The 67,629-nt window shown below is 27.2% G+C and overlaps 1 protein-coding gene and 1 long non-coding RNA gene across 4 annotated transcripts; both read left to right on the plus strand.

Moving 5' to 3' along the window:
- Positions 1–11,498: 11,498 nt before the first annotated feature.
- LOC135927187 (phospholipase DDHD2-like) lies at positions 11,499–46,691 on the plus strand. Of its 3 annotated transcripts, none has more exons than XM_065463137.1 (19): positions 11,499–11,544; positions 11,621–12,400; positions 16,362–16,681; positions 17,822–17,968; positions 20,564–20,717; positions 22,545–22,686; positions 24,073–24,175; positions 26,211–26,316; positions 26,690–26,791; positions 27,395–27,645; positions 30,979–31,080; positions 31,129–31,309; positions 31,644–31,835; positions 32,140–32,269; positions 32,369–32,571; positions 34,571–34,704; positions 34,944–35,166; positions 38,269–38,476; positions 45,639–46,691. In XM_065463137.1, the coding sequence occupies exons 1-19, from the start codon at positions 11,526–11,528 to the stop codon at positions 45,772–45,774; spliced, it is 3,633 nt and encodes a 1,210-aa protein (XP_065319209.1). In that variant the 5' UTR covers positions 11,499–11,525; the 3' UTR covers positions 45,775–46,691. The 3 variants fall into 3 exon arrangements, with proteins under 3 accessions (XP_065319209.1, XP_065319210.1, XP_065319211.1); XM_065463138.1 differs by having other exon boundaries at positions 31,159–31,309; positions 45,639–46,395; XM_065463139.1 differs by lacking the exon at positions 45,639–46,691 and adding an exon at positions 41,894–41,995.
- Positions 46,692–57,461: 10,770 nt separating this feature from the next.
- Positions 57,462–59,791, plus strand: LOC135927334 (uncharacterized). The gene is made up of 3 exons (XR_010572044.1): positions 57,462–57,664; positions 59,296–59,379; positions 59,572–59,791. It is a non-coding gene; the product is annotated as an uncharacterized LOC135927334 (long non-coding RNA).
- Positions 59,792–67,629: the final 7,838 nt, after the last annotated feature.

The raw sequence follows: 67,629 nt of genomic DNA on the forward strand, positions 1-67,629 counted from the left end.
ATATGATATGAACTCTAAATCTCTGAATGTTAGACAGACATTAAAATAGTGGACTAGGTGAGTTATTGGAATAAAATGTTTTTAATTTGTATACACTATACAGTTAATCAAATGAGATATCAGGGATGTGGTAATGTATACATTTTTATTTTAAAATAAACAAAATAGGTTTATTTGTGTAGAAATTAAATTTAATACAAAAATATATATTATATACTGTATATATTTCATACTATAATTAGAACAAGACCATAGCCAGGAATTTCCAGGGGGGGGGCTCGTTTTCTTGGGGAGGGGGCGGGGCAATATTCTTTTGAAATAAAACAAATAGTTAGGCACAATTTGTAATCGACGATTTTTACTATAAAATTTTTACATAAATATTTTAAAAGGTAAATTCTGTATTATTTTATTCCATATGATATTAATACTAAATTTTATTTACGTGGTCGATTCTCTAGTGCTCGATAAAAGTATCTTTAGTTTAGAGAATAAGGCCTCACAAAAATCCGTTGATACATGATGAATACATTTCTTTAAATGCAAGACAATATATATTTTTTTTAAATAAAATTTAGTTACGATATTTTCTAAATTATGTTTCTTCGACTTCTGGAGCTGATGATCCTATGGCTATCTTCATTTCATGATGTAGCGTTTCAATATTTAAGATTGGTAATGATTCAATGGAGGTTATTTTATCTGATATAAAATAATCATGGTCGAGAGGGGGGGGACACTGTTTTAAAACATGATAGAATATTATAATCATCTTGTGTAAATCTATCTAAAAAACGATCTACAAATTAATCAATAATATTATAATAATTCTTTTTTAAAGAATCCAATTGTGGTCCTTTTCCCAATCAAATTGCAATTTTGTATTTGTCATATATTAAAATATATGAGGTGATAGTTAGAAAGAAAAAGAGTTTTTAAAAAAAGGAAAAATTACAGACATGCATTCATTATTAATATTATTAGCATTTTTTTTTAGTTTTTTTACAGTTCCTAGCCCATATAATAAGAAATTCAGATCACGCACATGATGCTATCGTTTGGTTATATACGCATAATGGAAAATAGTATACTAAATATAAATCGTTATGGTATTACAAAGCTATAAAAGACGTGATGGAGCTGAATGTAAACATGAAACAATTTATAAAGCTTAATAATTGCAAAAGGTCTATCAGAAAACTCTTTCGCATCAAAGATAGATATTTCAGATGAAAATTGTTCCTAGGGATCTCTAATTCACATACCTTTTTCTTACTTTTCTTCCTCGATTTCTCTTGTGGATTTATTCCTCTCGAAAGTATTTTTCTTTTTTACCTCTAAAATAAATAAACTTACAGTAAAGCTTTTTAAGTTAAATTATCCACCTCCCACCTTTAAAGTAATTAATTTTAAAAGCAGTTCTTGGGTGTAGGCTATTTTTTGGTCCCGCTCTTTTCCTCTAAGCCTATAGACGTTTTAATAACATTTCTTAGAAATGTTGTGCGTACAAGTACGTGCGGCTTGCCCACAAACGTGTGGAGGGCTCCTCATATTTTTTTTTCCCCCTCAAATTAATAAATTCCAATTAGATGGAAATGAGGAAAACCTAGCGTTGCTCTGTTGTATATTCAACGTTAGAGGGCGAATGCGCTATATATCACGTATTTTAGTTAATTTGAATATTATTTGATATACATTTCATTGAATACAAATAAACGGTGAAATAACTTAAATTTGATAAATATACCAATTCTTATATGTTACATATCTCCATTTAAGGTTATAAACATATAAAGGTGCTGTGACATAGAATTCAAATAACTAACCTGGATTAGAATATTTAGAGGAATTATATTGAACAATTTGGAGAAATATTGAAATAGAAGTATAAAGAGGTATATTAAATTAATTGAATAGATATCACATAAATAGAAAATTATAAAGAAGCTGATTATAATCAATTGAATAGAATTAAAAAGAGAATAAGTTTTAACGGAAACTCTAAAAAGAAGAAGATTAAATTTAAATAGAAGTATTTTAATAGAATAATAATTTGAATTTAGATTTAAGAATATAAAAGTAGAAAATAAAGGATTTAAGTAAATAAATATAAGTTATTAATTAGAAGATTTTGAAGAAATATAAGAAATAGTACCAGAATTACAGTAATGAATTGAAATTTAATTAATTAAAACATAAATATAAAGAAAATTTTATAAGATGTGGTATACGATAATAATAATTTTATTAGTAAGTATTATAATAAACATAAAATATCATAGAATAAGTTTTATTTATAATGCATATAACCATTAGTGAAAAGGATAAAATTATAAGTATTATTTTAGCAATTTATACACCTTATTATTATTAATAGTAGGAATGTTATTAGGAGGTAGAAATATAAGAGAGAAGACAAAAACTCTATAAGGAGAGATGGTAAGAAAGAATAGTCGATAAATATAATATGGAAAAATTATCTGAATAAACAAAATTAGAACCTAATACAGAAAAATTAAGGATTTCTATAAAGAAGTTAAGAACTAAAAATATAAGGATAATAAAGAGTTTAGAAGACAAAGAAGTTTATCTATATTATATCGGTTGAACCAGAATAATTTTATAGGCGTACGTCACAGTACACACCAGTCTACATTAGTATTAAGGTAAAAAGATTAATTTAGTTGCCTCAGGTTGAATAATTTTATAGGCATACGTCAAAATACACACAAGCCTACATTAGAATTAGGGTAAAAGAAGAAAGATTATTATATTTGCTGCAAGTCGAATAATTTTATGGGCGTACGTCAGAGCACTTATAGCCTACATTACTATAATAGTTCTGGTAAAACAATCGAATAGGCGTACAGCATAGTAGAGGTCTGCATTGGGCAAGGTTTCGGCCCAACCGGCCACGCCTGCTCATCTAAGTGGGTGGGCGGGTTAAAAAAATTTGAAACTATGGGCGGGCAAGTAGATGAGAGGGTCATAGAAATATAAAATTTTTTTCAAAAACAAACTAAAAAAAATCATAATTATTTAAATGATCATCAATAACAATATTTCTTTTTTTATTGTACCAATCGTTTTTTTAAGTGAAGAACACTTACCTAACTATATTATGTACAACAATAAAACTTTTCTCTTAAAATAAATAATGATTTTTGGATATTGAAAATATTTCCTTTTTGGGTCTGAAATCTGCATTGTATTATTTTATTTTAGTAATTAATTGTTTATCTTTATATTTGCTTTTCAATTTTATCTTATTATATAATATATAAATTTTATTTTTTATAACATAATTTTTAATAAAAAAATATTTTTAAAATTATATTATGAATAAAGAATATATATCTAAAAAAAATAATTCAAGTCAAAAGATAATTGAATCAGACAATAAACTCAAATCTTCAATGTGGTAATAATTTTAAATCATTTTCGATGAAAATGATAAATGATTGCGAATCTATCTATAAATATAATAACAAAAGTGGCACATCCTTCTTCCTTCGGCATCAATGTTCATCTGTAAATTATGAATTAATAGATAATAAAAAATAACCGGATATTTTCAAAAAGACAATTTTCAATTAAGCAAAACGATAAAATCGGGTCTAATTGCCAATTTGTTTTGCGAAATATCGGTTAAATGCGAAAATTTTGAATTCCCGTCAAAAAAAATGACGAAATTACAAAAAAATCAAAAAACAGAAAAGAAATATAAATGACAAACTATAGAGCTAAATAAAAGACCTAGGCAATGATCTAAATATAGCAATAACTTATTCAAATCACTAAAATCACAAAAAATAATTTCTTTATTAGTAATTTCAAAAAAAATAATAATAATAATAATCAAAATTTCATAAAAAATGAATCATCAAGAAGTAGTTTTCATATAAAAAATTAATAATTTCAAAATTACTTTCAAAAACGATAAAAAAATATATCTAATTAAAAATGATTGACATTTTAACTATAAAAAAGTATCATTTATGACATGCCACCCCTTTATGGGCCAATGACATGCATACAAAAAAAATGTATCTGAAAAAAATGGTCGATATATAACGGTGTTGCATGATCAATTAAATTGCTATAACAGATTAGTAAAATTTTATAAAGTCCTTCAATTTTATTTGATTAATTCAATAATATCATGATTACCTTAAATATTTCAAAAGAAATAGCTAATTTCAATGTGAATGATCCATGCTGATAGTGGATATAACTATGGGAAACACCAAACCCGAAAGGAACAATAGATATTTCCTAAAACATCCAATTTCAGAATCGTCATTAACATTATTGTAAACATTAACATTAAGTTGTTTTGTCGGTGATAATAAAATCTTTGTCAAATCATCTGCTTCGTTTTCCACTTTGATTTTTTTTTGTCTGTGATATCCCTTCATAATAAAGAATGTTTATTGCCTAAATTCATCATTGATGGTACTGTGGTATTCCTTCGTGGAGTTTTGGAATAATGAATGACGTTATTATTATGAGACGAATGCTTCAAAAAGCCTGTTTCTGGCAAGATGTGAAAAGCGGCGATGTAGAGAAATGTATCCCCACTGAATATCGTGGCCATAGCGTAAAGGGATTGGATCTCTATTTATCTTCATTGACATTATACATCGTAATCGGGTGGTTGTCATTGTTCCGAAAGGTTGAGTAAACGATAATTCATGAGCATTGGCTTGATAATTAACTGGACACGAGTCTGATAATGGGGAATACGTTTCACATGTGATTATGGCAATTTATTAATATTATTATTATTTTATAATAATTAATTTTTTTTTTAAAAAAAATCTTTAAAATACAAGTGAAATACAAACACAAAAAAATAAAAGAAAATAAATTATCATAAGTGACCGGAAAAAAAAAATACTAATGATATTTATGCCACAAAAAATATTTTATCCACAACTAACCCAGTCATGCGAATCCCCATGTCAGTATTATTCATTCCTTAATCTTAATTACAAAATTAGAGGCAACTTCCAATAAAAATAAGTTAGGGGAAAAAAAATATACAACAGAAGGGCTGGGAGAATAAAAATATTTAACAAGAATTTTTTTTACCAAATGTTTAAGATTCTCTTTTCAATATACATTATTAAGTACCATGATAAAAAGTCATTTACTAAATCGATATTGTATTTTCTTTCCAACAAATGTCGATTAAAAAAATAAATTTTTATCAATGTGAATAATAAAACATAACACGACCAAAAAAAAAAACTTTTCGACTAACATTGAGAACAAAAGCTATTTTAATACCCTGAAAAAAAAACTTTCTATTCATTCAAGAAAAGATAAAAACAAAACTTTTCTATTCATTAAAAAAATGACTTAAAAAAATAATTTTTATCAATGTGACTAATCAAACATAACATGACCAACAACAAAAAAAACTTTTCGACTAACACTGAGAACAAAAGCTATTTTAATACCCTGAAAAAACTTTCTATTCATTCAAGAAAAGATAAAAACAAAACTCTTCTATTCATTAAAAAAATGACTTATTGTCCCTATCATCTGGCAGACAAAGAACATTCCTTAACGAACAAAATAAAACCTTTCCAATATCATTAAAATGGTGAAAAACTTTTTACTGAATCCGTCTGAATTGAACTATAAATTGAATCGAAACTGACCATAACAACTTGTACACATTGAACAATATTAAAAAAAAATGATCCAATATACGGAACCCCGACCCGATATGAACCGTTAAAAAAAATCGAGTATATCATCTCATTATATTTCCCCCATCTTATTTTACATCCACTTGATAATCATTAAGACATCCTAACTTTTCTTCATAAATTATTTCATATTTCTTCATTAAAAGAGATATATTTTCACGCATTTTATATAATTTATGAATACCAATAGCAACCTTTGGGTTTTCATCAATGCTAATATTGTTTTCAACCATTAATTCCGTGGAATTTACAGACCTATCAGAATTAAGGGTTGAATTATCTTGTTTTACGGTTAAATCCGTCCCTTCTATTTCATGAATATTTTTTCGAGCATTATTAGCAATATTTTTGTTTTTAGTCTCATTTAGGTCCGAACCATTATGTATGGTAAAAAATATTCCAATAATTATTGAAAGGACCTAACTGAACAATTCAATCCACCCCATGATGGTTTCCACATCTTTCTTTACAACCCATAAATCTAGGAAAAATGTGGTATCATGGAGAATTACTCCCAACTTGGTTTTTCCCAAAATTATTATTTAACCATCAAATTGTCTGACACACATAGATTCTTTTTCAAGTTTACCCCCAGGCCAATACTTATAATAATTTCTTCTAGACATTATGGAAATGCTAGCCCCTGTGTCGAACAACATGTCAATATCCCTCGAGTCAACTCTTACAGTAACTCTTGGACAAGGACAAGGTTCGACTAATCTCTCAGTCATTAAAATCTCATATGTTTTAATTGACTGATCAATATTTATCTCATTTGAAACATTAGTTTCAGGAGAATTCCCATTTGAACATAAATTCAACTCGGAATTTAGTGGTTCATTAACAATATTCATATATTTTTTTGTAATATCACTGGGATATTTTTCCCATCTGAAAGTATTAACATCCCTTTTATCGGAATATTTAACAATACCCTTAGGATATTTCTCTCATTTAAAATTGTTAGAATCTTCATTATTTTCATTTTTCTCATCAGGATAAAAAAAATTTCTGTTAAAACCACGGCTTTTACGAGAATCATATCTCATTTCAGCATGGTTATTTACTTTATTATTATTTCTACCTCCCGATCTCCTACTTACTATATGATTACACTTGCAATCATATAGTCAATTTTTGATACAATTTATGCTACATGTCCCGGTTTGTTACATTTAAAACACAAACGAGATTTGCCATAATTCGATCGTAGAACCTCAAATTTATTCGTGTTGGTACCAGAAATTTTTCTAACATTAGAATTTTCCAATGTCAGTTTCTTTAACGGAAAACCTTCACGAAATTGTGGCCCCTATACCCACAGCGGGTACATTTCAAGTCTTCTAAGAATTTTTTATGACCAGAAAAACCATCTTTTTCAACGGAGATATTTTTTCCGTTTGACCATGTCGGACCACATATTTAGCCTTTATTAATATTACTATTCGCAATAACCAATTTATTTATATCTTGATACATAATCTTAATCACTTCTTTTATTTCTTTCAATTCTTGGAGGATAACTACAGATCTCTCCACAATATCCAAACGATCATCGTTATTACATTCCAAAGATTCTACCATTTCTGGTCTGCTGTTCTTGATTTCATTTAAAACCACATTTAAATTACTTTACAAGACCGAAATTTTTTACCTACAATCAGCCGACACCGGAGTGTCTATTTTCCAATTTCCATATACCTTGGTCGCAACTAGAGTACATTTTCCAAACAAAAATTTTATTATAATAGATAACCCATATAGTGTGATCAATAATAAAATTGTCACTAATGCATTATTTACATCAAATTTATCAACCATTTGATACAAATTTTGATAAGTAATACTCGGATATTCCAAAATTTTAATAAATAAGCTAGGCCCAATATCAAAATTAAACATAAAGCCCATCTCATTATATGGAAAATTTATATTACTTTAAATCGGTCATGGTAAATGAATAATTTTAGAATATTTAAAAAAATACGTTCTTTTTTCTTTTTTTTTTAAACTATTTTTTTTTTTGAATTAATTATCATTTCTAAAAAAATTTAAACAAAAATGTGATTGCGTTGTGTCCTGAGGAGAGATACAAAATATAAAATATAAATATTGTCTTTACCTTATAATACCGAATAACCCTAGAATCAAGACTATCCTGTAGTCACGGTCAACAACTGTCAAAAAAAAATGACGAAATTACAAAAAAATCAAAAAACAGAAAAGAAATATAAATGACAAACTATAGAGACAAATAAAAGACCTAGGCAATGATCTAAATATAGAAATAATTTATTCAAATCACTAAAATCACAAAAAATAATTTCTTTATTAGTAATTTCAAAAAAAATAAATAAATAATAATCAAAATTTCAAAAAAAAAAAATATAAATAATAATCAAAATTTCATAAAAAATGAATTATCAAGAAAAAATGGGTTTTTGTAGTTTTCATATAAAAAATTAATAATTTCAAAATTACTTTTTATCAAAAACGATAAAAAAATATCTCTAATTAAAAATGATTGACATTTTAACTATAAAAAAATATCATTTATGACACCATTTATTTGTTAACAACACTATTTTAACTTAGAGATTAGCACTAAATAATTAAATAATTAAAAATTATTTTTGTATTTACATCAATCTCTTAAATTCTTGATACCAATCTTATGGGTTTTTCTTTTTATCTGAGGCTAGGTGCTTAATTTCACGTATCACGTAATTATTATTTTATGCTTAATTTGTTATTAGAAAATATAATATATAGAATGTAATCGAAATTATCACAATGTCTTACAAATAAATATACCAGCAACCACGAAAATTAGGTTTCCGTAAGCAAAGGCAGGATTGTTAATTTGGCCTGCACAGATACGGAATTGTAGCCTGAATGGCCTTTTTATGATAGAAAGATAGAATTTACAGCAAAACATTTGATGAGATAGTTCTAAATTTTATAAATAGCTGCAATTTTTATAATTCTAGTTGGCTGCAGGGATTTAGAAAAAAATAAAATATTAATTTCACACAATCTACAATGAAAGAGGGAGCGCCGATCTTAGAAATTTTATTTTTTTTATACAAATAATAAGATTTATTTAATTTTCTAGAAAAGTATGATACTTAGTTGATAGTTCATTTTGATAATCATTTCTAAATAATCACTTATGGTTTTTAATAGATATATTTAGAGGGAGTCTTAATTATTGTCTAATTAATATTTATATAAAGTATTTTAAAAATAGTACAATATTATGTCTAAATAATTTGCAAGACTTTTTACCATTATAATCCTAAATTAAAATTATGAAGGATTAAAATGCAGTGAAAATATTTTACTAATTTACTTTAAAAAAACATATGCATTACACATCAAATATTTTAAGATGCTTATTTATATCTTGTGACAACTTTCTAGATTTATTGTATTTATTTATATTGCCTTTAATTGTATATAAGTGTAAAATAGCAAAATTATTTTAATCATAGACAGCTAAAAAATTAAGAGAGGAATGAAATAAAGCAATTATGTCTAGCTAATATTTAGAATACAATATTAAGCCAAAATAATTTTTGATAATCTTGTAATGAATAAGCCTAAAATTTTAACAATTAAGCCGTTATTCTCTTCTATTAAATACATTATAGCAGGGCGTCAATAGCCTTTACAATCTCAGGGGGCTCAACTAAAAAAAAATTTATGAAAGGCGAAGACCCTATACCCCCTATTTTGCTGGCCTTCGGCCGGGTTTTATATAATATTATACTTTTTTAATTGAAATTGGCAAACTCTGAACGATTATTCTGAATTACATCCTTCGTCATTTATTATGCATACAAATAATAATAAAAACAAAAGACATTTTTAAATATAATATTTTTTAATACAAAATATTTATCTATTTTTTACAATATTAAATATTTTCGATTGCGAATATAAAAAAAATTTTGGTCTAAAGAATTACAAGTGATAAAAAAGGTTAACCTCAAATGATAATGGTTTTTGAAAACCACACACTTAGCAGCCTATGACAAAAAGTCATTAAACTAATATAACGATGTATTACCATTTTTGACAATGTTTTATAGAATTGGCTAATAAGGAAAAATTTGTAGACCTAATCAAATCAATAATTCTTAAAGAGGATAATATTAACAACTAATCTAAATCATAAGACTATATGGGTTAATAATAAATACTGCCAAGTCATAAAAATTTTCTATATACCAACCTAATTTGCTAAATACCAATCATAATTATAAAAATATAATAAAAACCTTATTATTTAAGATATATTATAACGGTATTACGTGGTCGAGTCAGACCCCCTATATATCATCCCCCAAAGGACGGAACCACCAAGTTGGAATAAGAAAAAAAAACATGATCTATGTTGGGATTCGAACCTAAACTACCGGGTTGAGACGCTCTGGCCAACTAGGCCACAGACGCTTTTTAATAGTATCGTTTTTTCAGACATATATATTTATATTATAAATAAATTTGGTAGTATCTATACAAAAAAATATACAAATACAAATTTGATAGGTAATACCTTGAGACAGTATCTATCATTAATCAACTATTTGGTGGTTAGACTTAGATGACATTATGAAACTAGATAAGTAACCGGGAAAATTATTGTGAGTTAATAAATTTCTAAAGGATTTTCCATTTTTAATGATATATAAACGATAGATAGTTGATCATTAGATGCCGGCCAATTTGCATAAATGACATTTACTATGTAAACTCTTATCAGAATTTATTATGTTATAAAAATTGATAAAGCAAAAAATAAATATTTTTGTTTATGCTTAAGAGAGGTGGTAAATGGGGTATGGGATGTTCGATATGCGGGATGTTCGATATGCAGAATGTTATGAGGTGAGACAGCAGCCTGGTACAGATAAAAGTAAAGAATAGGGTAGAACAAGTATTAATTGCAGATGTTTAAATATGGGGACCGGTCCTGAATACTTGACTAAGTGTGTAATAGAGTCAAGTAGCTGCTCGGATTAAAATGGAGAAAACAGTAAATTAAATTTTAATTTTGGATGTTGAATATTTGTTAAATTTGTTAAGAATATAGTTTAGGTACAAGTAAAAAGAAAATCTATTTAAATAGAATATTTTTTATAATGTTCTTAGGGAAAATAAAATTAAATCTAATAACCGAATATGTCATTATAAATTTTTAACATTTTCAGCTATACAATGAAGTTATCTACCAGCTGTTTTCAAACGTCGTAATAAAAAATTTTCATGATAATATTAAAACCCTGACTTCTACATCCCCATTAGTCAATAAATAATCATTTTATTCCCTTTAAAATTTATGAACCTCCCCTTAAAATTTCCCCCAGCCCCTTCCTACTAAATTAAGACTACCCCAATCCAATTTCATTTTCTCATAACTCCAGCTCCTTATAATTTTAATGAAGATTTTGCGTTATACCCCACCCCCATGATTAGAAGTCCCTGTTAAGACAATAACATGTTTTTTTCATATAAAATTATTCACATTTCTTACATGAGTATTTGGTTTATATGGTAACATATTTTAAGTTTATGATTTATAATTACTTTAAACAATATAATTTATTACCAGATTAATAAAGAAATTGGCAAGATAAAAAAAATAAGATTAAAGAGAATAGATAAACTTTATAATCATATACATATGAATGCTTACATCATAATGCAAAACATCTGATTTTTTTTTATATTTAGAGGTTGAATAATCATATAAAAGATAAATTATTAATACAATTTTTTATATTATTTTTTTTTTGAGAAATGTATATGTTCAATAAATGTAAGTTGTAAATATTAGTATTTCATACCTTTTTTTTATTGATTAATACATATAATATATATATTTCAAAAATTAGATGATGATATTGTCCTAACTTACATTGATGAAAATGATGGTAAAAATACAGATGTAATTGAAAAGGATGACAATCTAATTAAATCACTTAAATGTGATCCTAAATATAGGCGTAGATATTCAAAATTTTATAATTCTATTATGACAACTTCAAATAAGGATGTTGATGATATTTCACATAACAACAATAGCATGACACACATTTCAAATTATTTACAGGATAAAAAAAATGCATCAAATAAAAACATACAGAATAGCAAAGAAAATAAAAGTTTGAAACATCATAAGGTTCGTAGGAAATCAAATATTGAGTCCATTGTCAATTTTAGCAAAGAAATACAATTCAATAAATCAAACATTTTCCCCAAGGATGATTTGTCTTCCAAAAATTTGGAGAGTATCAACTTTATAAATGATATTAATTCAAGTAACTCCCCACCTCCTATATTGAGTGCCTCAGCATTTCCCTCACGTGAAGACTTAGCAACAACCTCTTCTACTAATTCTGCAATTTATAAACCAGTTGAGCCACACTGGTTTTACCAAAAAAAATGTTTAGACCCACAAGCCCAATCAGCAGCTAAACTTAGACGTCTCAAGATAGCATCTTTGATTTCTGACAATAATACACCTCTTGACCAAACTAATTTAAATGTGCCCAATATAACAGATGACAAGAATGATGCCAATGACAGTAATACATTGTGTGACGATAAAGGGTATACTTGGGAACCCTTTTCCCTTTATGATTCCATCAAGATTGAACATAAATACAGATATTGTAAATCATATATACAATATATTTTACTTTAAAAAAATTAAGATGCACAATTCCAGATTTCCCAGGCTACTTAAGTATCATATTAGATAAGCCTGGGAAATCTGGAAGCTACTTAAGTATCATATTAGATAAGCCTAAGAAATCTGGAATTGTGCATCTTAATTTTTTTTAAGAAAGATATGAAAGTATCATATTAGATAAGCCAGGGAAATCTGGAATTGTGCATCTTAATTTTTTTTAAGACAGCATTAATTTTAAAAATATTTAATTTAAAAGTACAAACTTAATTAATTACTTTCATATATACTAGAGATGTGCATCCTCAATCACTGGATTCATAAATGATTTCAAAAAATTGTGAACTTTTCTTTAGTTTAACTTTTCATGAATTAATAATTTACTTCCCACTTACCATGATAAAATTATTCAAAATCCAAATGGGTCCAAAAATATATTATTTAAGATAATGATGAGTCCACAGTATACATTATACACATTACAATTAAAAAAGCTTTTAGGTGGAGTTATTGTAGAATCGTAATATACCATTAACAATATATACAAAAAAATAAAATTATTTTCATAAAAGTGTTTGATATTTTTTTAGAAAGTAGCCATCTTCAATTACTATCAATCATATAATATTTTTATATAAAGTTCTGCAGGGTTGGTCTACATCACTATCAATAAAATTGTCTGAGAGATATGAATGTTAAATTCAGGGTTGTGCATTTGACCGGTCAAATATGGTCAAATACGATCAAATATGGTCAAATTCAAATACATGTTTTTTTAAGTCAATATTAACTTTATTTTGAATATAATAGTAAATAAAATATTAATTTTTTAAATTCATTGTCAATCAGTAACTAATGTTTAGCTCTCTTTAGTAGATTCGAGTCTTGTTCTGATTCATATTCAATATTATCATTTTCTTTAGTATTTTTTTTTAATCAATTTTCCTGATATCTAGATCTTCAATCGATTTTTATTTTCATAAGAATATTAACCCAAATCAATCTTCTTTCTAAAGATGAAGTAGAACCAGGAATTGATAGGCATGGTGGCCAAAGTTTAATCCATTAACTTTAGGTCGGAATTAATTGCTTCTTATGGAAATTACTGCTTTCCACATAATTTGCTATTAAACATGCCTTTTTTGCTTCTGAAATTAATTATATCACTTAAAATATTTTGGTCATCACTTGTAAAATGGGTAATTCTTCAATTATATTATATATTTCATTGAATTCACTACTAGTGACATGCCTTGATATTGGGGACCCAAAAAAATAAGCAACTTATATTGTTTTTTCCTTTTTTAAACATATTTTTAATTTTTTTTAAAGATTATTTTAGAGTATTTGATAGTATTTGACCAGGTCAAATACTCTTCCGGTCAATTGACTGAATTTGATCGCTCAATTGACCGACTTGCCAATGGTTAAATTTCTTTCCTATTCATTTTTTGCATGGTCATATTTATAAAATGAATTAAAATAATAAGAAATTTTTAAAAAATTAGGAGGCTGGAAAGATTTAACATCTGTAAGGATAATGAATCCTGGATGTAATTTTTTTACCATCAGTCAGTGGACATGCTTAGACGAAATTTTGATTTTGCAGGTCTCTACAAATGTTGTGTGAATATGTATGTTCAAAATCAAAATTTTAAATCTTAATTTATACAAATTCTTGTAATGCATAATTTTTAAATGATGATTCTTTTTACTGAAATATCGCCTCATAAATTATTTTAATAAGAATTTATGATTAATATAGGAAATCAGCTTGTAGGCCAAAATAGGCATTTTAGAGAATCAGCTCATTGTCAAAATGCTGAAAATCAGCGCAGAATCTATTCCAAATAGCATATTTATTTAATTTTTTAAATATAAAAGGCATATGATAAAAACACCTCACAAATTAATAAGGATTAAAAGAATGAAAGTTTATATTCCATATTGAATTTTTTTTTTAAAAATGAAACAAATCTTACTAAAATATTGTCGATTGCTATCTTCTATGATTTTTTTTACAACGATAATAGATTGGAATAGAATTCTTCTCATGGTCATGTAATGCATTCTTACTTTCGAAATTTTTAGTTTAATCTTTCTCTAGGAATCATTATTTAGGAACGATGTATAACCTATGTTACTGTATTATGAAACTTTTTAGAAATCGATTTTTTAAGGGATCAATTTAAGCATTTTTTATCTAAATTTTATAATAAGGAGAAAAATGTCCCGGATAAATAAAACCTGACAAATATCCAATTTATAAAAATTTAATATTGGAGAATGACGTAAATTGTAGAAGAGACAAGGTCCGATATATTTTTATCAAGGAGTGTTCTCCTCTATCTTTTTTTGTCCGGCATTTAATTAATTAATATATATTTCCACTCTTTAAAATCAATTTTACGTTATTTTTGCCAGGAACATAAACCTTTAAAAAGGTATATTACAGTAAAACTTGTCAAACTTTTGCTCTTGATAATTCTGGCCTCCCTAATTTGACCAAAATAGGTTCCAATCAAATTCTTAGAAAGTAAAAAGTCAATAAATTGGTAACTGCTTAAGTTGGGCAAAAAGCTTGTTCCCAACGTGCCCAAATTAGATATTCTTACTGTATTTTAAAAAAATTATATTTATAATATAAATTTTTTGAGTTTTTTTTAAGGAACTTCGCGTTAGGCTATTATTTTATAACCATTTTCGTTTTCGATTGTACTATTTAATGTTGTACTAAAAGTCTATAAATATGCCTATGTATGAATGAATATAATTATCAGGTTTATGTAAAATAATAATAAATAATTTACATTACATTTGATAAATCATAATCTTATTTTAAGTAGGCCTATTTAAAAATGAATACGAATAATAAAATCTATTTATATTCATATTTTTTCTTTCTTTCTTATTTTATTATATTTTAGTTTATCAAAATAATTGATTCCTAAAAATTTGAAAATCGGTACGGTCGCAGGACCTTTAACTTTTACTAATCCATAATATTTATAAAAATGATGCTCAAATTATATAGTTTTTTTTTACAAAATATTTAGTTATTTCATATTCCTAATTTTTATAAAATTGGAGCAATTCAAATATAAAAATCCTCACCCCCCCCCCCCTCCTATCGTAAATAAATAAAGATAAACAATGAATTTTTTTTTATCCAAATATTTTTATTGATTTCAAATAAAAAAAATTGAGTGACAGTAAACGTTCTTGAAACTCACTATATTTTGTTTTGACATAATTTGCTGAGCTTAGTAATTTTAACGAATGAAAAATTATCACTGAAAATTAAATTTTTAAAGCTTACACATGGTTTGCAAAAAAATATTCAACATTTTTACCCACGTTGAAAGTTATTAATTTCTAAAGCTTCATTGCAAATAATGTATTGGAATGTCTACATTAGTTCTTGGAATGCTGCCCCTAATAAATGATAGACGTTTTTAGACTGTCAATAAAATAGGACGAATGGAAACCTTTTTTATAAAAAATATTAAAAATATTTCCCTTAATTTCTTGTTTATTATACATCATCCCATTTTTAAAAAAATTAGATTTAGAGCATAATTTCCTTAAATTCTAGCTACTAACAAAGGGATATCCCTGTAACTAAGTCCAACACCTTTTCATATATCGTGAAATCGACATAAAATTTACTATTCATAGGCGGCTAATTTTTTATCACGTTACAGTAGACTGGTTATTAAGCCAATAAATTTTTTCAGTTAATAATGACGAATCGAGGTTATAACATACTAGAGATCTGCAGATATGTTCGGGTTTGTATATTTTTTATTTTTGCCTGGCATAGCCCGGATGTCTACAAAATGATTTAAACCCTGACGCCCAGATCTCTAATATAGGTATATATTTATATGTATCAATGTTATGAATATATATGTACCTCTGTTATAAATTTATATTTACATTAGTTACAAGCAATCCCCAAACCAATCTCAAAAACAAAAATCTATATACGGTTCACACCGATGGTGGCCGATACGATGTCGACCTCCTACGATTGCAAAAAAAGGCCGTTTACTGGACCGAAACTTACGATAATACCGACTCTGGTATTAAGGCAAATCAAGACCAATTTCTCGACAGCGATCTTGGTAATAGATTAAATCGTGACGATCAGAATGACGCGGCTTGTTGCGAGGTCAGAAGATGCACTTGGTTTTACGTCGATGCCGCCGCCGGGGACAACAAATACATCCCGTACTCTAATCATTTGGCTGAAAAATTGGAAGTTTTTCTATTTTTTGGGGAATTTTTATAACCAGCTTAAAAGTGCTTCTTCCGATTTTGTCAAGATAAGAAAAAAGGAAAGTATAAATATGGAATAAAATATACTATTTGTTTTGCTTCTTTTTCTCTCGAAATATTAAAAAATATTTGCTACATTATTGACCCGATTTCATGCATATATTTTAAAATTATTTTATCTGATTTAATAGTGCAGATTTGATGGAAAACATTTCCATATTTTTTATTTTAATTGCCAATAAAGTTATTTAATAGTAAAAATTGGGGTCGGGCGTTGGTTTATATATTTTGGTCTTCTATTAATGTTTAGTTTTTTTAATATTGAAAACATATTTGTTGTTACTCCTAGCCCTGCTAACACTTCTAGATATTTCTGTCATTCACTTATTATTTTTTTTCCTAGTTACCTAAAATTATATAGGAAATATTATATTTATAAATATTTTTGAGATCAAATAAAAAAATATTTAAATACCATTTTTATAAAAATAATTTGCTAGCAAAAAGTTAAAAAATTAATTTATATTTTAATTTAAAATATTTTATTCAATCGAACAATCATAACATGCTCCAAAATATCCTCTAAGGTTTCCAGACAAATGACAATATGTATTTCATTTTAAAGGACGTAATTGCTCGTATTTTAAATTTATTGAATATCTAGATCGTATCTTATTTTACTTTATTGTATGTTATCCCAATATTTTTTTAAAATTGCTATAAAAACGAGATAAGCAATGTATTCCTATTTATAGCATATTAAATTATTATTTATAATATTACTTTACTCATAAAATGAAGGCAAAAAATTAAAACTTTGAAAAATATGAATATGAAAAATGATTATGCAAAATTGATTTATTTTTCATGAATTTATATTTATATAATTTATTATTTTAAGAAATTCTTAATTTTTTTTGAATCCCTCAAACCCTCAACCTTTAAAAATGTTTGGGTTTCGGGTTCAGCAAAAACACGAGGGTTCAGGTTCACATCCCTGGTTCTCACTTTAAATTCAAAATTAATTTCATGAGACAAATTTTTAAAAGACGTTTTGTTTATTTAATCGAACGACTCCATAATTTTATTTAAATGAGTTAAAAATAAATAATTTTTAAATCAGGAAGAGTACAGAAGGGGTATTCAATCCGACTCATGGAATAGGCGGATCGATTTAGAGCCATTCAAGGAATGCATAATTATGCACGACCCCAAACACATGGTTCATCTCAAACCCATGCTCAGGAAAGACGAATGGGGAGCCGTTTTCGTAATAATTTATAATTATTATAATATCCATTAGATATTTTTATAAAATTGTTATATATAATGCGAAAATATGATCTTCTAACATTATTAAAAATCTACTTATATTTATTATTCTAACGTAGACCATACTCTATTTTTTTTAAATTGAAATCTAGTATAACATAGTTTTATTTATATTTGAGAAATTCATCTAAGTATGATAATCACGCTAAAGTTTTCATTAACATGTTCTAGCCTCCAACCCCCCCTCTCAGTGTTTAAAATTTTAATTTTCTCATCTGACGTCTTCTCATGATTTTAGAAATAAATTTTCTAACCTGTCCCTTGTGGGTAAAATATTTTAAGAAAACATCTACCCACTTGTTATTTAAACTCCACCTGGTGGATGGGTTTGCAGAGCCTAAATTCCCGTTTTTACAGATTATAATGAACTAATAAGCATGATTAATACTAATTTAGAATAGTGATAATATTAGTTGACTTATTCGTTCTAGCACTTGGTCATGATAAACTTATAATATGGATTTTATTTTTTTGCGAAATTAGTTCTACTGTTTAATGGAAGGAGGAATGGGGGCGGGGGGGGGGTTAAACTTAAATGGCGCATGAGTTAACTACTGCTATGGATTAAAACATGGATAAGAAAATATTTGAAGTGCCAAGGTTATATAAAAAAAATTCACTCTACCCATCCCTTAACTATAAAATGAAATAAATAAAAATTAGGATATCCCGTAAAAATAAGCAAAAAATCTTAAAATGGCCTGTCAGATAACCTAATTAAATAAGGTATAAAATAAATATTTTAAATTTTTTTAAAACTATGATCCTTATAAATAAATATGATATGCTCCTGCGTCAGACTTACTTTTTTAGGTTTGGCTCGATCAGAGAAAATTTTAAAACATATTATTTGACCGATCCGATTATTTATACAACTCTTATATTAGATAATTAAAGAAAAATATTGGATAAGTAATAATAATAAATAAATATATTTTTTTCAAGCAACGCGCGAAAATTATGATTGCTAGAGGGAATTTTGGTGTTTTTGTTGCAAACGAATATTTATAAAAGCATTAGGGGAAAAAATATTTATTTATCGAAGTTTGAATACAGCCCGGCACAAATGAGAAAAGTTTAAAATCAGGGTTCGGCTGAAACGAATTCGGGAGATTGGTTGTCCATCAATCTAAGCTCGAGATCATGGACAGGCTTTATTTTTACAATTATTTTTAAAAAAAATTGATTTAAGAACGCATTGAATATATAATTAAGACTTTTTGTGAGTATTCATTTATTAATATAATAATGATTATATTTCGAAACGTATCCGTGAGATGATTTCATGATTCACTGCGGATTTTGTGATGACACATCAACATCCCTCACTGCCAACTTAAAATGTTCTGATTTTTTTCCACTTGTTACATCCTTACAATATAATAATAAAATTTTTTAGCTTATATATTATAATCATGAACCATTTGCTTTATATTTTTTTTATAGCCTTTTAATTTTTATTATTATCCATATATACGTAGTCGTTTGATTAATATCGGGAAAATTTTGATATTAATATAAAATTAAAATTGGTCCTCTTTATCCCTCTGATTGTAAAAATAAAGGTAGAAGTTTTTTAACAAATTTTAAAATTTTAAATAAGAAAAACATTTTAAAAAATAAACAAGATGGAAATCTACTTAAATAAATTGAGAACAAGTGGAATAAAAGATTACCGAAATGATGGAAATTACCCCAGAAATGGTTTTCACTTGTTATATAAAATGTCTAGAGATTATTATATATAAGGTTCTTCAGACCATCTGAGCTTCTATTTTCGGTGGGCGAATATGATAACAAATAATATAATATCCTTGAAAGAAGAAACAATTTGAAAGAAGTTATCTGGAAAACGGGCTTTTGTCTGATTCAATATGGATTAAATTATTTTTCTATACTTTATTTTAGAGACACAGTGTTCTTTTTTATGTTGCAGTTCTAAAAAATCGGATATTTTTTTTGGCATAGTTGCGTTCGGATAGCGTTAATAAGATAAATGAGATCATTCTGGTTAATTTTGATTGCTATCATACAATAGAGCCCATTTTAAAATAAATCACATCCCCATTTAGTGTTGTTAAACGGCTCGATTTTTTGAAACGGCTTTTTAAAACTGCTAACCTAATATTTTCGCCAAAAATATTACGCAAACCTCGATATTTTGTTAATAGATGTCCAAACCTTTTTGCCATCTGAACAAAATCTCTAGACTTTCATAATATTATTTGGCTAAAATATTGGGTTATGCGTTTTTAAAAATCGAGACGTTTGACAACACTCATGATTTTTTTAAAAATACATTTGATTTTATAAACTTAAAATAATTGATTTAAATCGAATCGAATTAGATTAATGAATTATTCAATTCGTTCAAATACGAATAATAAATTATTAAGCTCATACCTTTATATCAATAGAACTCAACTATTCAATTCGAATCGATTAAGAAAAGCTAATTATTAAATTCATTAAGCCTTTTAAATACATACTTTTTCATGTTATTTATTTGTATCAAAAAATAAATGAACGAAAGGATGGCAAGACGAGCTCTCTTATAGTCAAGAGGGGAGTGGAAGACTACGATAGAATAAAAGAGGATGAGATGCCACGCATAGATCACGTGATATTCGTTATCCACGGCATAGGGGAATATTGCGATTTCAAATTTCGCACAATCAACCAATGCGGTAATAAGATAAAACGAAAATATATAATAATTCCGAATCTTTTAAAATTTATAATTAAATTATAAAAGTACGCCTTTTTTGATAAACATTTTCAAAATAAACTCCTTTAATATTTTTCTAATTATTAATTATTATCCAATTTGGTTATCTTTCTATCAGAAAATGTCTATATGGAAAGCAGCAGACCTGTAAAAGTACTTTTATCCAGGGTCGGCCATTTAAAAATATCGGTTTTCCTGGATTTTTTTGTTTCTTAACCTTTAAAATTTGGTCATTTTAAATAATTTTATCAAGTCGAAGATACAAGAAGCGAATGTATTATTAAATGATCCATCGTGTGTTTACGTTTAAAATAAATTTTATTTTACTTTAAGGCATTTATGCTTCATTCCTGCCCAGGTTTTTTAAAAATTTTAGACGGCTAATGTCTTATGCAGGGTTGTTAAAAGTCCGATTTGGATTTTTAAAAATGGCCTGATTAAGATTTTAGTCAAGATAATATTATGTAAGTCTCGAGATTTGGCAGTTAGAGGTTCAAAACTTTCTTCCATCTATGAGCAAAATCTCTAGGCTTACATAATATTATTTTTGCTAAAATCTTAATCGTGCTTTTTAATGACACTACTAATATGAATTGAAAAGGTGGGATTTTAAATATTTTAGGATGCACCTTAGGGAATGCCATCGATGTGAAAAATAACGATATAACCGCTTATACATTTTTAGAAATTTTTTATCGAATGATATATTTTATATTTATTAAATATTTATCTATCTTTATATGGATTTTATTAAGATTTAGGATTGTGGAGGATATAATAAAATAGGAAATTCATTCTCTCCTTTAATAAAATTTTTTTCATAGAATGCATTTAAATTTTTTATCAAGTGAATATTTTATAATTTCCGAACCGTCTCCGTTATAAGAAAATTTTGGAGAGAGCCCAAATGTTTTAAATAACTTCTAACCGGGTTAACCCGATTTATAACGGTTTTTGAAATTATACTTGTTAAAATATTTAATTTAGCATAAATTTATATATGTGATTATATTATGTTATTTAATTTGTCATTTTAATGCATGTTTTATAATAAAATAAAATAATTTAACTTATTTTTTAAAATATTTGCTCAGTTTTTGTTTTTACAAGTTTTTAATTTAATTTTAAATACCCAAAAATTACAAAAATCGGAACGGAACGGAAATATCGATTTGTAAACCGAACAAACCGATATAAATTCCCAACTTTTTTGAACATAGTTTAACATTTTCTCAAAGGATAAATATATTCAAGGATTTTGATCTCGAAGACTTTTTTAAAAGAAGATTTTTTTGAAAATGCTCAAACAGAATTTTGGATTAAATTTTACAGTACAAAATCTTTTATAAGTAAATAGTTTGTAATTTTTATACATAAAAAATCTTTCATGATTAAATCACAAATTTTTTTGATCTTCAAAAAAAATCTTTAATTTTATTGATTTTCAAAGATTTTATTGTTACTGAAATAGATTTAATCCGTTTAACATAAACCAATCTGAAAAAAATATTAATATTAGATTAAGGAAAAAGTATTATTTATTAAAGAAAGCAAAAAGATCCCAGAAATAAACAATATATTTCTTGAAAAACATATCTAAATAAAATAATTTGAAACTTTGCCGAGTTCCGACTCTGGTGGGTTCAAAATGTAGCGTTACCATTGACCTTAGTATTCTTAAATTCCTAATTTTAATTCATATTTTACGTCTGGACCGGGATTTAGCACGGACCTGACTGGTCTCTGATTAATATATAGTTATATTAACTTTTCTAACCTAATATAGTCGATGGGATGAGGGATATGAGTGCCAACCTGCTAAAGTCTCACTTCAAGCAATATTTGGAGAAGGGGCTAATTGGGCGAGTCGAATTTATACCCTGTAATTGGCACAAAATTTTACATAGTGAATCAACTGGAGTTGACAGGTATTTTTTTTATGCAAAATAATACACCACATTGTGGTAACTGGAAGAAATTGATTATAATTTAAGACATAAATAGTTAGCTAATTTATGGGGAAAGTGGGGTGGCGAGGGGTAGGATAGCTATTTATTAGATATTGATACTACAATTTAGTTCTGAATGTACTAGGGTTTTTTTTTATTTAAATAAAATTTTCCAATGTAAAAATAAAAATAAATAATGCCTTGGAGGAAGATAATTTTAGAAAAAAGTTATTAATTAAAAACACATTCATTATTGTGAAATTAAAATAGCTAGTTACTTTTAAAGTTTATATTACAAGAATTAAATGAAATCGTACTTTTACCTAAACTAAATTAACTATACAATTATTTCTTCTCAATAGTTACTAGAGATCTGCAAAGCGTGAACCGGACCTGACAAATTTTAAAAAAAGTTATAATAGGTGGGATCTGGCCGTTAAAAATTTTGCGTCGTATGATAATCTTTATTCATAAAAAACTCCCAAGTTTCTGATTTTTCATAAATATTAATATAGGGGAATTTAGATATATATTTTTGAATTTCAAGCTAAATATTTTTTAATACTATTTGAAATTAAATTACAATATGCTTACTTCTTTGTATTTTAGGAGCTGCCTAACTAAAATACTAAATCTTAAAATTAAACAAGTTATTTATAATATGATCCAATTACAAACAGAATACAGATATCAAACAAATTTTAAAGCGATTGTTGTTGAAAGAAATAGATAGCCATAGAGGAGAGATATAAGAGCCTTAATTGACATTGGGAAAAAGATTAGGTATAGATCTAAAAAATGTGATGGTCGGAAAATTCGCACAAAAATATTTAACGGACCGGGACGGACTTTTCGAAAAATTTTAACTGTCCAGGTTCAGTAAATTTTTAAAATATTTATAACTGGCCAGGTTGGGCCGAGCAGCTTGTGTAGAAATTCTTAACAGATCGGGCTAGGATTTGCAGATTTCTAATGGTTAACTTAGCTATACTACTCTTACACATAGTTATTAAATTTTAAAAATATTAATTAGTCAACTATAACAACAAAACTTATTAAGATCCAACTCCTCAAAGCATAATTTTATTGATTTCTATATCTTCCTATTCTTTTTAAGACAAGATTATGTTTAAATTGCAAAATAAAATAAAAAGTCATAATGCTCTTAAAAGGAATACTTTTCCAGGAGAACTTTACAATAATATCTCAAATATTATATGTATTTTTACGCCAACCATGTTTATCCTCTAAAAGGTTTTTTAACCTTCTTTCCTACTTTCAATTTAAATGACGACAAATCCCCCCCCCCATCTTATGCTAGAAGTTCATTCTATATATATGTATAAACTTTATTTATTTTTAAAGCCGTTTGCAATCAATTACCTTATCCAGCATTAAAAAACTCAGAGACTATACCAACGACACATTAGTTGATATCCTCTTTTACACTAGCCCTATATATTGTCAAGTTAGTATCCTTTATGCCCCTATACTATTATTAGTATAGTACATAGGCGTAGCCAGGATTTTCATAAGGGGGGGGGAATTACAAAATTATTGGGGGCTTCGCCCCCAGACCCCCTTTTAGTCATAAAATATTTTTACAAATTTTAATAAAAAAATAAGCCTGGAACAAATATGAAATATATTTTTATTAGTTTATATAAAATAAAAATATAATAAATTACTTGTATTGTATATACCTTAATATAAGAGCATGGTAATAATTTATTCCAAACAATTATAAGAAATTTATTTATTATAGTTGATTTTACTCTATTATATAGAATTAGTTATAAAATACTAGGTAAAATTCCACTTTTACAGACATCTTTGACAGTTAGAGAATAAATCACAGTTAATAATTTAACAAATTTTACTAATCAATGCTCTTGATATTAAATATAGCAACAATTTGCATTCAATTATTTAACGCCATCTATTTATTTTAAGTAAAAATGATATTTAAATTTAATCTTCATATTATTCATCCCACAATGTCTTAAGATATTTTCTGATGAAATATATAATTCGCTATATTGGTAAAAATTACTTGATTGTCATTTGATAATTAGATATACTGTAAATCTACGACATATAATATTCCACTATTGTGCTTTAATATTTTTTTAATATATGATTTAATTTTATCAATAGTTTTATAATTATATTTTACTTTTATTAAGATAAATAAATTAAAATTACTCTTTTATAAAAAATTATATTTGATATATTATATTATTTAGTAATTTTATGGATCTATTATTAATAATTATAATACATTTCACTTCTGTCTTAAAACTTATCTTTGGCTTATATTCCATTTATTAAAAAACATTTTTGGTTCATTTTATATATTTATAAATTTATTTCCCAAAAATCTATAAATTATGATGAATAGTTTTATAAAAAAATATCAACTTTTACATTCTTTCTTTCAAATTATTATTTAAAATATATGCATACATATTTGAGGGTCAGGGAGTGGGGGGAGGACTAAGGGGAATATTTTTTATTAAAAAATGATATTTACAAAAAGTGATAAATTTCTGAAGGGGGGGGGGAATTTCCCCTTGCCCCCTTCCCCAGCTACGCCTATGGTATAGTATATAATATAATATACTATGAAATATCTCCATAAGCTACTCAAGGAGTTTTTTTGATCGCTATATCCAACCATCACCTTATCGAGGTCAGTAATGAATGTCGCTTTATGATCGGCAATGAATATAAAAATATTAAAAATCAGCGCGGCCGTTCGGGAAAATTGTACTATTTTTACAAGCGGGCCTGAGCTTTTTAATTTTTTTTTAAAGCTGATAATTAAACAAATTATGTTCATAAAATATTAAAACAGGCGAGGCTGAACAACTTTATATATTTTACGCGCCGGGCAGAAAACCCTGATAAAATAATATTTACGGGCCGAATCGGCTCATGCTGACTTCTACTAGATATATCCTCTAATTTTACTTGTCTTTTAAATATTATTTTTTATTTATTTTTCTATTTTAGTTTGGATCCTATTTAAGGGTTTAACACTATGTTTATAACAACTCTAGAATAGCAGAGCAATTATAATTTGAAAGCAAATTTTGTGGAAAATCAATTTTAACTGTTAATAAAAATATTTTTTTAAGTCAAACTGTTTTTGATGACCAAATACAGTTATATATAAAATAATTATAATATCCCTGGTTGAATGGGGATATGAGGAACGAAAACTCAATATTTAAAGGACGGCTAAATAATGTTTGTTCCACTAGGGAAAAAGCTAGACCCGGCCAATTTTTTACATTGAAAAATAATGATGCACGAAAAGATTCGTATTTAATTGACATGTTTTATTTTTAAATGATAGAATACTCTTTTTTAAAATGAATGTAAAATTGGGAAAAGTTTGATTTTAAACTATATAATAATCAAACAACGGTGTAACAAATTAATGAAAACATTAACTTTTAACCCACTAATAAATACCGTTTTTTTATATTTGAGAATAGACCATCATAGACACGGTTGGGAACGAACTCAATCGACTCTATCAATTGTTCATGGATAGGAATCCAGGGTTCGATGGAACTGTATCCGTTATAGGACATAGTTTAGGTTTTTTTAAATTGATGGTTTTTTAAATATGGGCATTTTTGGGTCCAAATTAAAATATCCGTCAGAGAGCGATTAAATTGTTTAGAGGCTAGATTACACTTCACATAATGTCTCTTAATGATAAAATTATAGAGGGAGGGGTATTAATATTATGAGACTTTGTTGTATTATGTCTAAATATAGAAAAAAAATTTAGTTTTTAAGAAAATAATAATTCTACTACACTTATGTTATGATGAATCAATACTTATAGAAAATTATCTAGATTTTTCACGAAAAATTCATTCAATTCATTTTTTAATACTTTTATTTTATTGAATCCTGATTTCTATTACACCATATCATATTTAAATTTTTTTAAAAAAAAAATAAGGATCCCTGATAGCCTTTGACTTGCTTAGCCATCAAACGGCGCGCTCAAAATTTTCGGAAGAATCTTTAGACGATTCAAAAATTGATTACAAAACGGATCAAGGTTTTTAATTTTTTAACAACTTATAAATTATCCTCGTCGCTTTAAATATTAGAATTGATCTATCATCCATATTTTAAATTATAAAATAATATAAATATTGAACTATATTTTATCCCAATTGGAAAAATATTTATTCTTTGGCTTCTAAGGCATCAAATATTTTAATTTTCTTCAAGGTCGTTTTATAGCTTTTGTTTAAACATCTGATTTTACCGAGAATGTGTTCATATATGAAGAAAAACCCATCTTATATATTTCAGACAAGTTTGTCATGAAACATACTAATTTTAATTTATTTAAATGTCTAATCTAACTTTACGTTGTAACGTTATGGTTATATTATACAATAATACACTTAATCCTTTTTTGATATGATATTAAAAGATTTAATCAATGGCAAATAATATATAGTTTACCCATTTATTTCAAAAAAACAATATTTATTATCTTTTTAAACTCAAATTCAATAATCAATCGAAAAAAGAAATAGTAAATTTACGAAACGAATCCACTCTAAAAAATTTTTTTAAATCTTCTCGAAAAAAAAATTCTTTCTCCAACTACCATGAAATCAAATATTCATGTCACGACAAAAAAAACAAGAAAAGAGGCCTTCATTTACTATAGGGGACGAGGCGACCGAAGTACAATCATTGGACGGAACCAGCAGCGACCTGATAATTTTACCCAAAAAATCATTAATTGTTCAACCTCAGTCCGAAAATCCGGGGAATACTGGTTATCTTCAACAAGAGAAACCCGTTAATTTAAACGATTTTCTTAAGAACGACTTAAATTTAGACCAGGAATGGATTGCTATTTTGGAGAGAGAACGAATGGATTTTGAAGCATTGGTATCGTAAATATTATTTCATTTATAGAATTTAGAGACGAAAAACACGACTTTTTAAGTTAAAATGTGATATCTACATTTAATTATTATAGGGTTCCAACCTTCACTTTTGGTCAAAAAATTGAATTGGGATCAGTATCATTTGGAGTCTTTCCCACTTATATAAGAAATATTAATTCTTATAGTGCTAACCAAGATGACATGTTTTAAAAAAAAATCGCTAGCAGGCATGCACTAAATGTAAAATTTGAATGATTTTTAAAGTCCGTTCTTGGCATAGGTAGAACCGAGCTTTAAAATAAAAGAATATTATAATTAGAGCTGTGCCGATCCACATTTTTCACCGATCCTATCCGGTATTTTCCAATATTGCCTAAAACCGATCCGATACCGATCTGATATTTATACTGATTTTGCACCACCCCCCATTGAACCAAATGTAATTAATAAATCAATATTTTTAAGCAAAAAATTGAATTATGCATTTAATTTAATTTTTTTTATTTCTACAATTAAGGCTAATTAAAAAAATATATATTTAATAATATATCCATTTTATGTTGGTATGAATTATAAAATTGTAATATTTAAATTATAAAATCTATATTAGATTATTTTAATAAATATGAGAGCCTCTAGATTTTCTGGCAATAAGCTTCTACGATATGGACTATCTATATCCCCTGCCGTATTTAAGATAGACTAAGATGATAACGCATTTTGCAAAATTATCTTTGTCTTTTATAAAATATTTCCATAATTCAGATACCATATATTTAAAAAAATTCTTTTATTTAAAATATAAATAATAAAATTGGCGTTATTATTTAAAAAGATTTAAAATAAATAAAACTTTGGGAATTCCTTTCTATTTTTATAAAAAAACTTTTAAAATACTATAAATCTATCTAAAAAAGAAATAAAATTTAGAAGTTGTTGTGCATTTACATTGCATTTTTAAAATTTTTAGAAAATAATATAATAATGTAAAATAAATATACATAACATAAAATAATAAAAAAAAGAAAAGTAAAAAAATCAGATCGGTTTTTACAGGTATCGACCCGATCCTATATTGTTGAAAAACGCTAAATATCGGTGCCGATCCGATATTTAATATTGGCACAGCCCTAATTACAACCCCAGGCCAGGCTTAAATTTAAAAATAAATATTAAATATATCAATCATGATGGATCATTTAAACATTTGCTTCTTACATTTTCGATTTTTCTTTTAAACCATTTACAAAATGCTATAAAAATTATTGAATGACCAAATTTAAAACCCGACCCGGGTTATAAGATTATACAAATTTTTATTATTACGATTTCATCCATTTTATTTCAAATGCGTTTTTTAGAAAAACTTATTTTTGCCAACAAGTTTTTTATAACAAACCCTTAAAAACATGCGTTGGGCAGTTCCGCGAATACTTGTATCTAAGATACAAGATCCTTTTGTATCTTGTACTCAGTATCTTTTTAATATTTCTAATAAGATACTAGTATCTATATCTAAAATCCTCTATTTTAAAAGAATTTTATATCTTTTTCATTTCCATTTGACAAAAGATACAGATACAGATTCTTTTTAATATTCATGTTTAAAATTTTACATATCCCAATATATATATCTTATTTTCTTCGAGAAGTATTAATTTCCTTATTTTTTTCCGCCATATTTTAAATATAATAACAATCAAAATTAGCTGAAAATTTACAACTCATATTAAGGTAGATAGATGAAAAAATAACTACACCAAAACGAAATAAGTTAAGATTATATTTTATATATAAATGTAACTCGATAGAATATCATTACCAATTTTATGTAATATTTTTTAATTTGTAGGATGATTAACACTGATGGTAGTGAAGAAGAAGGGAAATTTAAATTATGGAAATTTCCCGTGAATCAAATCCTAATCTTAAAATTTTATATAAAAATTTTTTAAAAATAAAAGTTAAAAAAGAGAATGTATAGGCTAGATGTAAAACCTGTATAAACAAAAAAATGATAAAGGTAAATACAAATTTTGAAACATATTAAAGTATATTATTTATGTGGTTAAAAGGGGCATAGGTTATCTTAAAAATTCAAGGTTACAATATTGCCTACTACCTTTCTTAAAAGCTGCCCTAGATGGTATGGGCAAAAGATTTTAAGAAAATATTTTCCTATCATTTGAATATAATGAGGCTTTTGTGACATCAATATCACATCCATATTTTAAGAGCTTATGGATCGAGTCGGGTGATAAAAAAAAACTTTCTAAATATATTAATAAAAGAAGCCCTAAATATAGAGCCAACGTTATCAAGCTCAAACTATAACACCAATAGATTTAACATCTAAGAAAGAAAATGGTAATTTTTTTTCATTTGGTGAAACAAATGTTGCTAAGTTCAATAATGCATATAACATTGAACTGGAGGTTTTAAATTATATGAAAGAAAGTCGAAATACATTATAAATGCTTAATTATTGTCCTTCCATTAAGGAATTTTTTTTATAATACGGCAATACCTTCATCAGCTCTAATTGAAAGTTATTTAATTTTGGCATAATGTTGAGCACGCCGAAACGGCAAAGGTCTAATGATAAATTATTTGAAAAATTTGATTATCTTATAAAATAATGAATCAATTAATACTCTCTTGCAAATTAATATTTCAACTCACATTAAAAATACTAATCTCCCTTCCCTATCTATGCTAAAAATGGGCTATTACTAATGTATTTTATAAACTATTATTGGTAATGATAATTTAAAAGTATCTTGTATTTAAGATACTTTAATTAGGCAAAAGATACAAGTATCTTTTTGATATTTTGGAAAATCTAAGATTCATTTTTTCACAAAGAATCTGTATCTGTATTTAGATTATTTTTCCGGAGGACCTGCCCAACTCTGGCTCTTATTATATGTAACAAACAATTAAATGTTATATAATATAAAAATTATAATTATATTTTTTTTTAGTATTAAAGTTTAAAATAGGATTTTAGCTTTTAAAAAACCCATGGCTAAATAATTATGTTACATAAATATTACTATTTTTTATGTAAAAAGCAGGCACACCTATTTCGGTTGCTTTTCTTTGGCATGTTAACGTTTTTATTCAATATTATTTAAATTATCCAATAAGTCTAATAATTTATCGATCAAATTTTTTTGCATATACTAAAATTTTTAATTAGTCTTCCATTGTCGCCTAATTTATTTTATATTCTAAAGATTAAAGAGTTCAATTACAATGTTTAAATAAATTGATCACAGGATTGTTTTTAGTTATTTGCTTGTTTTTTAAGATATATATATATATAATAAAGCTTCTCTGCGACGATAACGATTTAAAAGCCTTAGGAATTCCCTTAGGGCCGAGGCTTAAAATTTTGAAGCACGTTACTAGGCATCCTTCCTATTCCAGAAAGGTTTAATTGGTTAAATATATTTGTTATATCAATATAGACATAATTTAGCATTCTCATATATTTATTTGTTGGATACAGGTTAGGCAGAAGTACACCTCAGCCCCCAAGCTTTCCATCGAGAATTCAATTTTATCCCGAGCCGGTCTAGCCGGGACAGGCCAGCCATACGTGACCTACGATCGATTGGCCTTTGAACCAGTTTGTTTCTTTGCAATGGGATCTCCTATAGGTAGGTTAAACCTTATTTATTAAGCAATCTAAATAGTTCAATGTTATTTATGAATGATAGTATTGAGCGCAAAAGAGAATAGAGAAAATGAAATTTACAGAAAAATTAAATATTAATGTATGCTCTCAATTAGAGTAAAAAAAATTTTTTTTAACTCGAATCGTCGATAAAAAAGCTCTGGCGAATTTATAATCTAAATAAAAATACGAAAGAATATTTCAAACAAAAAAATATTTAATTTATTTTTTTGGTTATAATTATGAGTTATATTAAAATTCTTGATTCTATATTGTAGTAAGTTTGAAGTTTATCAACTTTAATTTGCACAAAAAAGGGTTGTTCCTGACAATCAGAGGCATTGAATTGATTGGCGAGAAATATTCTCTTCCCACTTGCCCTCATTTTTACAACATATTTCACCCTTACGATCCGGTAGCCTTTCGCATAGAACCCCTAATTTTACCCTTCCCGAAACTTAAACCTGTCTTAATTCCTCATCATAAAGGACGCAAAAGAATGCATATAGGTATTTTATTTATTTATTTTTTATTAGATCTTATATCTTGCCTGGTTTATTGATTTCAAAGTTTTAGTTCGATAAAATAATTGATAATTTTTTGGTTATGCCTTTATTTAAGATCAATTTATTTAATCATCCTGTTCCAAATTTTATGATAATTTTTAAATTTCGATATCCTGTCACGCGATATTATCCTTCCGAAATATTGTAATTCTAGACCCTTTTTTATTACATACTCTTTTTTTTATTCTAAAATGCTAATTTAATATTTTAATAGTATTTGTTATTACCCATATTTATAAAAAAATAGAATTGAGAGAAAACTTAAACAAAATGAGATTCGATTTTAAGCAAAGTCTTTACCAAACATTCAAGCACACAATGGATTCATTGCATCACATATCTTTCATTGGAAACAACTCCATTGAAAATCAAAAAAGGTTTTAAATTGTTAAAAAATCTTTCTGTTTATAGGATATATAAAAATTATAAAGTTTCTAATATGTTTGTATATATAATGTATATTCCAATAATTTTAGCTCTACCACTCTACCCATATCACGGGTTGCCTCCGTTCCGCCTAATACACCCACCACTCTACCCGTCTCACGCGTAGCTTCCGTTCCGCCTACTCCTTCTATTCTTGACCGTCTTCTAAAACGTGGTTCCGTTATCCGTTACTCCGCAGAGAGCCAGTCCTTGGTCGAACCCAACGATCCCTGGAGAGGGAAAGGAGAAGAAGGTATAATGATCGGTTTATATTTTTAGTGGTAGAAAGAATTGAGTAGGGCATATTTAATAATCATTGATCTTCATCATAGCATTAAAAATTGTGATTTCTATTTTTAAAAATTAGCTCTTTGCACCCAATTAAACTAAAAAAAATTGTATATTCTTATTGCGGATATCAAGATCTATAGGCCTGATAAATTTTACCTTTACTCCACTCATGTTTCGGAAATATAACTAATATATATTTTTGCTCCAAAAATAAAATATTTGGACCTAACATATTGAAATTTTTTATTATAGGATGATAAATTCTCATTTAAAAAGTGTCTTGGACTATTTTACTCGATAATCATCTCACCACTAGACAATATAAGTTATAATACCGAAAGAGGGTTAGGGGAATAATGCTGGCCAGGAGATCAAAATATAGAAGAAATCGAGGTTCATAACCAAGATAAAACTTACCAGCAAAAAGAAAAAGCCATATGTAAAAAGATGTAAAAATTGTTCATTTTACTCTGGAATCACTACCAATTTTAGCTCAGATTTATCCTATTCATGTTTCGTTTATTTCATGATACTCATGTCTTATGTTTCAATTTTGATAAATAAAACGGAATAAAACGTTAGACAGAATTCATATATTGGTCTCAAGACGAAGATATTTTTTATTTTTTTAAATATGTCGAAAAACCACTTTCCAAATTTCAAACGGTTTTTTGAACGGGCTGAAAAATCTACAGCAATTTGGAATATTTTTAATCGACGACGAGATGATTCTACGAAATCTACAGTATAATAAAGATGCGTTAATCATCTGTTTACCCTATCCATCAAATCAAGAAAACCTCTTGATTCTATCCAGCATAATAAATTAGATCAGATTCATAATTGTAACACGCAAGGACTTTGTAAAATAAAGTAGACAACATATATGTCCAATGTGTGACGTTTTGTTTATGTGAGATGTTTCAAAAAATTTTTATGAAAAAGGATATCTTTAGACCCAAATGTTTTATTCAAGGAACATTAAAAAGTCACCGTAGATACAATTTTTTATGAATTTTTTTAAGATATGTGATACTATATGTAGATCAAAAAATTTTATCAATATTTTGATCTGTGTTAAAATGAAATATAAAAATGAGAACACAAACAATTAAAAGACCAAATATTAAAATAAAAGTCAGAATTTTTTCATTAAAAATATAAACAAAAGAGTGAAACAAAAAATTATTCAAAATATTTTGATTCGAACTCTGGGTTTAAAAATTTAGTTCTTATTTAATATAATTAATTAATAGTGATAAATAGTGTTGTTAAGCGGCTCGATTTGAGTCGATTTTTAGAAACGGCCAATTAAATATTTTAGCCAGAAAATTCCCTAAGCCTCGAAATTTCGCTAATAGATGTTGTGCTATTTATAAGCAAAATCTTTAGTCTTGCGTAATATTTTTCTGGGCTAAAATATTGAGTTAGCAGTTTTTAATCGGCTCAAATCGAGGCTTTTAGCAATACTAGTGATAAAACAAACAAATTTATTTTTAGACCTTCATTGAACCATTAAAATTTATTTTTAGAAAAAAGGAAATTTAATAAATGCGCCTTATAATCTTAAATATCTCAAAAATAGTTAGAGGTAACAAATTAATTTTTACAAATATTTATAGGAAAAAAAATCAAAGTGCCTTTTATAATATATCAATTTAAAAAATAAAAAACTTAAAAATATTATTTAAAATCTAATAGAGGCAACCAAAAACTTGGTAGTTCTTCTATGATCTTTGATCATTTTTGAGATGTGATGATTAAAGATATCAATATTTATTTTGTTGAAATTTTAGGGTTTATATCTTCGCCCGCGGGCTAGATCAAAAAAATTTGGGCAATTTAATACTCATTCAATTGTACCACTCGTATACCGAGTTTCATTTTAATCCGTTGTACGAAAAGCCTTCTTTAATATTTTTCATCATAATATGTGATGTTGGTTATATATTTATGTAAAGATACTGAGGAAAGGGGAGTATTGAATGGTTTGAAGCGAAGTATCATGGGAGAAGGAAGAACCTCTAGACCATCTTTGCAAATTAGTGACCCAACGTTTATCAAAGAATTAGCGGAGAGGGTTAGAAAGCACGAAGTATATAATCTTTTTATCGCCAATTTTATGCAAAAGATTCTATTATTTAAAAGTTAAGTAGATTTAAAGGGATTCCCAGCAATATATATGAGGTAAGGTTATGTTTTAAAATAATAATTTAACAAAAAATATAAATGAAATATTAACAAAGTTTTAAATTTAACTAAAAATGACTAAAATATTTTTTATACCTCTTTTTCCAACCTAACTGAATGATGCAAAATTATATTTCAAAAAAGCATTTCAAAAACAATCCTTTACTCCTACACTCCAACCTTGACAATTCGACCAACAACTTGATCGAAGAACCGAGCAACGAAAAGTACCATTCTGCCACAAACTCCTTAGATATATCTTTCGAAAATTTAATCGACCACGATGACCAAAGCAAGGAAAACGCAAATTCAGACAGTGGTATGGTACGTTCATATTCCGAATTTACCGGAAAGGATGCGCTAAAATGTAAATAAAATACTTAAAATTATACCTCCTCCCAAGTCATAACTGTGAGATAGGAATTTCTGATTGGATTTGACCAATCATTTTTTAAATACGATATCTTCGAGCTATATAAACAACAAATTTAATCTATTTTAATTAATTTTTTAGGCCCAAACCCGGCCCATTTTTTTTTGTACTTTTAGGTTCGAGTTTGGCTCAGTCTGTTTTATTTAGAAAATAATTTAAACACATTTTATGGCGTTTTTCTGTTTTTATAGCTGATATTTAGGGCAAATTTATGTCGTCTTTCTTTATAAAAAAAATTATTACAAGCCGGGAAACTTGTACAATATATATTTCCTGGGCAGGGCCGTAGCGCACCGACCTCTAATCGATATATGGGAAAAAAATAAAGAGACATCAATAGCAGGGATGTGAACCCGGACCCTGAACCCTCGTATTTTGGCTGAACCCGAACCCCCCTTTTAAAAAGTGGAGGGTCCAATGGTTCATGGTAAAAAAATTTTAATATAAAAGTATTTTTTTTAAAATAATGTAAAAATATTTTTTTAAAAAATAATGTAAAAATATTATTTTAAAAAAATAATATAAAATTTTTATAATTTTATTAATTTTTTTCGTGGAATCATTTATTTTATCTTCGCGTTTTTATTTCGTTTTTCTTCCTGGACTTCATTTCATTTTATTTAGAGATTGATATTGATACCATAAATTATTTTCTAGTGTAAGTAATAATATTTTATAATGAATCGAAAAAAATACAAGCAAAAATAATGAAAGAAACAAAAAACAAATTAACATTAAAAATTGATTCCACCCAAAGATTAGGGAGAAATATTCTAGGAATAAATATACAGTATATAAAAGGAAATAATATAATATTAAGAAATTTAGCTATGAAGGAGAATAGAGAGAGTTCAACTTCTGAAAATATAAAAAGAATAATTTTAAAACATTAAATAAATTTCATATTCCTATAAGAAACGTTTATAAATTACTACGGATAATGGTGCTAATATAGTAAAATCAATCAAATTATTAAATGATTCACTGGAAGAAATGGATGATATAGATGATGATGATAATTATGAGGACATAAGTGAAATTGATTTACAGGAAATAATAAAAAATTTCTCCATAAAAATATACTGTATCAGATGTGCAGCCCATACGCTACAATTGGCTATTAATGATTCCCAAAAAAATAATCACTTTAAAACTATAATTGATAAAGCAAGGGATGTTGTAAAATATGTAAGAGCTCCCACAATTGTAAGAATATTAAAATCAATGAATAGGCAAATGGCAATATTAGATTGCACAACACGTTTGTCCTCTATTTTATGATGTTAGAGCGATTAATAAGTTTGAAAGATTTCTGTAATGATTTTATTATAGGAGCATGTAAAGTCATTTTGTCGGAAGATGATTGGAATTAAATAAAAGACTTTACTAGTGTGTTGATTCCAATAACTACATTAAGATTGCAAGCAAAACAGTTAGGTTTATCGGATATTTATGGCAAATGGATAAGATGTCGATTAGTTAGAAAGATTTACAAGTTCTTTTTCATATGAAGTATATTAGAAAATATGAATAGATATCAACAATATTTACAAAATAGTGTTATATGCTTCAATATATTTAGACCTTCGATATCAAGTTTTATTAAGTATTGAGCAAAAACAAATAGCTATAGACCATCTTGAGAATTTATGGCATACCCAAAACTCTATTATTTACTAATGGTTGTAGCGATAACAATGATAATGATAACAATATTGATGATCTGGAAATTTTACTATTATATAGAGAAAAAAAAATCAAATTATCATCAGATAGAAAGGAGCAAAAAATATCTATTATATCTTTAATAGAAAAGTTCTCAGAAGTTTAGAGAATAAATAGAGATACAAATATTTTAAAATTCTGGGAGGAAAATTCTTCATTATATCCAGAATTATATATTTGGGTAAGTGTAGAACGTGGATTTTCATCGTTGTAATATATATTGTCAAATTTACGTGGAAATCTGAAGGATGATATTTTAGAAGATATCATGATTGTGCGATTGAATAAAATATTTAAAATATAAATTATTTCATTTTGAATTATGAATTAGTATATATCTAAGTATAATAAAAAATGAATGAAAAAAGTCTTATTTTGAGTCATTATTTTTATGTTCCCTGAACCCGAACCCTGGACCCAGGTCCTTTTTAAATTTATTACTGGACCCGGACCTGGACCCTTTTTTTTGTCGAAGGGTTCACATCCCTGATCAATAGACTTATTTTTAACAAACATTATTATTATAAGTTAACTTAAATTATAACTTATAACAATATATTTTTTAAAAGTTATTTATGAATTTACAACATTCTATATTATTTAATTGTTATTTTATATCATACCATTCATTTTGTTGAGCATAAAATGGGGCTTTTATCATACCAAAATATTATTAAATAAATTTGAAGTTTGCGATACTTTTTTATATGCAATTTTTTATTTAAAAAGAATATTAACCCTTGAGAAAATTCCTTGGGAACTTAATTATTTTGGCTAAACAATGTAACATGTATGCGATTTTTAATTTACATTTGATTAATGCTTTTGGAGATATCAAGAATCAGATTAAATTTTTTAAATGCTATAATTTATTATAAATGGGAGTGTTGGGTTAGAATTAGAAATCATTTTTAATTTATTATAAACGATAAAAAAATAATGATTATTATTTATTTTGTGCTAAAACGATTTTTAATTTTTCTTGACTGACTATAATAACTCTTATAAAATTGTTATTATATTGGATCGAGTTTTGAAATAATTATATATTAAAATGGATGAATGTTTTTTTATAACATCACGACGAAAAATAGATTCAGTTTGAAAATTGGATCCATACTCACACCACTCGCGTTATTTTTTTTCAACTAATGCTCAACGGTTGAATCCCCCCCCCCTTTTCGAAGATAAATGATAGGCAGTTTATAATTCAACACCCATAAGCTACTGTATATTAATAAAGATTAACTGAATAGCTCCCGGTTTATAATACAATTATATTAATAATTTATTTTTAACATTCTTTTTTAGCTATAGCTAATGGCTCCATTTCTAGCCGTACCAGAGAGAATTTTAGCCATTATCCCGAACAACCTACCCCTTTAACAGAAACCGAAGATCCAAACATCGTGATGGGAAATATGAACGCTGGTAGGCGCATCGATTTTGCTCTTCAAGAAAAACCCATAGAAATTTTCAACGAATACATATTTGCTCTTCATAGCCACGTTTGTTATTGGTAATATATATTTTAAATTAAATACATAGGAAAATGGGAGGGAGGAGGGCTATATTATATAATAAAACTTATGTTGGTAAAGTAACCTTTTTTAGAATGTAACGACATAGGTAACGAGTTACTCTGTGAAATATTTATTTATTTTTATATGATGATTCCAAACTAACTATTATTTATTAAATATAAGGGTTCACTTCAAGCGCCCCCCGTAGAAAATTTGTTTAAGGAAGTTTATTTTTTGAAAAAAGAGCAAGTTTTTTAGGCATTAATTTTAAAAATAGTTTATTTTTAAAATCAAATAAAAATATATTAACCCAAATTTTTATAAATAAATTCGGGGCAAATAAATAATATATTGGCGTATTTTCTTCTGTGCAAATTGAGGTTGCCCATGATAATTATTGCCTAGTTATTAGCGTTAAAAACATTTTGAAAACTTCTGTTTGGCTCATATATTTTGCACAATTTTTCGACATCTCTAAAATAAATATTACATTGTATCATATTTTCTACAATCCAATTTATAATTTCTTAAAATTTTATTTTTTAAAAAATTTTATTCTATATAATAATAAAATTATAGAAGATAAATAATTCATAAAGTAACTTGAAATGCAACTAGTTACTTTACTCTTGAAATTTAACTAGTTACTCTTGAAATATATCATAACTATTTACTTTTTCTTAAAGAAAGTAACTTGTACAACACTAAATAAAACATATGTATTGATCACTTTATATTATTTTCCATTTCGTTAATTGATTAAAAACTTAACACACTGTTGATTTAGAACAATTTATGCTCCTTCTACCTTGTAGAGGTGATGCTTTCTAATAATAAATAAATTTATAGTCGATTAATGCTACACCCTAACTAGAACTTTTAAACGCATGGAAGCTACACGCCTTAATTAGGTCCTAGTTTAAGATCTATGATTAGTGATCATTTTACGTATCAGGTCAATTCAGCGAAACTTTTATCGCGAAACACTTTTTCGCAAAACTTTTATCGCGAATGTCGTTTATCGCGAAGGAATTTTATAGCGAAGGCAATATCGCGAAACCAATTCCGCGAATTTTTTTCCGCGAAACTTTTATAGCGAAGACAATATCGCGAACTTATTATCGCGAATTTATTTCCGCGAAACCTTGACCGCGAATACTTTATAGCGAATACATTATAGCGAAACTTTGATCGCGAACTCGTTATAGCGAATTTATTTCCGCGAAACCTTAACCACGAATACTTTATAGCGAATACATTTTAGCGAAACTTTGATCGCGAACTCGTTATAGCGAATTTATTTCCGCGAAACTTTAACCGCGAATACTTTATAGCTAATACATTATAGCGAAACTTTGATCGCGAACTCATTATCGCGAATTTATTTCCGCGAAACCTAAACCGCGAATACTTTAGAGCGAATAAATTTTAGCGAACGCCAACTCTTTATAGCGAATTTTCTACCGCGAATGTATGTGCGCGAAATTATTATAGCGAGCGCATGACCGAAAATTACGAATTCATTTTAAGTGAAATTGATATATTCAATATCAATTTACCAACCGAAGTTTCTTAAATCATAAACGCGAATGTTTTAAGAATATTTTATTACGTATTGTTTATTTAATAAGCATGTAACATTTATCTGATGTGATACAAAATACATTACTCTTTCAGGTCTCACTCATTCATGGTTGTAAGTATGGAGGGGACATTTTGGGTTAAGTTTTTACCAGAGTAAGTTAACCCCCCCCCCATGTGCTTTATGTCATTTAAAGAAAATTTTCTGATATACCTTTTTTCCAATCTAGATGAAAAATTATATAGAGAGCTAAGAATTTTTTATTGATTTTCTCAGATTATTTTTAAAAATTATAGAAGATTTTACTGATAATTAATGCCTACTAATTATAATTTTTAGATAATGCACATCGATATAACTTTCTGATATAATAGTAACTAATTTATTTGAATATTTTGACCTCTCCTTTTTCTTCTTTTCGCATTTTAATAAATAGAAATAACTGAAAAGTTATAATTATCAAAAAAAAAATTCAAAATATTCTATTGGATTACATTGTAATATTTATGAAGAATAAATTATGGAAATAAATCATTAGATCTAGTTATTTTAGTTTTTTATTTTTGCTGATTTCACAAGTCTAACTAAACAATATAAAAATTAAAAAAACGTATAATAGTTTTCATCATTTTATAAAATAATACCAGTTCAATTTAAATCAGGCGTTTTTATGAAAACACCGCTAAACGCTCCTTCTCAATTTGTAAGCACTTTTACTCATTTTTTCTAATAAAATGGAATTAAAATAAATTAGGATTTTTTGAAAATAAATAGAAAATGTTCCAAATCAAGAAAATAAAGATATTCCAATATCAGGAAGGCTTATATTTACATTTTTATTTAATTCTTTCATAATATTCGAATTTCTTTAAATATCATGTTTAAGATATTTATATCTATAATTACCATAATAATTTGATAATTCTGAGCAATTTCTTTATCGCTTCAACTTGTGTATCAGAACAGTGGCATAGACAGGATTTATATACTTAATATCATCGCCATTAAATTTGGCGACTGTATAGTTCTACGAACTAATTGTAAATTATATCAATATTTCTTGCTTTATTAGTACCAATTGAGTACTTAAACGAGTATAATAGCTAGTAAAAGGAAAAAAACTATTAGTAACAAAATTTTGGCAAATCTATGGTTTAAGCGACTGAAATAATTTATTCCGAAAATTTTATCGATGTTCCTTATTAATTATAATTTAATTCGTTTAGACAGTATAAAGAAAAAGTTTATTAGCAAAATAAGAAAAATTGCCTAATTCAGGCATTATTGATGGAATGGAAAATAGCTGGTTTGCGCTAATATTTATTAATTCTTCAGTCATTTTTTTCACACACAAAAAGGCAACCGTGCTATAAGAAAAATAAAATCTATATCACCCATTAAAGCGTAAAATCAACCAAATTTCTGGAAGCAATAAATCTGGAACTTAAATTAATAATTATTACATTGATTCTTCAATTCATTTGGTAGATAGTTTTTACTGACAAAATAAGATAAAATTGCTAAGATTAACAACATGCGAAAACAAACAAATATTTTTGGGTAAGCTCTATTATAAGAAATGCCAGATTATTACTTAGTATTACATCAATCAGTTTTTCCAGTCAATAAGTTTTAATAAGCGAAATAGACAATAGCAAACCTTTAAGTATGAACCAAAAAGTATTAGGATTTCAAAAATTTGAAACATTATAAGATTAAACAAAGAATCTAAAGAAAGCAATTATAATAAAAAAAATTAAATGAAATATCTTAAAAAAATATTACTATATTTATTTATAAAACCAACTTTTTTCCTATTTCAAAATATGAGGATTTAAAGATACTCGATATTTTAGCCAAAAGAAAATTAAGCTTGGAAACTTTTCCGACAGATGACATAACTTGCGGCAACTTTGGAAAAGTTATATCAAAATGAGAAGGATTGGTTATGGTAAAATTTAAAACAATTAGGATAGCTAATTATTTTCATCAAGTGAATAGGTTGAGCTATTGTTTAATAACGTAATATTAAGTGCGCTTAACCTCTCTGAGAAGCATTTAGTTTTATAATTATAATTTGTAAAAAAAATTGTGAAAATGGATTATAAAATAAAATGATGGTATTGTTTATTCCTAGATTTGTAAGATTTTTTTTTGTTGTTTTTTAAATAAGAATTTTCTTTAGACTATGGAAGGAGTTTTATCAATTTACAAGAAAGTTGTCATTAATCATATTTCCCAGTGAGGGAGGTTTAGCTCTTCCCCTTTGTCTACGCCACTGTTCAGAACACTTATTTAAAAACGATTTTATAAACTGTAAAATCCAAGCTGATAATAGTTATTCTTACCATATTCTCCATAATTAATATAAATCGTTTATAATTACATTAGCATTTTAATTATTTCATCTAAAACCGCATACAATTAAAATAAAGCCTAGCGAAGAATGATTTTAAAATTATTGGTGGATGTTATAGAGAAAATAACTCAAAATTCCTATAAGTTCTTTGTAATAAGTGAAAAGGTAAGACATCTCATATACATTTCTTACGTAAATTTCTTAAATCTAGTTTTCATAAAAAAATTTATATTTATTATTATTCAGCGAGATTTTTTAATTTTTAATGCCACTCTTCGCGGGTAAATAAAAATATTTTTTAAAAAAAAACCAAAAAAAATGATGTATTTTAATTTTAATTTTATTTTTATTATTCATGACATGAAGCCACCTAAGCTCAATTACATTGTTATCAAATCAAATGAGAATATAGTATATTTAAAAAAGTTAACAAAATGCAAATATTTAAATAATTATGAACCTTAAGGAATTTTAGAGCTATAATATAACAAAATTAATTCAAGCAATTTTTTTTCCATCGTAACTTGAACTGCGAACTCATTAGAGAAGCATCATTGAAATTAGAGGGGGGGATAGTTAGTTATGAAATAATTATCATTATTTGAATAAAATTGGAAAGGGATGAATTGTATTTTCTTTTTTTAATTATTTTTATTTGGTAGGTGGTTAAAAGTTTTGAGAGGGTTGATATCATTTATAGATATGTATACAAGCCCCTGATTATATTCTCCACAGTCCTTTTCTTAAGTTAAAATAGGAAATGGTATAGCGTATTATCTTATTTTAATAGATCCCTTTAGGCCATATTTTTTGATATCTAATTCACATTTAGAATAAATATCCTTACAAAATAAATCTAATTATAAAAAGTTTTTTAAAAAATGATTTTTTTATTTATTGAATATGTGAAGGAAAAAGTAGAGCATTGTGAGTCGGTATGTAGCTTGCTAAATTTTATACCAAAGTAGACCTTCCTATATTTTTGTCACAAAAAATAATGCAAATATAAAAAATTTGAGCCTATAATATAAAAACAAACAAAATTTTTATTATTGTATTTTATAAGACTCTGAAATAAAGAGGAAAGAATGGCGAAAATATTTATAATTTATAACCAAGGGAATGGCACCAACCAGACGAGAAAATGTTTTTTTTTAAATTTCGGCAATACTTTTTTTTTAATCGTTATATAATTTATCAATTATGTCATCAATTATTTGTTAATTTTTATAAGTGTGGCTATATTTTTATTATATAAAATTATTTATTCAATAAGAACCCAAATCAAAATATTATATTTAAATTAATTGAGATTCATGGCGAGATATTATACTAAATCACGTCCCCCCCCCTTCTCAAATAAACAGAAAAGATAAAAAGATATCTATAATGATCGTAAAATATAACTTGAAATATTTTGATCACCACCTGTAGTATGCCTAATTCTCTTATTATATTACATACTTCATTAAATTCACTATGAGTAAAATGCTCTCCTTAATATTAGGAACTCAATAAATAGCAGTATTGTGATCACATGTATTTATATCGTTTTTTCTTTTTCAAACATATTTTTATATTCAGATCTTATAGAATATTTGACTATATGACCAGGTCAAATATTCCCCCTTGACCCGTCAAAATCTATTCATTTGACTGGTCAATTGACTGACTGCTAACCCTGCCAAAATTGATTGTTAAATTTATAAATATTAGGTCTAGTGTTGTTAAACGGCTCATTTTGAGTCGATTTTTAAAAACGGCTAACTCAATATTTTAGCCAGAAAATATTGCCTAAGCCTTGAGATTTTTTAATAGATGTTCAAACCTTTGTTCCTTCTACAAACAAAATCTTCAGTCTTGCTTAATATTATTCAGGATGAAATATTGAGTTAGTCGTTTTTAAAAATCGGCTCAAAAAGAGCCGTTTAATAACACTAATTAGGTCATCAGACATTAAATAGGAAAGCTACCCAGATATCAATTTCGCCAGTAAATATCAAGATTTAACTAATAAACTCAATGATTAATATATTGATAAAGCTGAGTTCCTTGTGCGCGATTATTATAAAATAAGAACTTCGAAGAAAAGGATAGGATAGCGAAAAAGTGTATTTCAATAACAAATTTCATAAACCAGATCTAAGTTTATTAATCATTATATAAATTTTTTAAGGTTAAAAGAAAATTACAAACTATCATTGTGAATCAATCTTCAACCTATTTTAAAAAAATATTATTCAAATAATTTAATTATAAAAAAGTGATTCAAAATAAATTAGTCATTATTAGCAATTATCGCGATATTAAATTCTCTATCGCGATATATGTTTCGCGATAATAACTTCGCTATAAAATTTTCGCGATTATTGATTCGCGATTAAAGTTTCGCAGTAATGTATTCGCTTTAAAGGTTTCGCGATAAAGATTTCGCTATAAAATTTTCGCGATTATTGATTCGCGATAAAAGTTTCGCTGTAATGTATTCGCATTAAAGGTTTCGCGATAAAGGTTTCGCTATAAAAAATTCGCGATATTTGTTTCGCGTTATTGTATTCGCGGTAATGTATTCGCTATAAAGGTTTCGCGATAAAGGTTTCGCTATAAAAAATTCGCGATATTTGTTTCGCGATATTGCATTCGCGGAATAGTATTCGCTATTATGGATTCGCGATAAAAGTTTCGCTATAAAATCCATTCGCGATAAACGACATTCGCGATAAAAGTTTCGCGAAAAAGTGTTTCGCGATAAAAGTTTCGCTGAATTGACATGGAACCATCATTTTATGGAAAATATAATTATGACCTATTCGATTTGTAAATCATTAGCTACAATTACATTATTATATAAGGATGGTTTTTAATAGTTATATTAATGAACAAAAAAAAACGCTAGAAAACAGTAGACGATAGTTTGTACAGCTCGGGAGACCAACAAATATTATTTGTTTCTGTTTATCGATACGGACATTATATTTTTAAAAGAAAATTATAGAATGTAAATGGCAAAATAAAATAACATCACAAAAGCTAAATAAATGTAAAATTTAGACATAGACACTGCTCCGTTAACATTGTTTTCCAGTTTTAATTATCATCCTTGCTCCTTTTTTTTTTATTCTTCTCCCATTTTTCCTACCATATTTAGAGACATCATGTCAGCGACAAATCATATATTTATTATTTGTTAATTATTTTATATTTTTACATTGATCAGGGAATCAGAGGATACTATATTAATGATACTCAACGAATTATATTCCTTGAAAGGTGATATCCATGGATCTCTTCAAACCACGCTATTCGAAGAATTCAGAGAAGCTTTTATCCCTTCACTTTTTGCCAAAAAATAATAATTTTTAATTGTACATTTTTATAAATATTTCTGATAAAAGTTTGAAAAAGATTCAATCTATTTTTAAATACATGATATGAATGGCTAAAACCAAAAAAAAATAATTTAAAACATCCTCTTCCCCCTCAAATATTTTTTTAAATTAATTTTCTTTTAAAATTCTTCTTTTCAAATATATTAAAATATTATTACTATCGAAATAATCGAGCAACTTCTCGTTATACAATATAGAAAAAAACTATTGTGCAGTTTAAAAAAATATTAATTTAGTATATTGGAATATACTATGGTATTTTTATAGAATAGATTACTTTGGAAATTTTTTTCATATATTTATTTATTTCCACATATTTCATCGATTGATATTTGAATGACCAAACTGCCATTTTTTCATGTATTTTATTTTTTTTAAAGGAAACCATGCACGCACCAAAAAAATATCAAAACTTTTGATCGTTTAAATTATTAGTTTTTTTTAAAAAAACTTTACTTTAAACATATTATCTTACATATTAATACAAAATATAGATATCACATTTTACCTTGTAAAATATGATTGCATAAAGCTTCATTCTGTTGAAGTATATATTTCAAATCTGAAAAATATTTTTTTAAACTTAACTATATAATTTTAAACTTGCAAAATATCATTTTAAAATTATTTAGCAAATTTTAATAGATAGATACACTTAAAGTTTAAATGACATTACAAATTTGGAATTATATAGAATTGAAATTTAGAATAATTCTAATATTCACATATTAGGTTTTATTATTATTTACAATGATTTATATCTACGCTTCCATACAAATAAACCTTATTTTTTTTATAAATTCTCTACTTCCTTTAAAAATATATATCAAAAAAAATTTGACCTTATACATATTTAAAGAATATTTTTCAATTTCATTTAAAGTGGATAAAATTATTTTATATATTAAATGAATTTTGCAAGGAATTATAATATTTAAATAAAATTAGAAATATCAAATTATATATATATTATATAATTTAATGCAAAATTTAGAATCTTAGTTCAATTTGCTTGAAAATTTATAATCAAGTTTGGTCCCATATCCCAATTCGTCTTTGTATTATCTTTGCAATCATTTAAAACGGGTAAATGGAATTGGTTGTTGCCCGCTACGTAGTTAAATAGTACGCTATTTCTTTACTTTTCAGTCAAATATAATAAATAAAATATCATAATTAAGATTTTATTTTATAGTAATATTTTTTACGTTTATTGAAGACAAATATTCCATAATTGAATGGAAAAATAACTAAAGATACCAATGAAAATATACTTTTCTTATTATGCAAAATCGCAATGGGATTTGAATCTTTATTATTAAAAATTGTCATATAAATTGAATGTACATTAAATAAATATAGACCACATGGAAAAGGGAAAAATAACTCAATCGAAAAAACTACGAAAAAAAATCTGAAGGAAATAAAAACTTTGGAAAAATAAATTGAGAAACCAAAATATTAAGGAAAAATGGCCTGAAGAAAAAATTGTTAAAAAATATCTAACAAAGATTACTATTATTTAAATTTGGTGAAAAAAAGGTTTTGTTTACAAATTTAAATTTGGAATTATTATTGTAAAAAAATCAGAGATCTGGAAAGGAACGTTCTGAGTATAGAACTTTAAATAAATTTGTGGAGCGAGAATAGAACCTTCATGGAACTGTCCAGACCGTTCTAAAAATATAGATCTGGAAAGGAACGTTCTGAGTATAGAACTTTAAATAAATTTGTGGAGCGAGAACAGAACCTTCATGGAACTGTCCAGACCGTTCCTAAAAATATATTTAATATTGAAATGTATAAATTTTTATTTCACTATATTTTTTTTTCATTGTTTATAAATATTATATTTTATTGTACTATAAAATTACTTTGTACAAATACGAAATTTACAATTATACACAATTATTGGGGAGAAAAAATATAATAATAGTAAATCACAATTATATAAAGTCATTAATTCTTGCTATCTTTTATTGATTGAGAGTCAAGTTCCCTTTTAGCGTTAACATTATAATTTGGAGCAAAATAGCCAAAGTCTATCCTAACGATGTTCAATTAGGGGGTTTCGGATATTGAAAGAATACAGCTGAGATAGTTGTATTTTATTATGTTTATGGTTAATCTTCGGCGTAGGTAGAATCCCTTGTTAGGATCCTCGGTTCTAGCAGACATCCGTTTTCCCAGCTCTTTAAAGAAGGCCAGGGCATGAGAGCCGAACGTCGTTAGAGTCGTGGCGATTAATGGTAGGAATGTATAATTGGCGAGAAGCGATGGCGAATATTTAGCTAGTTTATTCGCCACGGTAGTATAACATCCCTATTTATATTGGAAGGGGCAAGAGGATCGATGCATGAGAAGTCCCAGGTTAAGAATTCCCCCCTTTTCTAGGGGATCATAGTCGAACCATCGGGCCGCTTACCATCGGAATTAAAAAGGCCAGTAGGTTCCAGGGTTGATAGGATGCCGGCGGATTTTAAGGGCCTGGCAATGGTATCATTGCATTATATGCCTAATAAATCTGCCTCTACAGCGCTTGTAGTTAACAGATGTTTGAGAGAGGGTACAGTGATAAGGCGTTACCATATCGCAATTAAGTCTAAGACCGATCGCGTGACGTAGTTCTCATTGATTAGGAGCTGGTCAAGGTTTCGCGATGCGAAAGCCTCGAGAAATTCGTATCCACTATCTGCGGAAATGGAGAAGAGTAGAGAATGGTCCTCGGGTTGGCTCCTCGAGTTAAAGTATGCAACGGAGTTGCCAACTAGAGGTTTATCCAATTCCTTCTGTAGTGCCGACAATGGAGGATCGACTAATGAGAGGGACTTCCATAAATCAATTGCCTGTATGAGTAAGGGGTCAGGATGTTTTGTGAGTGTGTGTATGATGGGCTCGCAGGACAGGCGAGAGGATATGAATGCACTAACGGAAAGTAGGGAAGACCTTATGTCAATGACCGATTTGGTTGGTAAGGTAGCCTGTAACCAAGATAGGTCTCCAAATTTAAGATTGAGTATATATTCTGTGAGGCGTTTAATCTCGAGTTCATGCGCAGGGAGGTTGTTGTATTGAAAGATTCGTGATGATCGGAGTATATATAGAATTCTTGGAATTAGAAGGTAGTTCTTTAATAAGAAAGCTTGGTGAGCTGGGAGACGGGATAGTGTATCGTGCATGAGGGATATCTCTCGTAAAAATTGGCGAAGAACTTGACTCGTCTTTACCTACTGGAGATCCGATATGTGTTAAAGCGTTCAATGGTGTATGATTGAACATAGTATGGTGGTTAAGGTCGATGATCCCAAGAGGACAATATTCGCCCTTGTCTTGATCAATTCGCAGTCACAAACTGCTCTCGTTGGATTTTATTATTTGGATTGCCTTCATAACTTCAGCCGGTGGGGCGCCTAGTATACCATACCAGTTATAAAGATTTAGCTTGCATCGGTCATTAATGTCTCGTATTAGTCTATTAATGCCTAGACAGAATAAAAAGGGACCTAGAGGGTCACCTTGTTCCATCTCAAGAATAAATCAATCTATCTCCGAATTGAAGATGCTAGGGAAGCATAACAATCGAAGATAAATTGTGAGTATTCTGGATAGAGGGTGAGGATTGGATTTAAAACGCACCACGCCTTAGAGAGTTAAAGGCGTTCGAGAAGTCTATAGCTTGGCGGTTAATCGGTGCCAAGTGGTTCCAATAGCGATTGGGCGAATATCTTTATTGGGGTTATGGAAAGCGATGAGTTTAGCTCCGTATATCAATGGAATAATGGCGGGTGGTATGCCTCGCAGTTGATTAATTGGGTAATTTTTTCTAAAACGTCACATTGTTGTGTTATGTAAGGTGCGGTTAGCTCTTGTAGGAATATTGGGCAAAACCCATCGAACTCAGGTGAGGAATTGCGTTTGAAGGAGAGAATAGCCTTACTAATGCTGCTTGCGGTATAAGTAAATTAGCTTGGTATTGGTGAACAGGTCATTTTTGTGATTTATATTTTTATCTGTGTCATCACTCTTAAAAGTAATGTGATTGATGGGTAAGGGGTAGATAGTAGCATCCTTAACTTGCTAAGTCAGGGATTTTTTCGACCAGGAACTTTTAAGGTAGTAAAGGCAAATGACAGGGTGTCTAGCCAATGTTTTACAGAAGAATAATTATTTAACAAGGAAGTCAAATTTTTTGACAGGTGTCTCACAACTTGTAGCCTTGCTTCCTTAGGTATTCGTGAAATTACAAATGGTTTTGATACAGTTAGAAATATTTCTACATTTGTGGAGTGGGCTGAGTCAAACGTCGAAGCAGTTGTGACAGTGGAGGTAGGGATTATTAGGCTAGTGAGCACATCAGCTAATGATGTGAATGGTTACTATGGGTTTAGTTGTGAGGGCAAGAGCAGAAAAGGCATTAAGGGTTCGAGGAATAGCTGGTAATAAGATGGGTATCCCAGAATGAGGATACTTTATTTTATGGTTACGATAAGATGTCAATAACCCCAATTTGGTTGCTTTAATAAGTTTATTATATAATGGGAGTTACATTTGGTAAGTGCTGTGCTGAGGACTGGTAGGCTCATGGATTAGGAATTTTTACCATATTTATGGTGAATGTGAATATCATTATTGTTAAAATTCACAAATGTGTTTATGGCTGAATCTGTTCTATAGATATAAATTCATATAAGTAGAAGAATGTGATGAGATTTTTGTTGACAGTTGACACTAATAAATTTAAAATTTTCAATCAGAAATAATTCTATAATTTTCATTTTCCATCTTCAAATCGTTTATTATATGTAATCATGATTTGAAAGCTTTTTGCTAAGATGGTTTCAAGGGTAATTGATCTATATCATTTGTGGGAATTGTGATGAAGAAGAAGAAATACTGATGGTGAGTGGAACCAGAGTGTGTATACTTGAACACCAAGATTCAATAGAGCAGTATAATATGCCTCAAGGAGGGCAAAAGCCCTTATTTAACATATGAGTTTGTAATCAATTTGGGTTGTCCCTACTTGCGGACGGCTTTTCTGCGTTGCTCATAAAAGGATTATCCACCACAGCCTTTTTCGAGTTTGGTGGGGGGGGGGCGAAATCATCAGTCCTGGCGTGTTCTTATCATCCCTTGGGCATGAAATAAGACTATTATCTCCGTCAACTGATGGACAGTGGTCTCCAATTTTTATTAATATTGGTGATGTCACTACCAGCATTATGCAGGCCCTCGACCGTGTTCCGGATCTCTTCCAAATTGGCTTTTTTGTGTAATTTTGGATCCTTCATAATAATTATTAAAACTGTTAAATTAAGTGAATTTTTTTTTTTACAATTTTTTTCCATCAGATATTTTTTTTCCCCCATAGTTTTTTCGTTGAGTTTTTTTTCCGGGATTACAAAAACTTGCAATTATCTTATATGTAATAAATGTATAAAAGAAGGCTAAAATTTCTGCATCAACTACTAAGAAAGAAGATTGAAAAAATTAATGATTATATTAGTTTATAAGATAAAGGCAACGCAACTGTTATAATAATTGATGATTTTTATGAATAAAATGAATTCTTTATTGAATACAAAAAAGGAAATAATAACTAAACTTGGTATACCTCTCCATATATATGGTTTACTCAAGATTTAAAGACCGAATATTTTATTTCGAAGCAATATTTGTTTTTTAAATTCTAGTCAAGATATTGATCTAAAATATTAAATGTCTGAAATAAAGATTGTTGACAATGTTATAAGTGAAATTATACTGAAAGAAGATTAGTTCTTAATAATAATACGAAGAATATAGTTTTCTATATCCACTTAATCATGATATAAAGATTGGATCAGGAGATTATTTTAAAACCGAACTTTTAAAATGTTTTATCTCCTTGATTTTTTTGGGATAGTACTAGAATTTAGGTTTTCAAATTTTGCATATTGTTCTATCTCGACTTTTAAAAAGAATTAAAAGCAAGTTTTCTAAGAATAGTATAATATTAAATCTATGAGAAATAAATTCTACGACTTTCTCCATCAAAATATATGACAGGTATATTTAAAATAATGCCCTCCTATCATGTTTAAAAAATGGATATAAGATATTTTTTATGATAGCTTTTTGTGCTCTCCTTTCAAAAGTAGTACTGGTAGCTCCTTACTTCTTGAAAATATTTATAAGGCACCTTTATAGAGTATAGTTATAGGTAATTCAAATTAGTGATCTGCAAAGAAAGGCCCAGCCCGAATTCGGGCCGGGCTCGGGCCGAATTCTATTTAAAATAATCGGGTTCGGGCCGGGCCGGGCCTAATATTTTTAAAAAAAATCGGGCTGGGTCGGGTCGGACCTTGGAAATTTTATTAAATATATCTAAATTTATCAATTTTATAATGAATTTTTTATGTAAATAAATATTTTTGATTTAATTTATTGAAACTAAACGCTATATAACATATGTCTTTTATTTTAAGTAATTATAAAAATAATTTCTATATTTAAATAAATTCGGGCCTGGCCGGGCCGGTAAATTTTTTTAAAATAAATTTCGGATTCGGGCCGGGCCGGCAAAACTTTTTTAAAAAAATTTTGGGTCTGGCCGGGCTTTAAAAATTAGGCCCGATGCAGATCACTAATTCAAATATTGTTTTTATAATTTTAAAAAAAACACAGGAGTTATAGCCAATTTTGCAAAAATTGGTTCGACTAGCCCCAGTCTCCCCTATATAAATAAAAAAACCAAACTTTTGGAAGAAGACACTCTTACAAAGTCTAGCGTCAGTCTCAATACAGTTGTAAAGTAGAATGAAAATAATATTGAAAAATTTTGCTTTATAAAAAGTATTCATATTCTAATGTCTGAGGAGAATTTGATGAATGATTTGATAGAATTGGTTAAATAAATTAAAGACCTTTTAATACTATGATTCTGTTTAAAGAAAAATTATTGATCCCATATTTTAAGATTTGAGACCTAGTAGTTGAGGAGTCAAAAAACTTCAAGCCAAAATGATAAGATAAACAAAGAATAAATTAATTTCTTTAAAGATTGATTCGGCCAAAAAAATTACTAAGAAATATTCTAGGAATAAATATACAATATATAAAAGGAAATAATATAATATTGAGAAATTTAGTTGTGAAGGAGGTCAAAGAGAGTGCAACTTTTGAATATTAGAATAATGATATTACAAACATGTGATTCAATTAAATTATTGAATCAATATTCACTGGAAAAGAAAGATGATATTAATAATAATGAAGACAATGAAGAATCAATTTAGAGGGGATGAAAGAAAATTTAACCACCAATGTGTATTGCATCAGGTGTGCACTCCAGTTACCTGTTAATGATTCCCTGAAAAATAATCACGATAAAATTATTTTAGACAAAGCAAGGGAATATTTGTTGAATATTTAAAACACAATTGTTAAAAATAATGAAAGGTTCAGTGCCAATATTGAATTGCACAACACGCTGGTCTCAGTTTTTATGATATTAGAACGATTATTGAGTTTTAAAGATTTCTATATAGATTTTATAGTCACATGTGAAATGTCTGAATATGATTGGAATCATATAAAGGATTTTACTAGTGCATTGGAACCTCTGAAAATAACAACGTTAAGATTTGCAACCAATCAGAACAAAAACATAAAAATTCGAGAGCAAAATTATTTGCAAAAGTGTAATGTAGTGACTTTATATATTTAGACCCTTGATATCAATTTCTATATTGGGCAAAACGGATGGCTAAAGATCATCTGAAAGAATTATGACATATGCAACACTCCATTCTTTACAATATATTGGAGGCTACTACCATATCTACTATTTGTATCAATGATGATTATAACACAGTTGATGACTTTAGAAATTTACTTATAGATAGAGGAAAAAAATTAAAAATTCCAAACCACAAATTCCTATTACATCTTTAATCCAAAAGTTCTCACAGGTTAAGAAAATAAATAAGGATGCATATATTTTAATATTCTGGGAAAAAAATTCTTAAATATATTCAGAACTATGTATCTTATCTAGAATCGTCATGGGTGTACTAGAAATAATTTATAATGTATTATAAAGATAGCTATTTATTTTAGGTTAGCATAGAACGTGCATATTCTTCTTTGAAATTCATATTGTCTTATTTGCGTGAAAATATCAGAGAAGATATTTTAGAAGCTGCTATGATTGTGCTACTAAATAAACATTTAAAATATGCTATAAATTATTTTTAAACTTCTTACTTGTAAATTATGAAATAAATAAATGAAAAAAAAATTATTTTATTTTTAGACAATATTTCTTTATGTTCTCTAAACCCGGACCCTGGAACCGAATCCATTTTTTAAATTTTATTCCTGAACCGGATTCTTTTTTTTGTCGAAGGATTCACAAGCCTGTTAGAAAATAACACTAGTCAATATCTGTCTAACTATAAACATTACCTCTAGCCCTACATAACCAGTTTGACAGCACTGGAGATCGTTGCGAGAATATATCAAGATTAAAGACCTATATTTTTCAAATATAAACGAACCCTAAATAGTTTAACATCCAGTTAATTATACTTCTAAAAAAATTTTAGTATGGAACATTTAAAGTAGTGTTTTTTATCCTAAGAAAATTTTGAATTGCAAATTACATTATTTTCAGTTTTACCAAGAATATTTTTGACAATTTTTTATTTCAGAATTATTATCGTAGAATTTATTTTTAGTATTGGAATAATAAAGTTAAATTATGTAGTTAGCAGGTCCATATATAAATTTTTTAGGAGGGCACTGGGCAGGTGTATAAAACTAAATTGAAAAGAAACCCATAAACCAGTGTTAACAGTTATTATTTAGTGAATCTAAACTAAACCTGAACTGATAAAGGTTTTGTCACATAAACTGAACCGAATCTTTAAAATGTTCCGTGAGCTGGTTAGAAACATTTGTATCCAAAATGTTTTAAATATTATTATAATAAATTTTGATGGTCGTTCATTTAGCCATTTTTATAACATATATTAATAAATAGTTTTTATTTATTATAATTTATAAATTTTGTATATTTGAATGTGTTAGCCCTGACAGGTATTAGGGGGGGGGGGGAGTTAAATTTTTGGTATATTTTGTTAAAAAATTGCATAAATCGTTTATATTCTTGCAACATCAGAGTTGAAAAAAATAAACATCGTCCATTTCAATGATAATTCTCTAAAGGCCGCCAATTGCCAATCTAAGCATAGTGCAGTTAACAATATAATATTCAATTATCACAGAAGAGCCAACATACCAAGTACCCTTGAGCCCTTATCTTAATACTATGGCCTGCTTTAAGCTTAATTTAATGGGAAGGGGTATCCTATTACATTTGTGTAGATATATTTGCTAAATTTAACACCCACGAAAACTCTCTTCAGTGGCTGAAATATTATAAAAAAAACAAATATTCAAAGTTAAAAAATATTACATTGTTCCTGTTGTCACAACAACCCTAGGATACTTCGGCCACGAGACTTACCTTCCTGAAGAAGACAGGAAGAAAAATTACCTCTCAGGGGCGATCCTAAAGAATATTTCTATATTCGCCAGAACATTGGTTTAGAAATTTGCCGGTTATTTATTATCAGTTCATGCTCCACCTATCCTAACCATCGTTTATAATATTATTTTTTATTTTATTTTAGTCTTTCTTCTTAAAATATATATTAACTTTTTTTTGTTTTAACATATATTTAATGCATGTACTGCATGCACTGTTACCACAGGGATGTGAATCCGAACCAATGAACCAGAGCCATTCAAACTCTGATATTTTAATGAACCAAAACCCCGAACCTAGGGTTCAAGAATTTATTTACTTAAATTTTATTAATTTTTTTTCTTTATTTTTATTATTTTTTTTATTAAAAAATATATATTTTAAAAAAAACGTAAAATATTTATATAATATAAAAAACATATTTAAATATTTTTAAAATTAATTGTTTTTTTTTATTTTCAATATTAGAAACATTTTTTATAAAAATCATTTTTATTTTTTATTTTAATTTCTCAGGACACCCAACCTTGAACTCACCTAATCCCGGTTCAGAGATTTCTATTTAACCCGAACCCTTTTTTTAGAAAGAGGGTTTACAGCCCCGGTTCCAATTGAATTGATACCCTTTTTACTTAAGCAATAAATCTGTCAATTCTAATAATTTATAAAATCTTACAAATTTAGAGGGTGATAAATTATCAAAGTTTTCTGCAAATTCCCTCAAATTCTATAAATTGCAATATTTTTCTGAGTATAGGTGGGGGGGGGGTGATTTTGAGAATGGGGTAAATGACACCCCATTCAGTTTCTGCAGATATATATGATATAATGATGACCTCAGTGTTAAAATGTTAACTATATTTTTAATTATTAGTTTCCGTTATAACCACAAATTTATATTGCTATTATAACATTTTTAATAGCTTATCTAAAAATTAAAAAATTAATCTATTCATGAGAATCTAATTCAAAATTAAGATCGTATTCATAATTTGTTAACCATATTTCATAGTTAAACAATGATTAACATTAACTTAATATATACGGAAGTTTGTGGTATAGTGCCATTTAATTGTTCTCAACTCAAATTCTACATGATTTCAAAAACTCAATGTATTTTTTTTTTCATTAACTATAATTAAAAAGTGATCAATTGGTTCATTTGTATTCTCTATGATTTTGATAACGCATAAATATGACAGTGTCAAAGATATAAATTTTCATATAATATAAACCTAAAAAATGGAATTTGACAGTTTTAATAAACCATTATCATGCGTACGTGTTTAAAGTCAAAGTTACTATATTTATTAAATTAAATTTATTTTTATATTGAAATGGAACTTTAATATTTTATAAAATTACAAATAAAATGGTAATTCAAAAATCCAAGGTGTCAGTTATTACTTCAATGGAAAGAAGGTTTTAAAAATTAGGTAAAACAATTAATCAAAGATAACGATTATCCGATATAATGATTACTTATTCATTCCCTCTATTCTATTCCATTTCTTACCTACCTTCCTTCCTTCCTTCCTTCCTTCCTTCCTTCCTTCCTTCCTTCCTTCCTTCCTTCCTTCCTTCCTTCCTTCCTTCCTTCCTTCCTTCCTCCCTTCCTCCCTTAAACATTTAATTATTCAATTAATATTCCGTTAATTAAATACTCATTAGTGTATCGTTTATTTATTCATAACCTTATTTTTTTCACTTTAGTTAATAACAAAAAATAATATTTAATTACATCATCTAACTATAGTAACATAACAAGTAATAATCATTGGTTTAACCAGAAATATATTATGTTTTTCATAAATTAAGATAGAAATCCACCAATAATAATTTTTGAACGCAAAACAAAGATCTTGCTTCAATGGGTTTAATTAAAATCGATGTAATAAAATAACCCAACATTATTTAATTATGCATTTAAGAATATAATTAAATGGTTAAATTGAATCTAATTAAAGTTAAATAAATTCAAATTAAAAATTAATCGATTTCTCTCTTTTAAAAAAAATATAGTTAATATACTACCTACGACAAACTCACCGAATTACATTATAATTATATTAAAATATGATTTGTGACTTGTAAAAAAAAATTATTTAAAGAAAGTCTGAAAAATAAATTAAATATAAATAGCATCACTTTTCCTGGTTTCTTTAAACACTTATTATAAAATTAAAAAATAAAATATTTTTTTAAAGCTATATAAAAGAAACAAAATATAACATGAATGCTATATGTTTTATCTACCTTACAAAATATTTAATCATTTTTTCTATACTACAATCATTGTATATGGATAGATGTGTGGCCCAAGTAAAAATTATGTCAATTAAATAATATTAATTCAGATAAAGTTTTTATGTAAGCTGAGATTTAAATCAGAGACCTGTAGAAATACTATTTCAGGGCCCGGCCTTAAAAAAAATTTCGGTGGGATTTTTTAAAAACATATTACATTCATTTTCAATTTTTATAGTTAATAATGGCGGTTTGAAATATTTGGTTTTAAAATATTCGTCTCGGTTCGGGCATTTTTTTAAAAATTTAGGCCCGCCGGGTCGGGCCTGCAGGTTTTAAATATTGTTAATTAAAACAAATGGAGGCTCAAGCAATTCCTATTTGACTTATAAATTACTAATTAACTTGTACAATAATGATTAACTTATTTCTTTTTATATATTATATAACTTTTGTAAAACCGGTATTTTTTTTTATTTTTGATAAAAATTTCTTTCTACTTTGGGGCTTTAAGTACTAAATTTAAAAATATTGTAGTAATAACTTATAAATTCTTACTCGTGAAATTTGTTGAAAAAATTAATTACCTAAAATAGTTATTGATCAATTTAAACCAGCAGTTTTTTTTAGTGTTTATATATATGTCAGTATTTTATAAAATTTAAAACTTGAATTTCTAAATCAAGTGCTGTTCAATATATAGATAATATCCTTCCCATAAATACACAAATAATATCAATTCACAAAATATTTAAAACTTTTATTATAAAATTTTTTTTTTTTTGATATTTCAAATATATTTATTGCAATAATATTGTAAATATATATAGAAATAAAATTAATATTAAAATTAACATATCAAATATAAAATAAAATAAAACAATATATATAATTGTTTTTTTTAAAATGATAAATGTAAATTATTGAAATCGAGCGCGTAAGCAGGAATTCGCTGTGGAAGGGGGGAAGGGCCCAAACCCTGAGCTGTACATCTTTTTTTGTGAATTAGAAAATGAACCCTTTTTAAACTTCTAAGTAATAATCAATCGAATCCGTTATTAGGTAAAACTTTGAGGTCAATCATAGTTCTTACTAATTTTTAAAATTTAAATTCATTTTTATTAAGATTTTTATTTATTTTCTAATCGCTTTTTATGCTCAAAACTTGGAATTTTTATGAAAATACGAAATAAAAAATATTAACTTTATTCCAACAGAAAATAAAAACTCTTCATTCATAAATAGAAAATTAATCTTGTATTAGTAAATCAAAATTTTCAAATTTTCTTATTCAATTTTTTGACACCGAAAAAGAAGTATTTTTAAAAAAATATAGAAGGCCAACTTGAAGAAAATATTATATACTCTTAATAAATATTATTTAATTTAATAAAAAAAAAATTATATTTTAATTTTCGGCATATAGATTTTGATAAAAATTTAATTCATGGTTTTACATCAAAACCGAATCTGTTTTTGTCTAACCTATCTTAAATCGTACCGATTCACGACTTTGATCTGGTTTTGGACACGAAACAAATTTGATTAAAAACTGGTTCAAAGCAAGCCCTGGTGTAAATATTCCAATATTTAAAAAAAATATTTTAAAATATTGCTGGAATTGGTAAAGGTTAAAATATTACAAATTTAAATATTTCCTATAATTTTATTAATAACATGTATTCATTTTAAATATTTACATATAGGTAAATTTTTCTTCCAATTGGGGTCTCAAGAGAAGCGACGAGAATGATAATAATTGGTTGGATCTGTTAAGGAATGAGTACCAAGTAATAATATAACATTATATCAATTTAGTAGGGACTCTGAAAATCTTTGATTTTAATTTAGTACTCTAGTTCTCGATAATCAAACACAAAATTATGTAATTTGTCCAATAGTGAAAAGATATTTTCATCTTATTTCTTCAGTTTGTCGAGATGTTAAAAATATTTTAATATATTATTATTATTTTTACCAAGGATATAAATTTTGGAAAGTACAAAAAGGCTACTATGCGCAATCCAATTTTATTCCGCGGAAGGCGTTATTACGAAAACGAATGATGATGCTTCAGCTTTATTATAGTTGTTTGTATAAATATTTCATTTATAGAATAAGTTTTTATAAAACATATAGGTATTTTTTTGTATATCAAAATGACCTTATAACTTCTATACTTTATTTATACTATGATTGTAATCAGTCTATACCTTTTAATTAATCATAAATATAATATTTAATATTTGTGTTACATGAAAATAATCGCTTGAAAATTTCGATCTCCAGGATTTAAGTTCGGTTTAAAAAAATGTATATTTATATTATTTTAGAGCGTAATTTTTGAAAGTTTGACATAATATGTAACATAGGTAATAAATATATTTTTTTTATATTATATAACACTCTTTTTTAATAACATAAAAATTATATTAATTTTCATATTTGGGATGTTAATGTCCTCCATAACAGATACCTTCATGGGTCGGGCCGACCCGCGGCCCACATGCCCATACCCGGCCCATTATAATATCATATTTGCGGGTCTGGGCCGGGCCTGGGTTTTAAAAAAATTTTTTAATGGGCTTGGGTCTAAAATTATTAAATTTAAATTTAGATTATTTAAAAGTTGCTAATTATGAAATATTGCCTTTTTTTCTTCTAATAATAATAAATTTCAGTATTGCAAACAAAATGATTGCCTAAATATATTTAAATATTGTTAATTTTCATTAAATATAAAAAAATTAAATTTTTTGTATATGCGATTGGGCCGGGCTTGGGAAATTTTTGTAAACGTATTATGGGCTTGGGCCTGGCTTGGGAATTTTTTTACATTAAATATGGGCCGGGCCGGGCTTGGGCCATAAAAATTTTCTGCGGGCCTGGGCCGGGCTTGGTCAAAAAATTAAGGTCCATGAAGGTCTCTGCTCCATAACACTTTAAAATATGATGCTGATACGGTTTTGAAGCTTCAAGTTTATATTTACATTTTTTTAAGCCTTAAATAATGCGAATTTATTTTTTTTACAAAAATAAAACCCGGTCTGGTCTTAAAAAGAATAGGTTCTAATAGGGCAATATTTATAAAATAGTTTTCTTCTAACTTGGATTAAGTAAGCTTTGTGGTATAGCAAATTCCCATTTTAAAATTGAATGTACATTATTTCGAATCTTTGCCCTAATTTTCTTTTATAATAGTAGTTATATTACTTATAAATTACTATGAATGTGTTTAAACTAGAGTTGGGAGCGGGCCTAATATTTTATTCACGGCTTGCCCGCTCACGGTGGCAAAAAATTTACGCCCTTTCAAACTTGTTGCTAAAAAATTTTAATCAGACCAACCCGCTCACAAAAAACAATATTTAGATCACGCCGTCACAAAAGAGATTATCTGAGCATTCTTTGATAGTGATAAAGGAATTTCTAATTGGTGTATATTTTTATAGATGGTCGCTAAATCTATTTAATTCTTGCTTGTTAAGCAGGTAACCATGTATTTCATCATATGATTTTAAGACACTTTGTATCATAATTAACACAGAGTTCCATCTTGTTATTATATCTTACTTAATTGAATGGCTTAGCTTGCGGTGTTTTGCAGATTGCTTAAAATATTTCACTAAGTTATTTCAGGTAAGAAATTATCAAAAATATAATGTATTATGTTATTTAATATATTGAACATTGTATCCTTTTACCTTCATTATATTTTAAACAGCATGTATTTGTATAAGACGATTGCATCAATCACCTTTTAGATAGATATTTAATTGACTGATTATAATTTGAGCGCATATGATTAGTATATAGTAAAGATAAATGAAAATTAAACATATTTACATTAAATTTATTACCAAATTTCCATTGCTGAACGAGAGTTGAAAGACTTTAAATTATATTTCATTCTGAAATTTTATAAGAGCGGGGTAAATATTATTTATAAAATACGTAATTAATTTTATTTTTAAAAATTATTCCTTTTTCAAAATCAATTAGATTAAATTAGAAAATATATATTATAATGATAAAATTACAAAAAAAAATTAAGGCTCGTCACGCCTAATAATTTAAATTTTATTCACACTCACGCCGTGACTCATCGTGTCTCGCATAATTTTACGCCCGCGCTACCTCTACTTGGCATCAGTGTAAAATTAAATTATAATTTTATTCTTTAATTTATCATAATATTGCAATTTTGACATCTATTTATCACCTTTAGGTAAAAACTAATCAGTACTATACCGGAATGTAAAAAGTTATAAAGAGAGCACATTTTGAATGTGCCTATTATAGACTTATCGTACATTTGAATTATTCTTTAACTTGGCGACTATTCTTAAAATTTCTAAACAACACAGAAATTATTTATTGTTATTATTTGCTCAAAAATATCTTTATATATGGGACGTTAATATTTAAAAACTAACTTTTTACAGCTTAAATCATATGGAACATTTTAACCCTTTTCCCCAAAACAACTTTATCAAGGTGATATATAGTGTACAAATCGTTACTTCGTGACTTCTAATTAAGCTATAAATTTCCGATAAATTTTATATTATTGCTATGGCTTTAAGGGATGTATATGTAAATTTTTTAAATTCTGAACCTTAATATATCTTAAAGCAAAAAAAACTAGAGTGATTTTTATCATTTTTGGGAAAACCCGGTTTTTTGACAAAATATCTCAAACCGGGAAAGTATTTCTAAAGATAAACATATGTAAGAAATTAGATATAAAAATGAGGGATGTGAACCCGAACCCGGACCATTTTCAAAAGTGGTGGGTCCAAGGGTTCTAGGTGTCATAAAAATTTTAGAGATAAAAATATTTTTTAAAAAATAATATAAATTTTTTTAAATTTTATTAACTTTTTTTCATGGAATCATTTATTTTATCTTTCTTTCTGGATCTCCATTTTATTTAGAAATTGATATCATAAATTATTTTCTAGTGTAGGTAATAATATTTTATGTAAATTTATTAATAGTTTCCCGAGAAATATATATTGCATCAGATGTGCAGCCCATACTCTACAATTGGCTATTAATGATTGCCTAAAAAATAATCACTTTAAAACTATCATTGATAAAGCAAGGGATGTTGCAAAATATTTAAGAACTTCCACAAAGAATATTAAAATCATAGAAAAAGTCAATGGCAATATTAGATCACAACACGTAAGCTCTCAATTGTATGATGCTAGAACGATTATTAAGTTTGAAAGATTACTGTACTTATTTTATTATAGGAGCACGTGAAGTCATTTTGTTGGAAGATGATTGGTGCCAAATAAAGGACCTTACTAGTGTATTAGTTCCTTTAAAAATAAAAATATTAAGATTTCAATCAGAACAATTATGTTTATCTGATTTTTATGGCATATGGATTAATGCCGATTATTTAGAAAGATTTACTAGTCCTTTTTCATATGAAATATTACAAAACATGAAAATTCGAGAGCAACAATATTTGCAAAATAGTGTTGTATAAGCTACTATATATTTAGACCCTCGATATCAAGTTTTATTGAGTATTGAGCAAAATCAAATGGCTAAAGACCATCTTAAGGATTTATGGCATACGCAAAATTCCATTATTTACTAATACCAACTGGTTGTAGTGATAATAATGATAATAAAAGCAACATTGATGATCTTGAAATTTTACATTTAGATGGAGAAAAAAAAATCAAATTATCATCAGATAGAAATGAGGATCAAAAATGCCTATTGTATCTTTAATAGAAAAGTTCTCCGAAATTAAGAAAATAACTAAGGATGCAAATATTTTAAAATTCTGGAAAGAAAATTCTTCAATATTTCCAAAATTATATATTTTGTCTAATATCATGGCTGTACCGGCGACACAAGTACAATAATTTATGTATTATAAGGATAACTATCTATTTTAGGTAAGCGTAGAATGTGGATTTTCATCTTTGAAATTTATATTGTCTAATTTATGCGGAAATCTCAAGGATGATATTTTAGAAGATATTATGATTGTGCGATTGAATAAAACATTTAAATTATAAACTATTTCATTTTTAAATTTTTTATTTGTAAATTATGAATATGTATATATTGAAGTATAATAATAAATGAATGAAAAAATAGTCATATTTTGAGTCATTTTTTTTATGTTCCCTCGGACCCTTTTTAAATTTTATTTCTGTACCCGAACCCGGACCGTTTTTTTGCGGAAGGGTTCACATCCCTGATAAAAATACATCCTCACACCAATTTAAAGTCTTTATTATGCTCAAGGGTTTAGAAGTTATTCGCGTTAACAATGTTACTCAGTCAAGTGCACCCCGGCTTTCCCTATTTAAATAAAGCTAGTAACCGAGCTCTTTGGCCGTTAGACCTGGATCTCTATTTTTAAATGTATGAAACCTAACCCGGAAACCAAGGAAGTCGCTAGCCTTTAAGGGATTCAACTAAAAAAAATTTATGCCCCCCCTCCCAACAAGACACTTCTAAAAATAATATTTTTTAATACGAAATCTAATTATTACAGTATAAAATATTTTAGGTTGCTGATATCCAAAAAATTTGTGTCTAAAGAATTAAAAGTAATTAAAAACTTTAATTAATTCATAGATATCCCTCTATTGATGATGGTTTTTAAAAACCACATAAGGCAATATAATTCTTAGCAACTTACATTGATGAAAGGTCAAGTAACTAATATAACTATCTGTTACCATTTTAGACAATGTTTTCTAGAAAGAACTAATAAGGAAAATTTTATAGACCTAACTAAATCAACAATTCTTGAAGAAGAGAATATAAACGACCAATCCAAATCATAAAACTATATGGTGGTTAGAGATTCCTCTTATATGACATAATGGAAGCTAGATAAGTATTCGAGAAAATTATTGTAAGATATTAAATTTCTAAAAGATTATCTTCCATTTTTAATGATATATAAACGACTACACAGTTCATTATTTCTTATCTAAAATAAAAATCATATGCTCTCAGCAGCTGTAGTAATAATCTTAAATTACCTAGCCACACAATAATAGATTCTGATTAATTTGCATTCATAGCCATGACACTCACGATGTTAACTCACATCAGAATTTATTATGTTAAAGAAATTGATAAAACAAAAACACTAAAAATCTCTAGAAGAAATTATGCAAACGTATTGAAGCCTTAAGTTATTTACAAGGCAGGGATGCCATATTAGAAATGAAACATTTTATAACTATAAAATAAGAACCAGAGTGATATGATATGATAAAAGAAATTAATTAAGATTTTATATATTATTGTCGCATTACCTCTAGTTGGTATATTATATCTTAAAATATTAGTAGTTTGTTATAATGGGAAAAATATACTAGTATTAAGAATTTAACTCAAAACTGTTTTTCAGAAGAAAAAAATAGCTTTCCTAAAAACATGTAAAAAAAGAGAAGAAAAGATATCTATTTTATTACATCCATGGGATGAATAATAAAATGCTTAATTTTTAAAATATTTAAATAAATAGATGGCGTTAAAGAATTAAATACAAATTGTCTTATATTTATTATCAAAAGCATTTATTGGTAAAATTAATTAAATATTAACTGTAATATATTAATTAACTGTCAAATACGTCTGCAAAAGTGGCATTTTACCTAATATTTTATAAACAATTATATATAATAGAGGATTATAAACTATATGTCTACTTACTTTTTATAAGAAATTTCTTATACATATTTGAACCTTGAAAATATTTTGGAAGAGGCATGGTAATTATATTTAAAAATGAATAATATAGTTAATTAGTGATTTTGAACTCGGGTAATATTAAATTTGTTAATTTTCAATTCATAAATAATTATATTTATGAAATTAGGGTTATATAATAATTTAAATACTAAAAGTCAATTTAAGCTTCAAATGTTAATGCTAAATTAATATTTGGTGAGTGATATTGACATTCTATTTTTAACACAGAATTTGATTGCAAGCTGACATAGTTATAATTTATATGTATTAATATAATCTAATAAATAAAATTGCACTCATTAAAAATTCAGATAGTCTTATTAATTTTTAAATAATAAAATTAAATATATATATTAATAGAATTATAAAAGAAATCGTTCAAGGATCAATCAAAGAATTTTTTTGGTTCAAGTGGTTATTAAGGAGCTATTAAAATAAATTTGTTTCGGGGCTATTCAAATTTTTTAGGGGGCTCGAGCCCCTGCACGCCCCTCCCTAGTGACGCCACTGCCGAAAACGCTAACTCTTCAAAGTGCAAAGAATTTCTTTATTGTTTAAAATTGCATGATTCATTTTGGGTGATTTATTTATTTTTAATATTATTTTAAGGTATGGAACCGAGACTAGAGCCAGAAACTATCGGAATAGCGTCAAATTTATGAAACGAAACCAGATCAGATTTCAAAATTTTAGAAATCCAAACCAAATTTAAAAAAATATTTAGAATCGAATTCTTTTTTGATTCAGGTTTCAAGCTCTGATCTTAAATATATATTCTTAAGGAGTTACGAAGATAGTAGTTTTTTAGTTACGGGCTAAACGATTTAAAGATTTTTTAAAATTATTACTAAATTTTACAATGCGTAAACTCAAGAAATACTGTGTAATAAAGTTCATATTGTGTCAATTTTTAAAATTCCAGAATTGCTGAAAGTTAGAAGATGATGGGCTAAGTGGGATACCAAGAAATCTCCCGATGCCAATATGGAGTGTTTCTAGTCAACATTTCTTATTTAAATTAAATGTAAAAAATTTAAATGATATTTTTAATGAAAATCGATATCTGCCATATTTATCAATCGATAAATCTGTACAAATTTAAGCTTCTATAGAGCTTAAAAATATTTTAGAAAATTTTGGTTATTGCAAAAATCTCGTTTATAATGAGAAAATTAATTACTACTTACTTCAATCTTGGTGCAATATTTTAAGCTTTATTAAACCTTCGGATCTTATTCAAAATCCGATTGAGGTGTTTAAAAAACCTGCCACTTTTATTTAGGACAAATGTTAAAAATCTGCTAATGTTGTTACTAGCTACTTTGCTTATTATCACATGTACAAATGACAGGTACTATTTACATTGTAAATGTTAAAAAGTTTTCTAGATTGGCTACTTCTACCTAGTGTTGTTAATCGGCTTAGCCGAGTCGGCTCGAACAGAGCTCAACCAAATTTTGGGTCGTTTTTTTCGACTCCAACTCAAAGTATTGGTCGTTTTTTACGACTTCGACCCGAGTTCAAGCCGAAAAAAACGACTTCGACCCAAAATATGGGTCGTTTTTTTCGACTCCGACCCAAGTCCAAGCCGAAAAAACGACCTCGACCCAAAATATGGGTCGTTTTTTACGACTCCGACTCAAAATTTGGGTTGTATTTTTCGACTCAAACTTGAAATTTGGGTCGTATTTTTCGACTCAAACTTGAAGTTTGGGTCGTATTTTTCGACTCAAACTTGAAGTTTAGATCGTATTTTTCGACTCCAACTCAAAGTTTGGGTCGTTTTTCTGACTCAGACATCGTGTCGTTTCATTCAATCAGACCCAAAATATGGATCTATTTTTTAAAGACGACTTAAAGTTAGGGTTGCTTTTTTTCACCCCTAACCCAATATCTAGATCATTTTTTTCGACCAAAAGTCAAATAACATTTAGTATATATTAATAACTATTCATCATAGTTATATTTTAAAATTTTTAAGTGAAGATGTACCATAGAAAAGTGCCATTTGTCATGATGGTTATTTTTGAACTTTTTTAAATGAAATAGATAAAAATATATATTGTAGACATGTTAAATCAAAATTTCAGTGATGATGTACCATAGATAAGTGGTAATTGTCATAATCGCTATTTTTGAACTTTTTTGAGTTTTTTTAAAGCAAATTGCTAAAAATATATATTCTTAACATGTTAAATTAAAAATTCAGTGAGGATGTATCATAGATAGGTGACAATTGTCATAATCGCTATTTTTGAACTTTTCCAAATTTTTTTAAAGGAAATATCTAAAAA

The sequence above is a fragment of the Gordionus sp. m RMFG-2023 genome, chromosome 3 (genome assembly GCF_954871325.1).
Source record: "Gordionus sp. m RMFG-2023 chromosome 3, tfGorSpeb1-WG-v2, whole genome shotgun sequence".
In the NCBI taxonomy this organism is placed as follows: domain Eukaryota; kingdom Metazoa; phylum Nematomorpha; class Gordioida; order Chordodea; family Parachordodidae; genus Gordionus; species Gordionus sp. m RMFG-2023.

What these genes read in the sequence shown, in the direction of transcription:
- LOC135927187 (XM_065463137.1), top strand. An exon ending in TGAACATAAATACAGATATT is followed by an intron (nt 12,401 to 16,361) that starts GTAAATCATATA and finishes TATTTACATTAG; the next exon opens with TTACAAGCAATCCCCAAACC. An exon ending in ACGCAAAAGAATGCATATAG is followed by an intron (nt 31,836 to 32,139) that starts GTATTTTATTTA and finishes ATAAAAAAATAG; the next exon opens with AATTGAGAGAAAACTTAAAC.